This window comes from Pseudophryne corroboree, chromosome 1 (assembly GCF_028390025.1).
Source record: "Pseudophryne corroboree isolate aPseCor3 chromosome 1, aPseCor3.hap2, whole genome shotgun sequence".
In the NCBI taxonomy this organism is placed as follows: Eukaryota; Metazoa; Chordata; class Amphibia; order Anura; family Myobatrachidae; genus Pseudophryne; species Pseudophryne corroboree.
The window spans coordinates 1,220,969,405-1,221,041,493 of NC_086444.1; the positions used below are offsets into that span (position 1 = coordinate 1,220,969,405).

General features: G+C 42.7%; 4 pseudogenes; 1 reads left to right on the plus strand and 3 right to left on the minus strand.

Annotated features, from left to right (window-relative positions):
* Nucleotides 1-1,092: 1,092 nt before the first annotated feature.
* LOC134944921 (5S ribosomal RNA) lies at nucleotides 1,093-1,211 on the minus strand (annotated as a pseudogene).
* A 6,373-nt stretch (nucleotides 1,212-7,584) lies between these two features.
* On the minus strand, nucleotides 7,585-7,703 carry LOC134944927 (5S ribosomal RNA; annotated as a pseudogene).
* A 7,495-nt stretch (nucleotides 7,704-15,198) lies between these two features.
* On the plus strand, nucleotides 15,199-15,317 carry LOC134944932 (5S ribosomal RNA; annotated as a pseudogene).
* Nucleotides 15,318-43,717: 28,400 nt separating this feature from the next.
* On the minus strand, nucleotides 43,718-43,836 carry LOC134944576 (5S ribosomal RNA; annotated as a pseudogene).
* Nucleotides 43,837-72,089: the final 28,253 nt, after the last annotated feature.

Genomic DNA, 72,089 nt, shown 5'->3' on the forward strand with positions numbered 1-72,089 from the left:
GAGATCTTAGCAATGACAGGTGAGAAGTTTAGGGAGTAGAGTCGTGGGAGCGTAGATGGTATGTGAATCCCCAGATATTTAATGAAGGTGTTAGAGGAGATAAAAGAGGCTAAGGCTGTGTGTGTGTATCGCCTAAAACAAAGCAGCTCCGATTTAGAAATATTAATGCGGTAACCCGCGATATTGCCAAAAGAGTGGATCAATTCTAAAATAGCAGGGATAGAGCGTTTGGGATCAGATATGAATAATAGCATGTCGTCAGCGAATAGTGAGACCTTTAATTCTTTGATACCTATTTTTATTCCGGTGAAATTGGGGGAGGCTCTGAGGGCAATGGGTAGAGGTTCCAGGGCTAGGGCAAATAATAGGGGCGATAGGGGGCATCCCTGTCTGGTGCCTTTTTTAATTTCGAAAGGGGCTGATAAAAGGCCGTTGCAGGAAATTTGGGATTTAGCATTATAATAAAGGCATTTGATCATGGAAATAAAGTGAGGGGGGAATCCAAATCTATCCAGGGTAAGGAATAAGTGTTGAATGTATTGGGGGTATACCGCACTGGAGAATGGTAAGGTATCTAATAGATATTGTTAGAACCAAAATACATAATACAACGAGAAAATCTGAGTTTTCTAATGTTATCTTGAGTTTGGTGGTGCACCCTGAGTCAGTGGTAAGACATACAACAAAAGGGAGAGAAGAAGACTCTTTTGTGGGTGCACTCTTGTATGTTTAAGAGGTCTCAGAAGAGACAATAAGTAAAGATTATAAATGAATTTTTAAATATAACTTTTATTAACAATAATTGATAAAATAGTAGAGTTTACTGTCAAAAATTGGAGGTAGGGGTGGGGGGAAGGGTGGGGGGGAGTTGGGGAAAAGAAAGGGGGAACACAGAACGAATTAATTACAGTGTAAATACTGAATATTGTTCTGGAATGCCTGGGTGCGATAATAACAGCTGGAGACCCTGAAAATTGAAGCGTTTTTATTCTCTCATGAGCGATGATGAGGAGACAGATGGGATGATTAAAGATGGAATGAGCAAGATGAATCTGCTGTCAGTGTTAGACGCTGAGCAAAACCGTCCAGGAATTTCTACTAAACTGAGTATTCCTCGAGAGTCTCCCACTCGAGTACTGACCCAGCCCTACACTGCTTAGCTTCCAAGATCGGAAGGATTCGGGCGTTACCAGTGTGGTATGATAGTAGAAAAAATATTAGATATCGAGGGCTCGAGAATCACTGATGAGAGTTCACGAAAATGGAGAAATAAGAGAAAAGAAAAGACAAGAGAATGGGTGGAGGAGGAAAATAGGGGATCTGCTGCCACCGTTAGACCGGGATAATTACCCCTGAATCAGTGGTGAGAGTCCTGAAGATAGTATAAAGTGAGGAAAAGGAAACGATACTGATAGGTAAAAAAAATTTTTTTGAGATTGGTTGATAGACAATGGGCTGCTTGATTGCAGGATGCTGATAGTACCTATGATAAAGGTACTAGGTGTGATAAAAAGCAATTTGTACACAATTGGCAGTCAAATAAATTGATTAGACCCATACATCACCATCAATTTGCTACTATCAGATTATTACAATTATACCAAAATGGTATCAGGTGGAAAAAGAAGGAGAAAATGAACAACAATTTCTTATTTGTGTTCCGCTGTATGCAGAGCTGCAGAAATACTATATAATATGATTGCAAGATGCTGATAGTACCTATGATAAAGGTACTTGGTGTGATAAAGAGCAATTGTACACAATTAGCAGATAATTAAATTGATTGGAACCATGCATCACCATCAATTTGATGCTGACAGATTATTGCACATTGTACCAAAATGGTATCAGGTGAAAAGAGAAAGAGATAATGAACAACAGTTGATTATACAGAGCTGCAGCAATGCTATATAATACGCAGTATAGAGGATAGTGATAAATTGCTCAGCCAAATGATTAGATCAATATTAATGACTGAAAATAAAGGTTTAAACAGTATCCTATGTGGTATTAAGCCGCTAAATGCCGACTATCTGTAAAACGGGTACTTGCAAAAAACAGCTTGATGAATGCTATTATCAAATATAAATATGCAAAAAGATGCTGATATTGAGCAGATATTACCCGGAATTGTATGGAACGATCAGTCACTAATATGAGCAGGATACTTTCTGAGTGCGGAATGTCCGTGTCAAAGTCCAGGCAAATTGAAGATGCAGGATACACTGGTTCCCAGGAGCTGAGCAGTTCGTTTATAGCCGCACTGCCGATCAAAGTACCTGATGTATTGTGGAGACGTGGTCAGGTTGGCTGAGGAGAAGAGAGACACAATGTTCCTGGTCCCATCGCGGCAGTATCTAGCGGCGGCGGGTTGATGCAGCGGCTGCTGGGGAAAGAGCGGCTCGTGGTTCAGGATGTCCGGAATCAGCTGTCACACCCAGGCAGTGGGGGTAGGGAACGGAAAACTAGTTTCACCCGTTCACCGGGCTTGATCACTTCCTGTTCCCAGAGGGGATAGTGCAGGCTTTATCTTGCAAGGGAGCTGGTCGTTGTCCAATCAAAAGGGAGGCGTGTCCTGTGTTTGTAAATTGCTGCACAGGTGGAACGGTTGTTCTGTTTAGTATTGGTTCCCTATTATGCTTGCAATTAGTGGCCCATTGCACAAAAGGAAAAAACAGAGAATATGTGTGAGAAATATACAAGGTTATTAGATAAAAAATGAGCATCTTGCTTATTATATAAGTGGACATAGTGAAAAAATGGAAATAAAAATAAAAAAAATAAATAAAAATAAAATGGGGAAAATTAGCAAAAAAGAATAAATGAATGAAAATAATAAAATTGAAGCTTTCACAAATTGTTTATGAAATATTTAGATGATAAGAATAGATTAAATTTAAGTATAATAAATGATAATTGCTGGAAAAATATGTTAGGACAGCATATCTTGTCTGGAGTTATAAACAAACACGTTGTAAACATTGCATGAGGATATTCATAAATATGTTAATTTAGATTAATAATGCAAGTGACGTCGATGGAAGTGGTGGGAATGATTGTGAGAAAGGATGGTATGGAAAGGATGGGGAGTGAGGTGGAAAGGAATGGGGGGGATGGAGTGGGGGGGGGGGAAAGGCGGGGGAGAGAGGGGGAAGGGGGGAGGGGGTTTAAGATTGTGGGGTGTTGGGGTGTTGGGATATGGTTGGGGTGTTGTGGTTTGCAGTGTGGTGGGAATGTGTGTGTGGTGTCGAAGGTGATGATCCTGTGTGGGCGAGAAGTATAATGATATGGTGAGATGAGGAAGGGGGGTAGAGATGTAAGGGATAGGAGTGGGTTGACAATGGGAGTGCTGTGTGGAAACGTGTTAGTAGGTTGTGAAATATGTCGGAATTTGCTGGGTCACTGTAATGGGATGGATGTGAGGTGCATGTGAATGGACTGCGGATGTGATGGTGCCGAGTATGTGGTGGAGGTGGGCGTGAAAGTGCTGATGAAAGAAGGGTGAATGTGATGTGTTATGAATAGGGGTGTACTGGATGTGAGTGTACTGAGGGGTGTAAGGGAAGGAAGCGAGGACACTTGATGGGTGCTATATAGAAAGTAGGTTACAGAAATGCACTGTAATTGATGTATTCATTCAGACCCAATGGTTTGAGACAACCTAACCTGAAAGTCCATTCACTTTCCTTCTTAATAAGTTCTTTGCTTAAGTCACCACCGCGTATGCCTAGATGGACCCTATCTAGGCCAAAGGCGCGCATATCACTTGGTGAGTCATGATGTGCAGCATGGTAGTGTCTGGCTACTGATGTTAGTTTTTTGCCTTTTTGAAGATCTGACGATGAGTTGCGAATGGAGCCCATATGTTCTAAAATCCTAGTTTTTAATTTTCTAGTCGTCATGCCTACATATCGTTGATTGCAAGGACAGGTTAGACAATAGACTACTCCTTGTGTGTCGCAGTTGAAGAAGTGTTGTATGGAAATATCCTTGCCATGTCTGTCCTTGACACAGTCAGTTATCTGTATCTGTGGGCAAGCCTTACATTGCCCACATGGAAAGGATCCCTTAGGGAGTTTGGATTTGGTCATTTCACGTGAAAAATGGCTCTGAACCAACGTGTCTTTGATGTTCTTAGATCTCCTCCAACTGATTTGTAAAGTGGGATCCAATAAAGGTGATAACTCTGGATCCAGATGTAGGACAGGTAGATGTTTCTGAATGGCCTTTTTTAGTAGACGCCATTCGGGACAGAAGGTCCCTACAAATCGAATCTTGGTGTCAGCCTTTTGTTCTTGGAGTTTGTCCTGGAAGATCAGGGATTCCCTGTTGGTTTTTGAAATAGATTGTTGAGCTCTCTTCAGAGAGCGTTTACTGTATCCCCGAGCTTGTAACCTGGTCATAAGTTCTCTGCTTTTCTGTTTGAACACCTTCTCCTCTGTGCAGTTGCGTCTAAGACGAAGAAATTCCCCTTTTGGGATGTTTTCAATAGTAGGTGGGAAATGTGAGCTTGTTTGGTGCAATATACTGTTTGTGGCTGTATCCTTACGAAAGAGTTCTGTAGCCAAAGTCCCACTTGTTGTCTTGTAGATATTCAAGTCCAAAAAAGAATTCTTGTCTCTGCTGATTGAGTGAGTGAGAAAAATGTTCAAATCGTTTACATTGAGGATGTTAATGAAGTCCAACAGGAGTTTCTCATCTCCTTCCCAGATCACAAAGATATCATCAATATATCTCAGCCAATTGATGATATGTTTTGTGTAGATATGATTATCATCGTTGAAGACTATTGTTTGTTCCCACCAGCCGAGGAACAGGTTGGCGTATGTGGGTGCACAGGCTGCACCCATTGCTGTTCCCCGAATTTGCTGAAAAAATTGGTCACCAAAGGTGAAATAATTTTTATTGAGAACAAAACTCAACATTTCACATAGGAAATCATGAAATACATTTTTTTCTTCCATATCCAGGAAGAATTTGGTGGCTTGTATTCCTTGTGAGTGTGAAATACTGCTATACAGGGCTTCCACATCTAAGGTGACTAGGATACAGTTCTCATTTAGACATATGTCATGTATTTTCCTTAGGAGATCAGAAGTGTCCTTAAGGTAGGAGGGTAATGTCATGACATGGTCTCTGAGATGTAAATCCAGAAATTTGCTTGGGGTTTCCAAGAGTCCCCCATTCCCTGACACTATGGGTCTCCCAGGTGGTTTGTTGATATTCTTGTGTATTTTTGGCAATAAGTAAAAGGTAGGAACCCTGGGATTCGAGACCTCAAGGTATTTAGCCTCTTGTTGTGTGATAGCTCCAGTGGCAAATGCCTCTGTAATCATGTGCATGTATTGCTTGTGGAATTTTATTGTGGGATTAAGTGGCAATCTGATATAACAGGATGTGTCCACCAGTTGTCTCCGTGCTTCCTCTTCATACATTGCGATGGGCCATATGACAATGTTACCACCCTTATCCGAGGGTTTGATAACGGTGTCAGTCCATGTTTTAATCTCTTTAAGAGCTTGTCTCTCTCTGTATTTGAGATTTTTGGTGAGACATCTTTTGCGAGAATTGGTCTGGATCTCGTCAAATTCTTTGGAGACTAGATCCAAAAAGACCCTGATTTCTGGGCTGTTGGTGTCAGGAGGGAAAAAGGTGGACTTCAGTTTGCACGTGGGTCTTATTTTTCGTGAAGCAGGGATGTCCGAGGCTGATTCCATATGCAGCTCCTCCAGTATTTGGATAGCTGTATAATCTTCTTCGGTCAGTGGTGTTATTGATACACTAGGATCCTCCAAAGGTCCTGAATGGCTGGATAGTGAAGTCATAATACTTGAGTCAACAGAGGATTTAGCAAAAAAAATTTTTAATAATAATTTGCGGCCGAAGAGTCTGAGATCCTTCTCCCACAGAAACCTATCAAAGGGTGATGTGGGTGAAAAAGATAGACCCTTGCTAAGAACCTCTAATTGATCTTCCGTAATGATTTTGGTACTGAGGTTGATAATTTGTAATTTGTCGGTAGTTGTCACTTCCTGGTTGTCCGTACCGGATAGTGAGATGTTCTTGGGGTGGTCCAATCTCGCTTGTTTCTGTCTGTGTTTCGTCCCCCCCCTTCTTGTCGGCCTTGTGGCTTGCTTCTGCCTCTGGTATGTTGGCCTCTCCCTAAAAAAGGGTCCTCACTTTTGTTGTATCTATGGGTGTGGGTACTTCCTTCAGGATGTTCCGTGGCGGAGTCTTCACTGTATGATGATTCTAATTCCGAAGAGCTCGGATCTTCTCTAGGTGGTCCTCCTCTAGGACGTGGAGTGGGAGAATGCCAACGAAAGATTTTTCCTAGGGAGAAGTCGTTTTTGTCTCGTAGGAATTTGGTGCGTTTCCTTTCTATAATATTGGTTTCATATATATCCAGATCTTTCTTGTATTTTTCAAATGTGTTTTGGAAAGATAGGTCTTTCTCCCAGGTTTCTAAGTTTTGACCCAATTCTTCGATATTTTTTTCTACTTGATCTAATATCAGATTGTCATGTTTGATCAAGATTAGAATTAGTTCATTAGAACATTTTAATAGGCTGTTTTCCCATTCAGTTTTAAGGTTGTCTGTGGCCAAAGGGAAGGAGGGGAAGATACGTGGTCGTAAGCCTCTGGGTGATAATTTATTTTTGTGGTAGTTTTCTAATGTAGTGATATCCCAGGTGAGCCTAATCCTTTTTTGAAGGTTTTTCTGTCATTTTGATAAATCAGATTTCCAGTCTTTGGGAGTGCTGGGATTGTGGAAGGTATCTGAAAAAATATCTCCAAATTCCTCTACGTTTCTACGTTTGGATGTTAGTTCAGTTTTTAATGAAAATGCTGTCATTGCCTTGAATATAACAATATACAGTGGGGGGAAAAAATGAAAAGAGGAAAGGGAATGTTGTTATAACAGAAGCGACTACTATACAAAAGGAAAGAGATCCTATAGCAAGGTATATAAATCCGTGCAAGGTATGGAAAACTGAGTCTTGGCTCAGTGTACTGAATACATGAATGTATTGGGGGTATACCGCACTGGAGAATGGTAAGGTATCTAATAGATATTGTTAGAACCAAAATACATAATACAACGAGAAAATCTGAGTTTTCTAATGTTATCTTGAGTTTGGTGGTGCACCCTGAGTCAGTGGTAAGACATACAACAAAAGGGAGAGAAGAAGACTCTTTTGTGGGTGCACTCTTGTATGTTTAAGAGGTCTCAGAAGAGACAATAAGTAAAGATTATAAATGAATTTTTAAATATAACTTTTATTAACAATAATTGATAAAATAGTAGAGTTTACTGTCAAAAATTGGAGGTAGGGGTGGGGGGAAGGGTGGGGGGGAGTTGGGGAAAAGAAAGGGGGAACACAGAACGAATTAATTACAGTGTAAATACTGAATATTGTTCTGGAATGCCTGGGTGCGATAATAACAGCTGGAGACCCTGAAAATTGAAGCGTTTTTATTCTCTCATGAGCGATGATGAGGAGACAGATGGGATGATTAAAGATGGAATGAGCAAGATGAATCTGCTGTCAGTGTTAGACGCTGAGCAAAACCGTCCAGGAATTTCTACTAAACTGAGTATTCCTCGAGAGTCTCCCACTCGAGTACTGACCCAGCCCTACACTGCTTAGCTTCCAAGATCGGAAGGATTCGGGCGTTACCAGTGTGGTATGATAGTAGAAAAAATATTAGATATCGAGGGCTCGAGAATCACTGATGAGAGTTCACGAAAATGGAGAAATAAGAGAAAAGAAAAGACAAGAGAATGGGTGGAGGAGGAAAATAGGGGATCTGCTGCCACCGTTAGACCGGGATAATTACCCCTGAATCAGTGGTGAGAGTCCTGAAGATAGTATAAAGTGAGGAAAAGGAAACGATACTGATAGGAAAAAAAAAATTTTTTGAGATTGGTTGATAGACAATGGGCTGCTTGATTGCAGGATGCTGATAGTACCTATGATAAAGGTACTAGGTGTGATAAAAAGCAATTTGTACACAATTAGCAGTCAAATAAATTGATTAGACCCATACATCACCATCAATTTGCTACTATCAGATTATTACAATTATACCAAAATGGTATCAGGTGGAAAAAGAAGGAGAAAATGAACAACAATTTCTTATTTGTGTTCCGCTGTATGCAGAGCTGCAGAAATACTATATAATATGATTGCAAGATGCTGATAGTACCTATGATAAAGGTACTTGGTGTGATAAAGAGCAATTGTACACAATTAGCAGATAATTAAATTGATTGGAACCATGCATCACCATCAATTTGATGCTGACAGATTATTGCACATTGTACCAAAATGGTATCAGGTGAAAAGAGAAAGAGATAATGAACAACAGTTGATTATACAGAGCTGCAGCAATGCTATATAATACGCAGTATAGAGGATAGTGATAAATTGCTCAGCCAAATGATTAGATCAATATTAATGACTGAAAATAAAGGTTTAAACAGTATCCTATGTGGTATTAAGCCGCTAAATGCCGACTATCTGTAAAACGGGTACTTGCAAAAAACAGCTTGATGAATGCTATTATCAAATATAAATATGCAAAAAGATGCTGATATTGAGCAGATATTACCCGGAATTGTATGGAACGATCAGTCACTAATATGAGCAGGATACTTTCTGAGTGCGGAATGTCCGTGTCAAAGTCCAGGCAAATTGAAGATGCAGGATACACTGGTTCCCAGGAGCTGAGCAGTTCGTTTATAGCCGCACTGCCGATCAAAGTACCTGATGTATTGTGGAGACGTGGTCAGGTTGGCTGAGGAGAAGAGAGACACAATGTTCCTGGTCCCATCGCGGCAGTATCTAGCGGCGGCGGGTTGATGCAGCGGCTGCTGGGGAAAGAGCGGCTCGTGGTTCAGGATGTCCGGAATCAGCTGTCACACCCAGGCAGTGGGGGTAGGGAACGGAAAACTAGTTTCACCCGTTCACCGGGCTTGATCACTTCCTGTTCCCAGAGGGGATAGTGCAGGCTTTATCTTGCAAGGGAGCTGGTCGTTGTCCAATCAAAAGGGAGGCGTGTCCTGTGTTTGTAAATTGCTGCACAGGTGGAACGGTTGTTCTGTTTAGTATTGGTTCCCTATTATGCTTGCAATTAGTGGCCCATTGCACAAAAGGAAAAAACAGAGAATATGTGTGAGAAATATACAAGGTTATTAGATAAAAAATTAGCATCTTGCTTATTATATAAGTGGACATAGTGAAAAAATGGAAATAAAAATAAAAAAAATAAATAAAAATAAAATGGGGAAAATTAGCAAAAAAGAATAAATGAATGAAAATAATAAAATTGAAGCTTTCACAAATTGTTTATGAAATATTTAGATGATAAGAATAGATTAAATTTAAGTATAATAAATGATAATTGCTGGAAAAATATGTTAGGACAGCATATCTTGTCTGGAGTTATAAACAAACACGTTGTAAACATTGCATGAGGATATTCATAAATATGTTAATTTAGATTAATAATGCAAGTGACGTCGATGGAAGTGGTGGGAATGATTGTGAGAAAGGATGGTATGGAAAGGATGGGGAGTGAGGTGGAAAGGAATGGGGGGGATGGAGTGGGGGGGGGGGAAAGGCGGGGGAGAGAGGGGGAAGGGGGGAGGGGGTTTAAGATTGTGGGGTGTTGGGGTGTTGGGATATGGTTGGGGTGTTGTGGTTTGCAGTGTGGTGGGAATGTGTGTGTGGTGTCGAAGGTGATGATCCTGTGTGGGCGAGAAGTATAATGATATGGTGAGATGAGGAAGGGGGGTAGAGATGTAAGGGATAGGAGTGGGTTGACAATGGGAGTGCTGTGTGGAAACGTGTTAGTAGGTTGTGAAATATGTCGGAAACATGACAATCTGATATTAGATCAAGTAGAAAAAAATATCGAAGAATTGGGTCAAAACTTAGAAACCTGGGAGAAAGACCTATCTTTCCAAAACACATTTGAAAAATACAAGAAAGATCTGGATATATATGAAACCAATATTATAGAAAGGAAACGCACCAAATTCCTACGAGACAAAAACGACTTCTCCCTAGGAAAAATCTTTCGTTGGCATTCTCCCACTCCACGTCCTAGAGGAGGACCACCTAGAGAAGATCCGAGCTCTTCGGAATTAGAATCATCATACAGTGAAGACTCCGCCACGGAACATCCTGAAGGAAGTACCCACACCCATAGATACAACAAAAGTGAGGACCCTTTTTTAGGGAGAGGCCAACATACCAGAGGCAGAAGCAAGCCACAAGGCCGACAAGAAGGGGGGGGACGAAACACAGACAGAAACAAGCGAGATTGGACCACCCCAAGAACATCTCACTATCCGGTACGGACAACCAGGAAGTGACAACTACCGACAAATTACAAATTATCAACCTCAGTACCAAAATCATTACGGAAGATCAATTAGAGGTTCTTAGCAAGGGTCTATCTTTTTCACCCACATCACCCTTTGATAGGTTTCTGTGGGAGAAGGATCTCAGACTCTTCGGCCGCAAATTATTATTAAAAATTTTTTTTGCTAAATCCTCTGTTGACTCAAGTATTATGACTTCACTATCCAGCCATTCAGGACCTTTGGAGGATCCTAGTGTATCAATAACACCACTGACCGAAGAAGATTATACAGCTATCCAAATACTGGAGGAGCTGCATATGGAATCAGCCTCGGACATCCCTGCTTCACGAAAAATAAGACCCACATGCAAACTGAAGTCCACCTTTTTCCCTCCTGACACCAACAGCCCAGAAATCAGGGTCTTTTTGGATCTAGTCTCCAAAGAATTTGACGAGATCCAGACCAATTCTCGCAAAAGATGTCTCACCAAAAATCTCAAATACAGAGAGAGACAAGCTCTTAAAGAGATTAAAACATGGACTGACACCGTTATCAAACCCTCGGATAAGGGTGGTAACATTGTCATATGGCCCATCGCAATGTATGAAGAGGAAGCACGGAGACAACTGGTGGACACATCCTGTTATATCAGATTGCCACTTAATCCCACAATAAAATTCCACAAGCAATACATGCACATGATTACAGAGGCATTTGCCACTGGAGCTATCACACAACAAGAGGCTAAATACCTTGAGGTCTCGAATCCCAGGGTTCCTACCTTTTACTTATTGCCAAAAATACACAAGAATATCAACAAACCACCAGGGAGACCCATAGTGTCAGGGAATGGGGGACTCTTGGAAACCCCAAGCAAATTTCTGGATTTACATCTCAGAGACCATGTCATGACATTACCCTCCTACCTTAAGGACACTTCTGATCTCCTAAGGAAAATACATGACATATGTCTAAATGAGAACTGTATCCTAGTCACCTTAGATGTGGAAGCCCTGTATAGCAGTATTTCACACTCACAAGGAATACAAGCCACCAAATTCTTCCTGGATATGGAAGAAAAAAATGTATTTCATGATTTCCTATGTGAAATGTTGAGTTTTGTTCTCAATAAAAATTATTTCACCTTTGGTGACCAATTTTTTCAGCAAATTCGGGGAACAGCAATGGGTGCAGCCTGTGCACCCACATACGCCAACCTGTTCCTCGGCTGGTGGGAACAAACAATAGTCTTCAACGATGATAATCATATCTACACAAAACATATCATCAATTGGCTGAGATATATTGATGATATCTTTGTGATCTGGGAAGGAGATGAGAAACTCCTGTTGGACTTCATTAACATCCTCAATGTAAACGATTTGAACATTTTTCTCACTCACTCAATCAGCAGAGACAAGATATCTTTTTTGGACTTGAATATCTACAAGACAACAAGTGGGACTTTGGCTACAGAACTCTTTCGTAAGGATACAGCCACAAACAGTATATTGCACCAAACAAGCTCACATTTCCCACCTACTATTGAAAACATCCCAAAAGGGGAATTTCTTCGTCTTAGACGCAACTGCACAGAGGAGAAGGTGTTAAAACAGAAAAGCAGAGAACTTATGACCAGGTTACAAGCTCGGGGATACAGTAAACGCTCTCTGAAGAGAGCTCAACAATCTATTTCAAAAACCAACAGGGATTCCCTGATCTTCCAGGACAAACTCCAAGAACAAAAGGCTGACACCAAGATTCGATTTGTAGGGACCTTCTGTCCCGAATGGCGTCTACTAAAAAAGGCCATTCAGAAACATCTACCTGTCCTACATCTGGATCCAGAGTTATCACCTTTATTGGATCCCACTTTACAAATCAGTTGGAGGAAATCTAAGAACATCAAAGACACGTTGGTTCAGAGCCATTTTTCACGTGAAATGACCAAATCCAAACTCCCTAAGGGATCCTTTCCATGTGGGCAATGTAAGGCTTGCCCACAGATACAGATAACTGACTGTGTCAAGGACAGACATGGCAAGGATATTTCCATACAACACTTCTTCAACTGCGACACACAAGGAGTAGTCTATTGTCTAACCTGTCCTTGCAATCAACGATATGTAGGCATGACGACTAGAAAATTCAAAACTAGGATTTTAGAACATATGGGCTCCATTCGCAACTCATCGTCAGATCTTCAAAAAGGCAAAAAACTAACATCAGTAGCCAGACACTACCATGCTGCACATCATGACTCACCAAGTGATATGCGCGCCTTTGGCCTAGATAGGGTCCATCTAGGCATACGCGGTGGTGACTTAAGCAAAGAACTTATTAAGAAGGAAAGTGAATGGACTTTCAGGTTAGGTTGTCTCAAACCATTGGGTCTGAATGAATACATCAATTACAGTGCATTTCTGTAACCTACTTTCTATATAGCACCCATCAAGTGTCCTCGCTTCCTTCCCTTACACCCCTCAGTACACTCACATCCAGTACACCCCTATTCATAACACATCACATTCACCCTTCTTTCATCAGCACTTTCACGCCCACCTCCACCACATACTCGGCACCATCACATCCGCAGTCCATTCACATGCACCTCACATCCATCCCATTACAGTGACCCAGCAAATTCCGACATATTTCACAACCTACTAACACGTTTCCACACAGCACTCCCATTGTCAACCCACTCCTATCCCTTACATCTCTACCCCCCTTCCTCATCTCACCATATCATTATACTTCTCGCCCACACAGGATCATCACCTTCGACACCACACACACATTCCCACCACACTGCAAACCACAACACCCCAACCATATCCCAACACCCCAACACCCCACAATCTTAAACCCCCTCCCCCCTTCCCCCTCTCTCCCCCACCTTTCCCCCCCCCCCACTCCATCCCCCCCATTCCTTTCCACCTCACTCCCCATCCTTTCCATACCATCCTTTCTCACAATCATTCCCACCACTTCCATCGACGTCACTTGCATTATTAATCTAAATTAACATATTTATGAATATCCTCATGCAATGTTTACAACGTGTTTGTTTATAACTCCAGACAAGATATGCTGTCCTAACATATTTTTCCAGCAATTATCATTTATTATACTTAAATTTAATCTATTCTTATCATCTAAATATTTCATAAACAATTTGTGAAAGCTTCAATTTTATTATTTTCATTCATTTATTCTTTTTTGCTAATTTTCCCCATTTTATTTTTATTAATTTTTTTTATTTTTATTTCCATTTTTTCACTATGTCCACTTATATAATAAGCAAGATGCTCATTTTTTATCTAATAACCTTGTATATTTCTCACACATATTCTCTGTTTTTTCCTTTTGTGCAATGGGCCACTAATTGCAAGCATAATAGGGAACCAATACTAAACAGAACAACCGTTCCACCTGTGCAGCAATTTACAAACACAGGACACGCCTCCCTTTTGATTGGACAACGACCAGCTCCCTTGCAAGATAAAGCCTGCACTATCCCCTCTGGGAACAGGAAGTGATCAAGCCCGGTGAACGGGTGAAACTAGTTTTCCGTTCCCTACCCCCACTGCCTGGGTGTGACAGCTGATTCCGGACATCCTGAACCACGAGCCGCTCTTTCCCCAGCAGCCGCTGCATCAACCCGCCGCCGCTAGATACTGCCGCGATGGGACCAGGAACATTGTGTCTCTCTTCTCCTCAGCCAACCTGACCACGTCTCCACAATACATCAGGTACTTTGATCGGCAGTGCGGCTATAAACGAACTGCTCAGCTCCTGGGAACCAGTGTATCCTGCATCTTCAATTTGCCTGGACTTTGACACGGACATTCCGCACTCAGAAAGTATCCTGCTCATATTAGTGACTGATCGTTCCATACAATTCCGGGTAATATCTGCTCAATATCAGCATCTTTTTGCATATTTATATTTGATAATAGCATTCATCAAGCTGTTTTTTGCAAGTACCCGTTTTACAGATAGTCGGCATTTAGCGGCTTAATACCACATAGGATACTGTTTAAACCTTTATTTTCAGTCATTAATATTGATCTAATCATTTGGCTGAGCAATTTATCACTATCCTCTATACTGCGTATTATATAGCATTGCTGCAGCTCTGTATAATCAACTGTTGTTCATTATCTCTTTCTCTTTTCACCTGATACCATTTTGGTACAATGTGCAATAATCTGTCAGCATCAAATTGATGGTGATGCATGGTTCCAATCAATTTAATTATCTGCTAATTGTGTACAATTGCTCTTTATCACACCAAGTACCTTTATCATAGGTACTATCAGCATCTTGCAATCATATTATATAGTATTTCTGCAGCTCTGCATACAGCGGAACACAAATAAGAAATTGTTGTTCATTTTCTCCTTCTTTTTCCACCTGATACCATTTTGGTATAATTGTAATAATCTGATAGTAGCAAATTGATGGTGATGTATGGGTCTAATCAATTTATTTGACTGCTAATTGTGTACAAATTGCTTTTTATCACACCTAGTACCTTTATCATAGGTACTATCAGCATCCTGCAATCAAGCAGCCCATTGTCTATCAACCAATCTCAAAAAAATTTTTTTTACCTATCAGTATCGTTTCCTTTTCCTCACTTTATACTATCTTCAGGACTCTCACCACTGATTCAGGGGTAATTATCCCGGTCTAACGGTGGCAGCAGATCCCCTATTTTCCTCCTCCACCCATTCTCTTGTCTTTTCTTTTCTCTTATTTCTCCATTTTCGTGAACTCTCATCAGTGATTCTCGAGCCCTCGATATCTAATATTTTTTCTACTATCATACCACACTGGTAACGCCCGAATCCTTCCGATCTTGGAAGCTAAGCAGTGTAGGGCTGGGTCAGTACTCGAGTGGGAGACTCTCGAGGAATACTCAGTTTAGTAGAAATTCCTGGACGGTTTTGCTCAGCGTCTAACACTGACAGCAGATTCATCTTGCTCATTCCATCTTTAATCATCCCATCTGTCTCCTCATCATCGCTCATGAGAGAATAAAAACGCTTCAATTTTCAGGGTCTCCAGCTGTTATTATCGCACCCAGGCATTCCAGAACAATATTCAGTATTTACACTGTAATTAATTCGTTCTGTGTTCCCCCTTTCTTTTCCCCAACTCCCCCCCACCCTTCCCCCCACCCCTACCTCCAATTTTTGACAGTAAACTCTACTATTTTATCAATTATTGTTAATAAAAGTTATATTTAAAAATTCATTTATAATCTTTACTTATTGTCTCTTCTGAGACCTCTTAAACATACAAGAGTGCACCCACAAAAGAGTCTTCTTCTCTCCCTTTTGTTGTAAGGAATAAGTGTTGCCAGTCTACATGATCAAATTCCTTCTCGGCATCTAGTGAAAGCAACAAGTTGGAAGTTAGGGGGGAAGCATCAGAGACAGAAATGGCTGAAAGGACCTGACGAATGTTAATTTCGGAGTGGCGCCCAGCTATGAAAACCGATTGGTCTGGGTGGACCAAAAGGGGCATGAGAGGTTTCAATCTGTCTGCTAGTATTTTTGTGAGTAATTTGTAGTCTAAGTTTAATAGTGATATAGGGCGGTAAGATTCAGGTAGTGACAGATCCCTGTCTGGTTTAGGCAGTAATTTGAGGGTGGCAGAATTAAAATGGGGTGGAGTTCTGAGTGAGGACATCATAGAATTAAGGGTGGTGATGAGGACTGGACCTACATGGGGGAGAAGGACTTTATAAAAGTCCCCGCTAAAGCCATCTGGGCCCGGGGCTTTGTCAGACTTAGTATGGCGTATGGCCTTCTCCACTTCGGAGAGGGATATGGGTGCCATAAGCAATTCCGCATCCTTAGGAAGGAGTCGAGGAGGGTGGATGGCCTCCCAAAATGAAGCATCAGTGTGCGTGGAGGGTGAGGGTGGAGGGAGAGGATCAGAATACAGCCGACTATAGAATGCACTAAGGACATCAGCAATTTCTAGATCAGCGACAGTGAGCGCGTCTGGGGTCTTGCGGAGAGGATGAATCAGCGCGGGTGGACGGGAGCCCTTGAGGAGGTTAGTGAGTAATTTCACGGTTTTATTGCAGAACCTATAGAATCGGTAGTTGACCGAGAACATGTGTCGATCACCCATAGATCCCATATATTCTTCAAAATGTGTTTTGGATTGTAGGTAAGATTTTCTATTGGTAGGGGTAGGACAGCTTTTAAATTGTTGAAAATTAAGTGTAAGAGCTGACTGGAGCGATAGATATTTGGAGGTATACTGCCGTTTGGAGTGTGCCACGAAGGAGATGATGTCACCCCTAAGAACCGTCTTTGCGGTCATCCAAAATAGTATCGGATCTGATTCCAAGTGGGATCCATGAGTTGGACGAAGTCCTTCCAAGCCGACTACAAACAGAAACCGAAATCAGGAGATTTGTCTAAGTAAGAGGGGAATTTCCATAATCTAGGTGTAGGGGTAGAGGAGTCTAGAGTTAGGGTAGCTGACACAATAGCGTGATCTGAGATGACAATTGGGGCGATGGAGGAGTCCATTACAGAGGAGAATAGAGATCGGGAGATGAGGAGGTAGTCTATATGTGAGAGGGTAGAGTGGGCGGCCGACATGCATGTATAGTCTCTGTCAGTAGGATGGTGAGCCCGCCAAATGTCGACTAACTGGAGATGATCTGAGAGTGATGGAATTCCCAATTTGGGCAAGTGGTGGGTGGAAATGGAGGGGGTTGATTTATCTAGGAGCCGAGATAATACCAGATTAAAGTCCTCACCAATAACCATGGGTACATCTAAGTAAGGGGTAAGCAAACCAATTAATTTTTGGAAGAAACTATTTGAGTATGATGTAGGGGCGTATATGTTCCCAAGGATCAGTGGTTTACCTTTCATAGTCAGGGATACAATAATATAACGGCCGTCTGGGTCTTGGATAGTGCAGGACACGGTATGGGGAATGTGCCGCTTGATCAGAATCACTACCCCCCCGGGCTCTGGAGGAATACGGGCTGGAGGCCATCACTGACCAACCCAACATGGCAAGTTTAGTTACTTCCGCGGGGATCAGGTGAGTTTCCTGTAGAAAAGCAATGTCTATATTCTGCTTGTTAAGGTAAAGAAGTACCTTTCTCCTCTTAGCTGGTGAATTGAATCCTCCCACGTTCCACGTCCCTATTTTTACGTCAGACATAGTGCAGTAGATGAAACAATAATGCCACTCATCTCTCTAGAAGTGTTCGACAGGACAGAAACAAAAAGGGAGAGGAGGGAGAGGGGAGGAGATAAACGCACATAAAACATAAAAACAGTCATAAGACACCACTGATATACAGGGGCCATTAGGAGTCTTACTAAAACATATAACATGTAAGCAGAATGCAGAAGACACAATAGACCCTGTGCTTCCGGAGTACAAGAAACAATATCCTAAGGGAGAGATAGGTATTAGCAATATTCTGCAGGCGCATGGGGGAGTGAGGAGCTTCCCTTCCTCCACGAACTGGATAACAATTAACAAAAAATGAATACTACCACCAGCTCGATACCGTCGAGATATAGTGGGTGCAGCAACAGCCTTATTCCAAATCATGGTGGTGAAGAGAAAATGAAATAAAAATAAATAAATTGAGCAGTGCAGCAATGAGGTCTGTACAGACAATACAATACCATACAGTAACATGTAGTGAGGACCAACCAGGATAACGCATATGTTAATATGGTGACATAACATAGCTGGCAAAAGTGGTCATAGAATGACTGTAAGCAACTGAGTGGAACCATATACTCTGCTCGAGAGTGACTTAAGAACACTCATCTGTGTTAGAGACAGTAGAGAGGTTGCTGGGCAGCAATCAGGGAGGCAGGGACACGGGGTCACTGATGTCAGTAGCATTGTCCCGAAGGTGTTCCCGCAGATAGTCCTCAGCATCTTTAGGAGAGAGGAAATCTTTGTGGGTGGAGCCATTGTAAATCCGTAAACGAGCTGGATATAGCAAGCTGAATTTGCGGCCCTCAGTGACTAGCTTCGAACATAACGGAGAAAAAGCCTTACGAGCCCTAGTCAGTTCCACGGAGTAGTCCTGGAAAATGAACAATTTATTTCCCTCCCACTGAAGATCTTTGACACGTCGGGATGCCGACCAAAACGTCATTTTGTGTAGGTAGTTTAGACATCTAAATAGCGTGACACCTGGTCTCGGTTTCGAGGGAGTCGGGGCAGGACCCACTCTGTGTGCCCGTTCAACCACTAAGTCCTGGCATTCCTGAGTAATTCCCAATAAATCAGGTAGCGTGTTTATGACAAAATGAGCAATCGCTGGCCCTTTAATGGATTCAGGTAAGCCAACCAGACGGATGTTATTACGTCTCGAACGATTTTCGACATCGTCTAGCTTGTTTCATATCTGGTAGTTATCAGATGTTAATGCTTTAACACTGTGACGCATGTCAGCAACTTTATGCAAAGTAGCCCCCAGTTGATTCTCAGCCTGGGTCACCCTATGTGTAAGGGCTTTCAATTGGGAGGAGATATCTGTTACAGCCTGGGAGAGGAGCGGTGCCATGGTGGACCGTATTGCTTCCACCACATCCCCATAGGTAACGGGGGAGTCAGGAGAGCGGCATACCTTATGAGGTGAGTCTGACAGCTCAGGGGCTGTCTTTTTAGAAGCAGGGGCTGCAGCGTCCGTGCCTCGCTCCGGCGCCATATTCCCCTCAGAGCAGCGTTTCTCCTGACGCGGCGCGGGCTGTCCCGGCTGAGCTCCGGATGTCACAAAGCGATCCATCGGGTAGCACCCGGATCGCAGTAGTAAGCTGGCGGTGTTGGAGGCTGTAAACAGCCGTTAGAAGGTATCGATCGCGGGCAGGAAGCGGAGCTCCGGTGTTAGCCTGTTAGCCCATGCGAACCCGGAACCGGAAGTCCCGTCTCTGGCATACTTACATTTGGGATTCTAACTGTTGAGATTCAGGATTTTCAGTGATGTTGGGATTCTGGCTCCCGGGGCCAAATTCAAAACTGGTGTTCTCCACTTTGGTAATAGAGTACTGCCAGAATGTCAGGCTGTCTTTCCTGTGCTCCAGTGTTACTAATCCAGACTGCTGATTGCTACTCCGTGTTCTTATCCAGCTTGTTTCTGACTTTGCTTTCTGACTACTCCTTGATTTCCTGGCTGATTCCTCTGGACACTTCTCTAGTACTACTCACACACTGTGTTCCCTGCATTTGCAAAATCTTGGCCCTCATTCCGAGTTGTTCGCTCGGAGTTTTTCATCGCATCGCAGTGAGAAACCGCTTAGTGCGCATGCGCAATGTTCGCACTGCGGCTGCGCCAAGTAACTTTACTATGAAGAAAGTAAGTTTACTCACGGCTTTTTCATCGCTCCGACGTTCGCATTGTGATTGACAGGAAATGGGTGTTACTGGGCGGAAACACGGCGTTTTAGGGGCGTGTGGCTGAAAACGCTACCGTTTCCGGAAAAAACGCAGGAGTGGCCGGGGAAACGGTGGGAGTGCCTGGGCGAACGCTGGGTGTGTTTGTGACGTCAGCCAGGAACGAAAAGCACTGAACTGATCGCACAGGCAGAGTAAGTCTGAAGCTACTCAGAAACTGCTAACTCGTTTGTGATCGCAATATTGCGAATACATCGGTCGCACATTTAAGAAGCTAAGATTCACTCCCAGTAGGCGGCGGCTCAGCGTGTGTAACTCTGCTACATTCGCCTTGCGAGCGAACAACTCGGAATGAGGGCCCTTGTTTTCTTAGTAGTGAAAATTTACACAGTACACGCTATACAGAGTGACACACATGAAGCTCTATTGTCATGTAATCTATACACATGGTGTCAGACTAGGTTTTGTTTGTGTCCCCGGATGGGGCGCTAGTGGGTCAGTGGAGGTAGGAGGGAGAAAGTGAGGAGGCTGGATTAAGTTTCTGCGCATGGGCGCAATGATGTTTATTAACACAAAGTTCACAAAAGGCAGCAGAAATAAACAATAAGGAATGCAATGTCAATGGTACAGTGTGGAAGCTGAAAGTCTATGGACACAGAGATGTGACAATGAATGAATGGTAACTGATGAATGATGACTGATGGATAATAACGTGATAGATGAATAATCAAGTAGAAGATAATCTGGTATGGGAACCAGAGCAGTTTAAAACGTGGAGCCAGCAGAGATGGTAATGAATGGTAAACCTGGTAGCAGGGGCAGGAGACTGACAATGTCCACAGTGCAGGTGATGAAGCACTAGCAGCAAGCAAGCTGCATCACAGGTGGGGCGATGGAACACACCTGGAGTCAGTCTCTACTGCTTAGGCTGAAGCACACTGTGTGATGATTAGTGTGAAGCCTGTAAACAGAAGCAGGTGTTGCTGAGGCTTGTAGTTCCACGGAGCTGTGAAAGATAACCAGGAGCACAGAGTCTCAGGAGGATGACCAGGAACACGGAGGAACAGGTAGGTATCCAGGAACACGTAGGAACAGGAACCAGATCCAGACACATGGGTCGCAGGAGTGACACAAAGTTCAGGATGATCACAGACTGAACCTGTAGCTCCTAATATACCCCCTGATGTGCAGGCATTGGTGGGAGTGCGGAAAGTAGGTGCGGCCAAGCACCGGATTAGCCGCCGTGCTCTGACCAATGGAGACTGTCATGGCGGCGCCCATGCCGCGGCCTGGCGGAAACGCGGCGTGCTACACGCCAGCTGTCACAGGAGCGCTCCCAAGCCCAGGATGACATCTGAGGGCAGAGGCGCGGATGACAGCAGAACACAGGGACCCTGGACGGAGTCCGCACCAGCGGACAGATGTGACTGTGGTGAGTCGATTCCTGACAGTACCCCCTCCTTTAAGGGTGGACACTGAACACCCATGTGGCTTGGAAGGATGAGTGTTATGGAAGACACGGACCAACCTTGGAGCATGGACATCTGACGAATTCACCCAACTTCTCTCCTCCGGACCATAACCGGACCAATCGATAAGATATTGTAGACGACCGTACCGGCAACGGGAATCCAGAATCTTCTCTATCTCGAACTCCACGCCCCGCTGAGTTCGAACTTTGGGGCCAACTGGAAGAGCTCTTTGGAAGCGATTCAGGACTAATGGTCTGAGGAGAGAGACATGAAAGGCATTAGGTATTCGCAGAGAAGATGGTAACTTAAGCTTGTAGGCCACAGGGTTGATGACTCTTTCAACAGGAAAGGGACCGATGAAACGTGGTGCAAATTTCATCGACGGAACCCTAAGACGGAGGTTCCGGGTAGAAAGCCAAACCTTGTCCCCAGGTTTCAGGCTAGGAACTGTACGTCTTTTGCGGTCAGCAAAGTACTTATACCGGCTGGAGGCCTTCTTGAGAGAAGCATGAATCTTCCTCCAGGTTGAAGAGAACTGACTCAGGGCAGTAGTGGCAGCAGGAACATCAATGTGAGGGAGTTCTTGAAAATCTGGAACACGAGGATGTTGCCCATATACAGTAAAGAACGGAGTTGTGTCAGTAGCAGTGTGATAGCGGAAATTGTGGGCAAATTCGGCCAACGGGAGCAGATCCAACCAGTCATCCTGAGAAGATGAAACATAAAGTCTTAAAAATGTCTCCAATTCCTGATTTACCCTCTATGTCTGCCCATTCGTCTGAGGGTGGTAAGCTGACGAGAACTTCAGTTTAACTTGCATGGCAGAACAGAGAGCCCTCCAAAACCTCGCTACAAACTGAACACCTTGGTCGGATATTATTTCTGAGGGTAGACCATGTAGACGGAAAATCTCCCGTAGGAAGATTTGGGCGAGTTTTAGGGCAGAAGGGAGACCCTGGAGAGGAACAAAATGGGCCATCTTGGTAAATCTGTCCACCACAACCCAGATGATATTATATCCTTGAGAAGGAGGAAGGTCGGAGATAAAGTCCATGGACAAGTGTGACCATGGACGGGTGGGAACAGATAATGGTTGTAACTGACCTGCTGGAGACTGACGAGGAATCTTATGCTGCGCACACTTAGGACAGGATGCCACGAAATCCTTGATGTCAGCTTTCATCTTTGGCCACCAGTATGTCTCAGAGAGGAACTTGAAAGTTTTCAGGACACCGGGATGTCCAGTGAACTTGGATTGATGGGCCCAAGACAGCAACTTGGGACGGAGTTATGGGGAAACGAAAGTCTTACCAGGAGGAGAAGGCAGAGAAACTTGAGATGCAGCAAATACCACTGGACTCAGGATGGAATGCGGAACTGAGTTAGACGTTTCCTCTTCGGACTCCATGGATCGGGATAAGGCGTCAGCTTTAATGTTCTGAGAACCTGGGCGGAAATGAAGCTTAAAATTAAAACGAGAGAAAAACATAGCCCACCGGGACTGGCGAGGATTAAGGCACTGGGCTGCCTTTAAATATAGCAGATTTTTATGATCCGTATAGATGTTGAACGGATATTTGGCCCCTTCCAGGAGATACCTCCATTCCTCGAGGGCCAGCTTAATCGCCAGTAGTTCTTGATCTCCAACGGAATAGTTAACTTCTGCAGGGAGGAATTTACGAGAGTAGAATCCACAGGGGTGGATCTTCCCATCAGTTCCCTTCTGGGAGAGAACAGCTCCAACTCCTACTGTAGAGGCATCCACCTCCAACTCGAACGGCTTGTTTACATCTGATTGAGACAGAACTGGAGCAGACATAAAGGCCAGCTTGATCTTTTGGAAGGCCGCTAACGCTTCTTCTGACCAGTTGGAATGATCTGCCCCTTTCCGAGTTAAGTTGGTAATAGGAGCGATGAGAGTTGAAAATCCTCGGATAAACTTCCTATAGTAATTGGCGAATCCCAGGAATCGCTGAATAGACTTGAGAGAATTTGGAATGGACCAATTGGCAATGGCTTCCAACTTTGTCGGGTCCATCTGGAGATCCGATCCGGAAATTATATACCCCAGGAAGGGTATAGAGGAAATTTCAAAGGTACACTTGGATAATTTACCATAGAGCCGGTTCTCATGAAGACGTCGGAAAACTTCACGGACTTGTAGACGATGAGAGGAGAGATCTTGGTAGAAGATGAGGATATCATCCAGATAAACTACAAGGTATTTGTACAGAACGTCACGGAAGATTTCGTTCACAAAGTGTTGGAACACCGCTGGGGCATTACTCAACCCGAATGGCATTACCAGGTACTCGAAATGACCATCTTGAGTATTAAAAGCTGTCTTCCATTCGTCACCACTCCGGATTCTGATGAGGTTGTAGGCACCGCGGAGATCTAACTTGGTGACGATGCGGGCTCCCTTAACTCTGTCAAACAATTCGGTGATGAGTGGTAATGGATAGCTATTTTTGATGGTAATGTCATTGAGACCCCGGTAGTCGATGCATGGACGCAATCCTCCATCCTTTTTCTTAACAAAGAAGAAGCCCGCACCAGCGGGTGAAGACGAGGGACGGATGAATCCTTTCTGTAAGTTCTCCCTGATGTAGTCGCTCATCGCTTCTGTTTCAGGAACGGACAACGGATAGGTACGCCCCCTAGGTGATTTCTTGCCAGGAATAAGGTCAATGGGGCAATCCCACTCTCTATGGGGCGGCAAAACATCAGCGGCTTTTTCACTGAAGACGTCAGAGAAATCTTGGTAAGCCGCAGGAAGACTTGACTGGGTTTTAACTTCAGTAGACTTGATAGGACAAACTTGGGCTAAACAGGACTGGTGGCAATGTGAACCCCAGGAAGTAAGTTGTAATGTAGACCAATCAATCTGTGGATTATGTAGCTGGAGCCAGGGCATACCTAAAACGATCTCTTGGGTTGCCTGAGGAATAACTAAGAACTTTATTAATTCTGAGTGCAATAACCCAACTCCCAAAACCACTGGTACGGTTTGGTGAGAGATATTCCCCTTTGCGATTCGGCTACCATCTACAGCGGTAATGTAGACTGGGTATGAAAGTTCACAGACTGGCAAACAAAACTTATCTACCGCAGCTTGAGTGATGAAGTTTCCTGCGGCTCCACAGTCCACTAAAACAGATGCAGATTGAAGACCAGCCGAAGTTTCTAAAGTCACGGGAAGAATAAGGTCTTGATTTGAAGGAGCTTGACAAGAAGATCCCAACTTGACTCCTCCTTTACAAGTCAAGATCTGGCGTTTCCCGAACGCACTGTACAAGAATTAATCTGGTGACCTGCAGCCGCACAATATAGACACAGTCTCTCACGCAGTCTTCTTGACCTCTCCTCAGGAGTTAGGCGGGACCTATTTACTTGCATAGGCTCATCTGAAGGTGGAGACTGAAATTGTACTGGAGGTACCATTCTTGACCTGCGCGGCTCACTACGATCACGTTCACTGTTGCGTTCGCGAATGATGCAGAGGGAAATTAAATCAGACAATTGCTCAGGGAGATCGCGGGTTGCCAGTTCATCCTTAATCCGATCTGAAAGTCCATGCCAGAAGGCTGCTACCAGGGCTTGATTGTTCCACTGAATATCTGCGGCTAACGTCTGGAACTGGATGACATATTGCCCCATACTACGGGTCCCTTGACGAAGTTGCATAAGATCTGCAGAGGCTGATGTTGCACGACCCGGCTCGTCAAAGATCCGTCTGAAGGTTGACACGAATTCAGCGTAGTTGTTCATCAGAGGGTCAGCACGTTCCCACAGAGGAGACACCCAACTCAAGGCAGAACCAGAGAGCAGTGAGATAATGTAGGCAACCTTGGATCTTGGCGTGGGGAAATTATGTGACAATAATTCGAACTGGATTTCGCATTGGTTAAGAAACCCGCGACATGACTTTGGGCTGCCATCATACTTGCTAGGCATGGGCAGGTGCAAGCATGACACTGGAGTTGATGCAGCCGGTATGGAAGAACTAACAGCACTTGCAGGTGCTGGAGTAACTGGAACTGTAGAAGTAAGAACACTAGGCAGGGTTTGCTGTAGTGTATCAATCCGGGAGGACATCCCTTGCAGGAACTGAAACATCTGCTGCTACACAGCCTCTTGACCATTCAAACGGGAGACCAGATTTTGTAAGGCCTCTGACCCCACACTCCGACCACCGTCCGAGTCCATCTATCCTGAACTTACTGTCAGACTAGGTTTTGTTTGTGTCCACGGAGGGGGCGCTAGTGGGTCAGTGGAGGTAGGAGGGAGAAAGTGAGGAGGCTGGATTAAGTTTCTGCGCATGGGCGCAATGATGTTTATTAACACAAAGTTCACAAAAGGCAGCAGAAATAAACAATAAGGAATGCAATGTCAATGGTACAGTGTGGAAGCTGAGAGTCTATGGCAACAGAGATGTGACAATGAATGAATGGTAACTGATGAATGATGACTGATGGATAATAACGTGATAGATGAATAATCAAGTAGAAGATAATCTGGTATGGGAACCAGAGCAGTTTAAAACGTGGAGCCAGCAGAGATGGTAATGAATGGCAAACCTGGTAGCAGAGGCAGGAGACTGACAATGTCCACAGTGCAGGTGATGAAGCACTAGCAGCAAGCAAGCTGCATCACAGGTGGGGAGATGGAACACACCTGGAGTCAGTCTCTACTGCTTAGGCTGAAGCACACTGAGTTGATGATTAGTGTGAAGCCTGTAAACAGAAGCAGGTGTTGCTGAGGCTTGTAGTTCCACGGAGCTGTGAAAGATAACCAGGAGCACAGAGTCTCAGGAGGATAACCAGGAACACGGAGGAACAGGTAGGTATCCAGCAACACAGAGGAACAGGAACCAGATCCAGACACATGGGTCGCAGGAGTGACACAAAGTTCAGGATGATCACAGACTGAACCTGCAGCTCCTAATATACCCCCTGATGTGCAGGCATTGGTGGGAGTGCGGAAAGAAGGTGCGGCCAAGCACCGGATTGGCCGCCGTGCTCTGACCGATGGAGACTGTCATGGCGGCGCCCATGCCGCGGCCCGGCGGGAACGCGGCGTGCTACACGCCAGCTGTCACAGGAGCGCTCCCAAGCCCAGGATGACATCTGAGGGCAGAGGCGCGGATGACAGCAGAACACAGGGACCCTGGACGGAGTCCGCACCGGCGGACAGATGTGACTGTGGTGAGTCGATTCCTGACACATGGATCTCTATGTCAGAATTGTCTTAAGTACATACTTGATAAAACACAGATCTTGAAAGTAAGGACATAAAGATATCTTATTACAAAATTAAAACACAATCAAATATAAATGTTATTCTTGAAGTTGAAGTTGCAAGTATTACAGTTATTTATCACTCTGCAGCTGCAGCTCTGAGTCTATATCAGTCCCAGATAATGTATATAAGGTGCAGCACTGAGGAGCTGCAGAGCTGTCAGGGATTATACTGACTGAGCAGAGCCTGTGTGTGTCATGTCCTTGTCTCCTGTACACTCTGCCTGTTACCTGTGGTCAGTTATCCTGCTGATAATATATAATGGGATTATAGTGACTGAGCAGAGCCTGTGTGTGTTATGTCCTGGTCTCCTGTACACTCTGTCTATTACCTGTGGTCAGTTATCCTGCTGATAATATATAATAGAATTATAGTGACTGAGCAGAGCCTGTGTGTGTCATGTCCTGGTCTCCTGTACACTCTGCCTGTTACCTGTGGTCAGTTATCCTGCTGATAATATATAATGGGATTATAAAGCAGGACTCAGCCAGTCAGTGTCACCTTGCTGCAGAAAAGTCTATATTTGAGTTTGAATATTACGAAGATGGAGACATAATTATCGGAGGACTGATATCTGCTCATTCCAAAACCATAGAGAATAATTATACATACAACATGTCTAAATTGTGCACTGAATGTATAGGGTAGGTAATTCTTTGTGTATTTTCTGTGTTTTAACTATATACTGTAATTGCTTGTTGGTTTTTCTACAGGGGTCTTTCTGTTTGTTTTGTTATCCAGGGAAAAAATATTACAATAGTGAAATAGGGACACACATTTCCCATCGACATACCACCTATTACATATATGTACCGAGAGACCCCACAACATGTGTGCAGCCACAACCAGGTCTCTCTCCAGGTGTGAGTGTGACTGGTGCTGTGACAGTTCTGCAGAGGTGACAGTGTCACAGTGTCTCATTGCTGTATATGTCACACACTGTGTAACAGTCACACACTGTATACTGATCAGTGACAGGTATATATGATGAGACTCTAACAGGGAACATCGCTGCAGCCCTGATAGATCTGGACTGAGTATTACACTATAATGATCAGTGACTGGTATAAATTAGAGATGAGCGGGTTCGGTTTCTCTGAAACCGAACCCGCACGAACTTCATGTTTTTTTTACGGGTCCGAGCAGACTCGGATCCTCCCGCCTTGCTCGGTTAACCCGAGCGCGCCCGAACGTCATCATGACGCTGTCGGATTCTCGCGAGACTCGGATTCTATATAAGGAGCCGCGCGTCGCCGCCATTTTCACACGTGCATTGAGATTGATAGGGTGAGGACGTGGCTGGCGTCAGCTCCATTAGAAATTAGATTAGAAGAGAGAGAGAGATTGTGCAGAGTCAGACAGAGTTTACCACAGTGACCAGTGCAGTTGTTGTTAGTTAACTTTTATTTATTTTAATATAATATATCCGTTCTCTGCTATATCCGTTCTCTGCCTGAAAAAAAACGATACACAGCAGCAGCCAGTCACACAGTGTGACTCAGTCTGTGTGCACTCAGCTCAGCCCAGTGTGCTGCACATCAGTGTATAAAAGGCAAAGCTTATAATAATTGTGGGGGAGACTGGGGAGCACTGCAGGTTGTTATAGCAGGAGCCCCCAGGAGTACATAATATTATATTAATTTAAAATTAAACAGTGCACACTTTTGCTGCAGGAGTGCCACTGCCAGTGTGACTAGTGGTGACCAGTGCCTGACCACCAGTATAGTAGTATATTGTTGTATGTATTGTATACTATCTCTTTATCAACCAGTCTATATTAGCAGCAGACACAGTACAGTGCGGTAGTTCACGGCTGTGGCTACCTCTGTGTCGGCAGTCGGAACTCGGCAGGCAGTCCGTCCATCCATAATTGTATTACAATATATACCACCTAACCGTGGTATTTTTTTTTCTTTCTTTATACCGTCGTCATAGTGTCATACTAGTTGTTACGAGTATACTACTATCTCTTTATCAACCAGTGTACAGTGCGGTAGTTCACGGCTGTGGCTACCTCTGTGTCGGCAGTCGGCAGGCAGTCCGTCCATCCATAATTGTATTATTATTATAATATATACCACCTAACCGTGGTTTTTTTTTCATTCTTTATACCGTCATAGTGTCATACTAGTTGTTACGAGTATACTACTATCTCTTTATCAACCAGTGTACAGTGCGGTAGTTCACGGCTGTGGCTACCTCTGTGTCGGCAGTCGGCAGGCAGTCCGTCCATCCATAATTGTATTATTATTATAATATATACCACCTAACCGTGGTTTTTTTTTTCATTCTTTATACCGTCGTCATAGTGTCATACTAGTTGTTACGAGTATACTACTATCTCTTTATCAACCAGTGTACAGTGCGGTAGTTCACGGCTGTGGCTACCTCTGTGTCGGCAGTCGGCAGGCAGTCCGTCCATCCATAATTGTATTATTATTATAATATATACCACCTAACCGTGGTTTTTTTTTCATTCTTTATACCGTCGTCATAGTGTCATACTAGTTGTTACGAGTATACTACTATCTCTTTATCAACCAGTGTACAGTGCGGTAGTTCACGGCTGTGGCTACCTCTGTGTCGGCAGTCGGCAGGCAGTCCGTCCATCCATAATTGTATTATTATTATAATATATACCACCTAACTGTGGTATTTTTTTTTCTTTCTTTATACCGTCGTCATAGTGTCATACTAGTTGTTACGAGTATACTACTATCTCTTTATCAACCAGTGTACAGTGCGGTAGTTCACGGCTGTGGCTACCTCTGTGTCGGCAGTCGGCAGGCAGTCCGTCCATCCATAATTGTATTATTATTATAATATATACCACCTAACCGTGGTTTTTTTTTTCATTCTTTATACCGTCGTCATAGTGTCATACTAGTTGTTACGAGTATACTACTATCTCTTTATCAACCAGTGTACAGTGCGGTAGTTCACGGCTGTGGCTACCTCTGTGTCGGCAGTCGGCAGGCAGTCCGTCCATCCATAATTGTATTATTATTATAATATATACCACCTAACTGTGGTATTTTTTTTTCTTTCTTTATACCGTCATCATAGTGTCATACTAGTTGTTACGAGTATACTACTATCTCTTTATCAACCAGTGTACAGTGCGGTAGTTCACGGCTGTGGCTACCTCTGTGTCGGCAGTCGGCAGGCAGTCCGTCCATCCATAATTGTATTATTATTATAATATATACCACCTAACCGTGGTTTTTTTTATACCACCTAACCGTGGCAGTCCGTCCATAATTGTATACTAGTATCCAATCCATCCATCTCCATTGTTTACCTGAGGTGCCTTTTAGTTCTGCCTATAAAATATGGAGAACAAAAAAGTTGAGGTTCCAAAATTAGGGAAAGATCAAGATCCACTTCCACCTCGTGCTGAAGCTGCTGCCACTAGTCATGGCCGAGACGATGAAATGCCAGCAACGTCGTCTGCCAAGGCCGATGCCCAATGTCATAGTACAGAGCATGTCAAATCCAAAACACCAAATATCAGAAAAAAAAGGACTCCAAAACCTAAAATAAAATTGTCGGAGGAGAAGCGTAAACTTGCCAATATGCCATTTACCACACGGAGTGGCAAGGAACGGCTGAGGCCCTGGCCTATGTTCATGGCTAGTGGTTCAGCTTCACATGAGGATGGAAGCACTCAGCCTCTCGCTAGAAAACTGAAAAGACTCAAGCTGGCAAAAGCACCGCAAAGAACTGTGCGTTCTTTGAAATCCCAAATCCACAAGGAGAGTCCAATTGTGTCGTTTGCGATGCCTGACCTTCCCAACACTGGACGTGAAGAGCATGCGCCTTCCACTATTTGCATGCCCCCTGCAAGTGCTGGAAGGAGCACCCGCAGTCCAGTTCCTGATAGTCAGATTGAAGATGTCAGTGTTGAAGTACACCAGGATGAGGAGGATATGGGTGTTGCTGGCGCTGGGGAGGAAATTGACCAGGAGGATTCTGATGGTGAGGTGGTTTGTTTAAGTCAGGCACCCGGGGAGACACCTGTTGTCCGTGGGAGGAATATGGCCGTTGACATGCCAGGTGAAAATACCAAAAAAATCAGCTCTTCGGTGTGGAGGTATTTCACCAGAAATGCGGACAACAGGTGTCAAGCCGTGTGTTCCCTTTGTCAAGCTGTAATAAGTAGGGGTAAGGACGTTAACCACCTCGGAACATCCTCCCTTATACGTCACCTGCAGCGCATTCATAATAAGTCAGTGACAAGTTCAAAAACTTTGGGTGACAGCGGAAGCAGTCCACTGACCAGTAAATCCCTTCCTCTTGTAACCAAGCTCACGCAAACCACCCCACCAACTCCCTCAGTGTCAATTTCCTCCTTCCCCAGGAATGCCAATAGTCCTGCAGGCCATGTCACTGGCAAGTCTGACGAGTCCTCTCCTGCCTGTGATTCCTCCGATGCATCCTTGCGTGTAACGCCTACTGCTGCTGGCGCTGCTGTTGTTGCCGCTGGGAGTCGATGGTCATCCCAGAGGGGAAGTCGTAAGCCCACTTGTACTACTTCCAGTAAGCAATTGACTGTTCAACAGTCCTTTGCGAGGAAGATGAAATATCACAGCAGTCATCCTACTGCAAAGCGGATAACTGAGTCCTTGACAACTATGTTGGTGTTAGACGTGCGTCCGGTATCCGCCGTTAGTTCACAGGGAACTAGACAATTTATTGAGGCAGTGTGCCCCCGTTACCAAATACCATCTAGGTTCCACTTCTCTAGGCAGGCGATACCGAGAATGTACACGGACGTCAGAAAAAGACTCACCAGTGTCCTAAAAAATGCAGTTGTACCCAATGTCCACTTAACCACGGACATGTGGACAAGTGGAGCAGGGCAGGGTCAGGACTATATGACTGTGACAGCCCACTGGGTAGATGTATGGACTCCCGCCGCAAGAACAGCAGCGGCGGCACCAGTAGCAGCATCTCGCAAACGCCAACTCTTTCCTAGGCAGGCTACGCTTTGTATCACCGCTTTCCAGAATACGCACACAGCTGAAAACCTCTTACGGCAACTGAGGAAGATCATCGCGGAATGGCTTACCCCAATTGGACTCTCCTGTGGATTTGTGGCATCGGACAACGCCAGCAATATTGTGTGTGCATTAAATATGGGCAAATTCCAGCACGTCCCATGTTTTGCACATACCTTGAATTTGGTGGTGCAGAATTTTTTAAAAAACGACAGGGGCGTGCAAGAGATGCTGTCGGTGGCCAGAAAAATTGTGGGACACTTTCGGCGTACAGGCACCACGTACAGAAGACTGGAGCACCACCAAAAACTACTGAACCTGCCCTGCCATCATCTGAAGCAAGAAGTGGTAACGAGGTGGAATTCAACCCTCTATATGCTTCAGAGGTTGGAGGAGCAGCAAAAGGCCATTCAAGCCTATACAATTGAGCACGATATAGGAGATGGAATGCACCTGTCTCAAGTGCAGTGGAGAATGATTTCAACGTTGTGCAAGGTTCTGATGCCCTTTGAACTTGCCACACGTGAAGTCAGTTCAGACACTGCCAGCCTGAGTCAGGTCATTCCCCTCATCAGGCTTTTGCAGAAGAAGCTGGAGGCATTGAAGAAGGAGCTAACACGGAGCGATTCCGCTAGGCATGTGGGACTTGTGGATGCAGCCCTTAATTCGCTTAACAAGGATTCACGGGTGGTCAATCTGTTGAAATCAGAGCACTACATTTTGGCCACCGTGCTCGATCCTAGATTTAAAGCCTACCTTGGATCTCTCTTTCCGGCAGACACAGGTCTGCTGGGGTTGAAAGACCTGCTGGTGACAAAATTGTCAAGTCAAGCGGAACGCGACCTGTCAACATCTCCTCCTTCACATTCTCCCGCAACTGGGGGTGCGAGGAAAAGGCTCAGAATTCCGAGCCCACCCGCTGGCGGTGATGCAGGGCAGTCTGGAGCGACTGCTGATGCTGACATCTGGTCCGGACTGAAGGACCTGACAACGATTACGGACATGTCGTCTACTGTCACTGCATATGATTCTCTCAACATTGATAGAATGGTGGAGGATTATATGAGTGACCGCATCCAAGTAGGCACGTCACACAGTCCGTACTTATACTGGCAGGAAAAAGAGGCAATTTGGAGGCCCTTGCACAAACTGGCTTTATTCTACCTAAGTTGCCCTCCCACAAGTGTGTACTCCGAAAGAGTGTTTAGTGCCGCCGCTCACCTTGTCAGCAATCGGCGTACGAGGTTACATCCAGAAAATGTGGAGAAGATGATGTTCATTAAAATGAATTATAATCAATTCCTCCGCGGAGACATTGACCAGCAGCAATTGCCTCCACAAAGTACACAGGGAGCTGAGATGGTGGATTCCAGTGGGGACGAATTGATAATCTGTGAGGAGGGGGATGTACACGGTGATATATCGGAGGGTGAAGATGAGGTGGACATCTTGCCTCTGTAGAGCCAGTTTGTGCAAGGAGAGATTAATTGCTTCTTTTTTGGGGGGGGTCCAAACCAACCCGTCATATCAGTCACAGTCGTGTGGCAGACCCTGTCACTGAAATGATGGGTTGGTTAAAGTGTGCATGTCCTGTTTTGTTTATACAACATAAGGGTGGGTGGGAGGGCCCAAGGATAATTCCATCTTGCACCTCTTTTTTCTTTTCTTTTTCTTTGCATCATGTGCTGATTGGGGAGGGTTTTTTGGAAGGGACATCCTGCGTGACACTGCTGTGCCACTCCTAGATGGGCCCGGTGTTTGTGTCGGCCACTAGGGTCGCTTATCTTTCTCACACAGTCAGCTACCTCATTGCGCCTCTTTTTTTCTTTGCGTCATGTGCTGTTTGGGGAGGGTTTTTTGGAAGGGACATCCTGCGTGACACTGCAGTGCCACTCCTAGATGGGCCCGGTGTTTGTGTCGGCCACTAGGGTCGCTTATCTTACTCACACAGCGACCTCGGTGCAAATTTTAGGACTAAAAATAATATTGTGAGGTGTGATGTGTTCAGAATAGGCTGAAAATGAGTGTAAATTATGTTTTTTGAGGTTAATAATACTTTGGGATCAAAATTACCCCCAAATTCTATGATTTAAGCTGTTTTTTAGGGTTTTTTGAAAAAAACACCCGAATCCAAAACACACCCGAATCCGACAAAAAAAATTCGGTGAGGTTTTGCCAAAACGCGGTCGAACCCAAAACACGGCCGCGGAACCGAACCCAAAACCAAAACACAAAACCCGAAAAATTTCAGGCGCTCATCTCTAGTATAAATATGATGAGACTCTAGCAGGGAACATTGCTGCAGCCCTGATAGATCTGGAGTGAGTATTACACTATAATGATCAGTGACAGGTATATATGATGAGACTCTAAAAGGCCCTACACACTTAAAGATTATCTGTCCAATCTGCCTGATTGGAAAGAAAATCTGGCAATGGCTGGGAGCAAATGACAATCAACAATTTGCTACCAAAATCAAGAAAATGGACAAAAACAGTTCAGATAAATTGGTTTAATGAAACAAACTTAACCAATTTGTCTTAAAGTCCATTTTTGTCTGTTTCCAATGTTTGAGAGTAAATAGTGAATTGCCATTTGCTCCCAGACATTGCCAGATTTTCTTTCCAATCAGCCAGATTGGACAGATAATCTTTTAGTGTGTAGGGCCCTTAACAGGGAACATCGCTGCAGCCTGATAGATCTGGAGTGAGTATGACACTATGATGACTGTGGTCTGTACATGAGAAGCTTACGCTGTAAGTGTCCTGATGGTCATAGTTGCTGCACAATTTTATGGATCAAAAAAATAAAATATCCTGATATTTACACAAAATATTTTTAATACTGAAATTGACTTTGTCTGTTAATCTTTGTTATTATAATATGAATTATAGAACAGTATAATGATTTGTGCTTAGCAGTAATGAGGTTCTGCAGCTACTGTACTAAACATCTACTGTATATAGGAAAAATTACTAACTGTATAACCAACATGGGGCCTAAACCGTCCTTTTACAGATGAAAAATGTGAACCACAAGAATTACACAGCGTCAAAATTCTGAATATATACTAAAAATAATAATATATCAGTGACTGTGAAAAATATTAACAATTTATTAAAACATTAACACATTTATATAGAATATGCTGCAGAACAAATAAAAATGTGGATCAGATCACAGGTGTGAGAATATATTGATGTGTCTGAATAAACGCCAAATAGCGACATTTGCAAGAAACAGACTCTGAGACTCAGCAGCGCTAAGTATATTTTTCCTTATATATAGATCTCAGTGGCATCACTAATGCAGTAAAAGTACAATGTCAGGGTGCAGTGACCACTGGAGCTAGCATCTTATGTACTTCTGGGATGCAGTCACAATGCTTGTGGTCAGGATCCTGGTGTTCAGGAGACCAACACCGGATTCCAGACAGTCGGCATTTTGCTGACGTGCAGCATCCTGATACCCACCACTATTTCCCACTCGGATGGTGGGATCACCAACTGAGTGGAAATAAAACCTGTGACAAGCGAATCTCGCCACCAGTCCCACAGTATGGCGAGCACAGAAAGCCCTCAAATGGACTTGCTGCCTCACAGTCGGTATCCCGTCTGCCGGTAAATTATACCAGACCCGTACTTTTGTGTGAGATGAAGTTGTAAAAAGTACAAAAGCAGAATTCTGAACAATTATCAATATGCTTAATTTGTGACTCAATACTCACTATGTACTTTTACAACATTGGGCCTAAATCAGACCTGACCGCAGCAGCACAGTTGTTAGCAATTGAGCAAAACCAAGGGGGTCATTCTGAATTGATCGCTAGCTGTATTTGTTCACTGCGCAGCAATAAAGCTAAAAAATGGCACTATGCGTATGCGGCACAATGTGCACACGTGATGTACTATTACAATGATCGATGTAGTTTCACACAAGGTCTAGCAAAGCTTTTCAGTCGCACTGGCTGCCGCAGAGTGATTGACAGGAAGTGAGCATTTCTGGGTGGCAACTGACTGTTTTCAGGGAGTGTTCGTAAAAACGCATACGTACCAGGAAAAATGCAGGCGTGGCTGGGAGAACGCAGTACGTGTTTGTGACGTCAAATCTGCAACTGAATGGTCTGAAGTGATTGCAAGCGCTGAGTAGGTTTTGAGCTACTCTAAAACTGCACAATGGCCCTCATTCCGAGTCGTTCGCTCGTTCTTTTTCATCGCATCGCAGTGACAATCCGCTTAGTACGCATGCGCAATGTTCGCACTGCGACTGCGCCAAGTAACTTTGCTATGAAGATTGGATTTTTACTCACGGCTTTTTCATCGCTTCGGCGATCGTAGTGTGATTGACAGGAAATGGGTGTTACTGGGCGGAAACACGGCATTTTATGGGCGTGTGGTTGAAAACGCTACCGTTTCCGGAAAAAACGCAGGAGTGGCTGGAGAAACGGGGGAGTGTCTGGGCGAACGCTGAGTGTGTTTGTGACGTCAAACCAGGAACGACATGCACTGAACTGATCGCAGATGCCGAGTAAGGTTGAAGTTACTCAGAAACTGCAAAGTAGTTTGTTATCGCAATATTGCGAATACATCGGTCGCAATTTTAAGATGCTAAGATACACTCCCAGTAGGCGTAGGCTTAGCGTGTGTAACTCTGCTAAATTCGCATTGCGACCGATCAACTCGGAATGAGGGCCAATTTTTTTTAGTAGCCGTTCTGCGATGAAAACGTTTGCACTTTTGCAAAGCTAAAATACACTCCCAGAAGGCGGCAGCTTAGCGTTTGCAGGGCTGCGAAAATAAGCTAGCGAGCGATCAACTCGGAATGACCCCCATGTGCACTGCAGGGGAGGCAGATGTAACATGTGCAGAGAGAGAGAGAGATTTGGGTGTGGTGTGTTCAAACTGAAATCTAAATTGCAGTGTAAAAATAATGCAGCCAGTAGTTACCCTGCACAGAAACAAAATAACCCACCCAAATCTAACTCTCTCAGCACATGTTATATCTTCAACACCTGCAGTGCACATGGGTGGTCATTCCGAGTTGTTCTCTCATTGCCGATTTTTGCTATGCTGCAATTTGTAGCTAACTGTGCATGCGCATGGTACGCTGCGCGCATGCGCTAAGTTATTTAACACAAAACTTAGTAGATTTGTTGGTGTTCGTGCAACGCTTTTCAGTCGCACTGCTGATCGGTGAGTGATTGACAGGAAAGGGGCGTTTCTGGGTGGTAACTAAGCGTTTTCAGGGAGTGTGCTAAAAAACGCAGGCATGTCAGGGAAAACGTGGGAGTGATTGCAATCTAGGAGCAGGTCTGGAGCTACTCAGAATCTGCAGCAAATTATTTAGTAGCAGTTCTGCTAATCTTTTGTTCGCTATTCTGCTAAGCTAAGATACACTCCCAGAGGGTGGCGGCCTAGCGTGTGCAATGCTGCTAAAAGCAGCTAGCGAGCGAACAACTCGGAATGAGGGCCATGGTTTTGCCCAACTGCTAACAACTTTGCTGCTGCGATCTACTCTGAATTACCCCCCATGTGCACTGCAGGGGGGGCAGATATAACATTTGCAGAGAGAGTTAGATTTGGGAGGGTTATATTGTTTCTGTACAGGGTAAATACTGGCTGCTTTATTTTTAAACTGCAATTTAGATTTTAGTTTATACAAAATCCACCCAAATATAACTCTCTCTGCATGTGTTACATTTGCCCCACCAGCAGTGCACATTGGGGGTAATTCCAGGTTTATTGCAGCAGGAAATTTTTTAGCAATTGGGCAAAACCATGTGCACTGCAGGGGGGCAGATATAACATTTGCAGAGACAGTTTGATTTGGGTGGGTTATTTTGTTTCTGTGCATGATAAATACTGATTGCTTTATTTTTACACTGCAAATTAGATTGCAGATTGAACACACCACACCCAAATCTAACTCTCTCTGCACATTTTAAATCTGCCTCCCCTGCAGTGTACATGGTTTTGCCCAACTGCTATCAAAATTCCTGCTGCGTTCAACTTGGAATTACCCCCATGGTGCCTAATTCAGATCTGATCGCAGCAGCAAAATTGTTAGCTAATGGGCAAAACCATGTGCACTGCAGGGTGGGGCAGATATAACGTGAAGACAGAGTTAGATTTAGGTGTGGTGTGTTCAAACTGAAATCTAAATTGCAGGGCAAAAATAAAGCAGCCAGTATTTACCCTGCACAGAAATAAAATAACCCACCCAAATCTAACTCTTTCTACAAATGTTATATCTGTCCCACCTGCAGTGCACATGGTTTGCCCATTAGCTAACAAATTTGCTGCTGCGATCAGATCTGAATTAGGCCCATAGAGTAAAGGGCCCTACACCAGTGTTTCACAACCACGGTCCTCAAGGCACAATAACAGTGCATGTTTTAGTGATATCCAGGCTTAAGCACAGGTGACTTAATTAGTAGTTCAGTTATTTTGATTTAACCATCTGTTCTGCAGCCTGGATATCACAAAAACCTGCACTGTTGGTGTGCCTTGAGGACCATGGTTGGGAATGCCTGCCCTACACACTAAACAATTATCTGTCCAATCTGGTTGATTGGAAAGAAAATCTGGCAATGTCTGGGAGCAAATGGCAATCAACCATTTGCTCCCAAAATCAAGCAATTGGACAAAAACGGTTGTTCTGATAAATTGGTTTAATGAAACAAACTTAACCAATTTGTCTGTAAGTCCATTTTTGCTTGTTTTCCAGTGTTTGAGAGCAAATAGTCAATTGTCATTTGTTCCCAGACATTTCCAGATTTTCTTTCCAATCAGGAAGATTGGACAGATAATCTTTAAGTGTGTGTGTAGGGCCTTTAAGAGTGAGTGGGAGTCACAAGCAATACTAGGATCACTATAGTAAATAGGAAAATAAGGATAAGAAAAGGAAATGAATGGAAAGAAATTACAGAAAAAGGTGATAGGAAAAAGGGGAAGGTAATGGGGTGATAAGAGAAGGGGGAGAGAGTCATCCGAGTTAATCATACTGTGTAGAAGAGGAAAAGAAAATGTGTTCATCGAATTAACGGGTTTCTTTAAAGGCTAACCAGTTACGCCAGGTAGACGCAAAATCAGAAGAAGGTAGCTTCATGAAAGGTCACCCATGAGAATGTAATGATCTATTCTCTGATACCACCAAGAGATAGGAGGGTAGTTTGACACTCTCCAGAAGCATGGTGCAGTTGCTTCTGCAGCATTCATCAGATGCCGAAGGAGGGATTTTTTTATATATGGAAACAGGAATGTCCATTTAATTGAGTATCCAAATCTCATATGTATCTGCTAGAGATCATGCTAGACACTTCCTGCTGAATTTTGCCCCTCTTTACCATGAATTATTGCCCCTGAGCGTGATAACTAAACATTGGGCTACAGAAACTAAACATCAACAGTTATTGATTGGCTTACTAATTGTGGCACATACTCAACATTTTGCAGTGTTAACATTGAAGAGTACAGAAGTATCCTGGCATTTATCTTTGCAATTGATGAAATTAACAAGGACCCTAACCTTCTCCCCAATGTGACTCTGGGTTATCACATATATGACACTTGTGGGGATCCGAAGAAATCCTTACACTATGTCCTGCAGATATTGTCTGGGGAAATGATGGAGGCTCCTAATTATTCTTGTATGAAACATGAGAAAGTGTTTGGATTTGTTGGTGATTCTGATTTTCATACAAGCCAAGCGATGGCCCAGTTACTTAGTCTGTACCAGTACCCACAGGTAAGTGATCTCTGTATTATATCTGTATTTTATTACACAGTACCTTGCAATATCCTCACATCTCTCCCTAATATGTTCCTCTCTCTCATTGGCTACTGGTCCTCTCTATACCTCTAGTGCCGCTGATATCCCGACCATTGTGTTTTTCTTCTACACCCGGTATTTTTATACATTAGTTGGAATGGGTGGTATTCATGTGACTGCCGGTCAGCTGACCGACAGTCACATGACCTCCTCCGTGAGCCAGACGGCTCATTATCCCGATGGTCAGCATGCCGACCAACAGGGACTATTTCCATTCGTTGGTGTCCACGACACCTATAGAGTGGGAATAGAACCCGTGGCGACCGCCGGTCGCCACCGAGCCCGCAAGGGGCTTACTGCACTCACCCCTCCCCGCCGATCCCGCGTCGGTATGCTGCCTGGATCCCGGTGTCGGTAAGGTGACCGGCGGTCAGGAGACCGCCGGTCACCAGTACTACACCCGTTGGCAGGCCTGCGTTTTTCAGACAAACCCAGAAAATGTCAGGTTTCCGCCCAGTAATGCCGGCATCCTATCAATCTAAAAGCGGCTACATTGCAATCACAATCTGTACGCAATTTCTGTTGTTTTTTGCTCACATGTGCACAGTGGTTAGACAATTGTCCAGATTGCGAATAGTAATTTTTACAATCCTTACTGAATTAGTCCCATAGTGCAGAGGGTCTGATGTCTTTTAATATCTGATGGCTTCTCATTTCCTGAAGCATGCATGAACTACATTTATTGGTGGGCACATGGGTGTAATTATGCTCTTTATTACCACTTCTGTAACTAGACATTTGTTTGGTTGACGTCCTGCAAGGTAATGCTTCTGGTAGTCATCATCACTGAGTATATCCCACTGTGCATGAGCCCTAGTGTGTTCTAATGTGTACACTTGACTCTGAGTGGGGCTGGAGTGCATGTTTGTGGGGATTGAATCAGTACTTTCTTGTATTCTTCTGCCCTGGCTCATGTTATCTGCATTTTGGGGCCTCACTCTTATGCTGCTGTGATATTTTGTAGGATGTTGCCAGGGTTGTATTTCTGATGTGAGGAATTCTGGAATGATTCAGCTTTGGGTGGACTTGGGATTTCACTTCTACTCTGCAAATAGATAGTAGGTCTGTTACCATGAAATAGCAAATTCACTATTGAGACTTGTTATAACTGTATGGCCATGTAGTGTGGGCTTACTTATCGGTCGTCCTTTACTTGCATGATGGATACTGGTGTATCTCTGATTATAGTGGCTGATTGGTGCTGCTGATTTTCAGCATTATTGGTGTCTCTCATTCCCACCTACCATACTGTGATAGTGAGTGATTTGCCTCTATAAAGGTTGCTTTGGAGATACTGTACATAGTGATTGTGGACATTGTGACACTTTGTTCCTCTGCTGGTACATGCATGTCTCTTGGCTGTGGCTGGCTGCATATACAATGTAGTTGTGGGTTTAGCTACAATATAGTGTGTACAGTTGCTATGGGGAGAGGCTCAGGGGGCCTGGCTCTGTCACCTGACTCAACTGCATCTTGGTCATAAATTTCTCTACCAGGTACATGGATTTGCCAACTAATCAATGTGTGGCATAATGTGAACTGAGGACAACGTGTAGCATGTGTACTGGCAGCAATGCAATGAATCATATTGTTAGTTTGGGGCACTACAATGTGACACAATGAGAACTGAGGACACTGTGTGGTATAATGTGAGCACAGGGAACCATTATAATATAGTTCATAGAAAGGACAAGGGCACTACTATGGGGCTTAAAATGAGCAACTGATGCAGAGAAGTTTCTCTCTAGAAGAGAGAAGGGGCCTATTTAAAATGATGCTAAGGGGCCCACAAAGGCCTGGCTATGCCCCTTATATAATGTCATGTATATCTGTTGTATTACTGTCAGTTCACCTTGTGTAAATACTTAGGATAATTTAGGGTGTCTTATGATATTATGATGACAGAACTTCATTTATACATGTAATTCTGTTCTTTCTAATCAATGCTGATCACTAAGAACTTGTGTTGTATATAGAAGCGTCAGGCGTCTAACACTATTACTTACCCTGGCATGTAGTTAGTTATGCCTTCCCTTTGTAGAAATCTTACTGTGGGTAGACTGTGCATATGTGGGACCCAATGTGCAGAACAGGTTCTGTGTAATCACATGCAGTGCCCCCTAGTGTAGCCTGATAGACCAGCTGCCTGTGTTTGAGGGTGGTCGGAGCTGGCTTGCATTCCCGAAAAGGGGGGAGAGTTTCCCCATTTACTTGGAGTGCTGAAACCTTGCTCTGCATCTTGTGATACAGATTTCCTGCTCCTCGCTGAGCTTACTCAGATCACTGATCACTGCCAACACCGCGAACTGTGAGCCAATGATCCACTTTCACATAAAGAGAGTTCAATAACCAATTAATATCAAATATCTTCTTTATTAAAAAGTATATATATATATATATATATATATATATATATATATACATACAGATGTGTGAAACATTATAGTAGCACAGTATTCTGGGGCTATTCCAGTAAGTATAGCAAATTCTGCTTGTCAGCTTCTCAGCAGAAATACTGGAAGCCTCCTGCCGGCGCAGATTCTCCCTGATCATGGCGGCCTCATGTGATGTCACACAGCTGTCACGATCACGCCCACAATACGGGCCTGTTTGGTTGACTCCGCCCCCCATTCACACTACATCGCCCCTGGAAACGGAGCGTTGCCCACGTCCCCGCCCCATGACTGCCTCTGCCTGATTGACAGGAAGAGGAGATCACATTTCCTTCGGTGCCCACACAGAAAGTGCAGGTGCATGCACAGGACAGGAACTGCGCATGCGCCCACAGGGCGATTGTAAAAATTCCGGTTGGATCGCGATTTATGATCCAACCTAAATTAGCCCCGCTATGTTTTTTTTTGTTTGCTTTGTGTATGTTTGCTCATGCTTTTGCATCTCCCTAATGTAATTTTTATGAATAGAATAAACTTTTAGACCGAACAATGCAAAAGAACTGAAGGCCGCTATTGAAGCATCTTGGTCTTCCATAACTCATTCGCAGTGCCATAGGCAGATAGAATCCATACTACGCCGCATTGAGGCAGTAATTCATGCAAAGAGGACCCAAACCAAGTACTGAGTACATATGCATGATTATACTTTTCAGAGGGCCGACATTTCTGTATTTAATATAATTTTTTTAGTGATTTTATGTAATATTCTAATTTTCTAAGATTTGGGATTTGGGGTTTTCTTAAGCTATAACCAAAATCATCAAATTATAGAAAATAAAGGCTTGAAATATCTCATTTTGAATGTAATGAGTCTATGAAATATATTAGTTTCAATTTGTAAGTTGAATTACTGAAATAAATGAACTTTTGCACGATATTCTAATTTTCTGAGTTTCACCTATATATCAATACTTTACCACTGCTGCATGTCTAATCTATGGTGCTTGAATGTGACTATGCATATTAACAACTAGACTTAAATTTCTCTAGAATTATGTGACAGACAACTTTATCATTTTTCACCTTGGTTTTAGTTTTGAAGATTTTAATTTTTAAAAAATGTTACAAAAAAATATTCCATGGCCTTAATTTTGACCAAAACATGTAAAATACTACTTGCATAAAATTACCAAAGTTCATTTCAAACACATGATTAAGATCAATTATTTTGCAGGTCATCCTCTAGCTCCAGATGGTTTGCCCTTTCCCCATTGTGTCTGGTCATGATTGGGCAGAACATCTTGGTGGCGAGGTTACATGTGACACTAAGGGGGTTGTGGCTGTAGAACTAGTACTTTTTTGCTCAGACTGATGGGTTAGGGTAGATAGAGTGAGATTCAAGTCTCTAGTGGCTGTCGTGTGGATTCCATGATTCGGACCATGCTCTCTTAAGTGTTTTGGGCTGCTGTTAAAATCTGTAGGGAGGTTTGAAGGAGCCTCTGATTCTCATCCATGATTCTTTGCCATGTGTCTAGCATCCTATTATTGTCTGCCCTCATTAATTCCAGGATGTTAGCCATTCTGGTGATTTCTGTGGTTTTAAGGAGAGGAGAGAAAAAGGAAAAGTGACCTTTGTTGGGAGCACTCACTCTTGGAAACAATTATGATTTAGATTATGCGTAATGAGGTAGATATGAGAAATTAAAACATAACCTTTAATTATTTTTAAATAAGATAAGAGTACACAAGAGATTTTTAATACTGTATTTAAAAATATGGTTAAACAACGTGAATCATAGGTTTGAAATTACGACTGTGAATATATAGATGAAAAAATATATAAGGCAGAAATACGGCACGAAATGCGGCAAAACCTAACAAGCCCGCCAGGTATTAATTTCTGAGGTTAGTGCAATAGCCGATGTATTGCCGTCAAAAAACCTACAACACCTGGTATTCCTTAGTGGTCAACCACCTAAGTACTGACCATGCCCAACACCGTATTGCTTCCAAGATCGGACGAGATTGGGCATGTGCGGTGTGGTATGGTAGTAGATTTAAGGTTGATGAGGCAAAAACCTGCAGCTGGTATGCAGCTATTAAATACACCATAAGCCTGGTTGTTATGATGGGCAGATGATCTCTTGAAAGAGAAACATATGTTTGACCGTCATTGCACCAAATTGTACCCCAAATGTATAGGTATACGGAGGTTTAAATCATATGGTCAATCAGTTTTGCCAACTGGAGCCGCCTGTATGTTGCTTTTTTGTGCTGTGCAACATCATTCAAAATGGGTTTTTATCGTTCGGTAAGGCAAAAATAAACCCTTGTTATACTGAGGACATGCCAACAAGATTAATAAGCATCAAAGCATAAATATGTTTCAAGTGATGTAATATGATTAAAGCTGAAACTGAAATGATCTAGAACATTCCACCTTCCTCCCCTTCCACCTTCACAAAAAGTATAGGGCAGGGAATGGAAATGGACCAGAAAACATATTTACTCTTATGTGTACTCTTATCTTATTTAAAAATAATTAAAGGTTACGTTTTAATTATCTCATATCTACCTCATTACGCATAATCTAAATCATAATTGTTTCCAAGAGTGAGTGCTCCCAACAAAGGTCACTTTTCCTTTTTCTCTCCTCTCCTTATTACCTATGTAATAGACCCATGGGAGCACCATCGACAATCACCCTTTTTTCTACCTATAAAATAACTTTTTCTGTTCAATGGTAGATGGTGATAAATTCCGGAAGTTTTTCTGGTTGGTCGGTCTTCTTGGAAACACATTCAAATTACCTATCTATTTAACAACACTCAGTCCTGTGCGGCATCCTTAACCCAACTTTTTACTGATTTCTGTGGTTTGTTTGCTGTTGCTTCAGCATAATCTTGGAATGTGATGGGCACGACTACCAATGTTGGCTTTTTGGGTTTACCAGCTGTGCCAAAAAGACTGTTCTGGAGACTGCAGTAGTGGTGTGGTAGGGCTTATGTCCTATTCTGGTGCCCTTTGAGTGGGCAGAGTAGACAAGTGTGTAGTTGTTGGGTCAGGCAGTGGTACTGCTGTGATATTTAAGGTGAATGTGTCTTCATTGTCAGGTTCCTGCACTTGGCCTGGCTGAGTTGGGTGAAGAATGGTATCCCTTGAAATGAGAGACCAGTTGTGAGTAAATATAATTTGATGAACTCATGAAGATTTTTCTATGTATTTTTTGCTTCTTAGGGCTACAAATGTTAAGTTTCTTTAATGCAGAATGTGTGGATGTTGTCCATATCCACATTTGGTATGTGTGCCATATTTTTGAGAATTTAATTTCCTACATTATATTCTGATTTTGTTTACTGGCTATGGACAACATATGCACAACTGCTTTATTTATATTAGTGATTTAAGACCATAATGTTTAGTTTTTTTAGTGGTGCATTATTTACATCATCACTTTGTCACTTAGCTGCCTCCTTAAACTGTGAATCTACAATGGTAATTTTTTTCTAAGATGGGAGTTCTATTTTAGATGGGTTGTTGCACATAACAACTAATCATATTCCATGTATTTCCTTCTAGAAGGTGCTACATAAATGAGAACTAGAATCTGATTGGTTGCTGTTGGAACTTCCATCTGTGAACATTTTGCCCAATGTTTGACTTATGGCAAAGTAAGTGTGTGTGTGTGTGTGTGTGTGTGTGTGTGTGTGTGTGTGTGTGTGTGTGTGTGTGTGTGTGTGTAATTATGTTTTGTGTCATTTTTGTGTTTTTTTTAATGACTTACCAGGCAGGTGTGGTGAATGTGGTGACATTTGTTGCAGACTGTCAAGGAGTTGCATTGGTGGGATGGCTGATACCACCGACATGCGTAACATGGTGGTGTGATGTGTACTGGACATGAAGACACATGCAGACTGCATCTCCATGATGGCAACACTTGTGTGGATGGACCTATAAAAATATATATATATATATATATATACATACCGAACAAATAGAAACGGAGGCGATCGGATATCACAATGCACTACCAGTGCACGTAATAAATACAAGTGACACTTCCTCTAGGGTGAGAGTGGCTGCAACCTTAAACAATGAAATATGTGCTTGGAAAACACATAAACAAGATTTGGATAAGTGGAGAAAAGGGCGCCTGCTAGTGTCTAATAAAATTATATAAGGTGTATACCAAGTGTGAGTAGGAACAGGACACTACTTATCTGGTGTATACAAGACTTTTTCTTTGGTCATAGGACCAATATGGATACATGAAAGAAAGAAAAACAAGATAACATAGCTCGTACAGTTTTCACGCAATTTTCAATTAAAATAAACCAGTTGTATATAAAACTTTGTGGGTGTGAGCAAATCCCACAATTTAAAATCCACAGCCAGGAATCTTTTAAAAGTTTTCACAGAATGTAATACAGCACATATAACACACAAATGGAGGAAATGCAAGCGTACAGGATAAAAAAGTATAACCATCTTATCTATCCATATCAGGAATAGGATATATCTGATTTTCCATAGGTGTCCAAATGAATGGTAAAAATTCAAACGTACAGGAAATAAATATTAAAAAGGCTTATCTGTCCATAAAAGAAGTTCAGGTGCATCAGTCCCAATGCGTTTCATCAGTAATTAGACTTCATCATGGGAATAAGGTCAGTGAGCAACAAAGGTATAAATGGAGCTTTGTTGCTCACTGACATTATCCCCATGATGAAGTCTAATTACTGATGAAACACGTTGCATTTTCGACATTCGTGTGTTATATGTGTTGTATTAAATTCTGTGAAAACTTATCTCCACTTATCCAAAAATATATACATATATATATACATACATATATATATATATATATATATATATATATATATAGTATTGTATCCAAATTGATGTGAAAACACACCCAATGCTAATGTATTTACCAGCATCATCAGCATCCTCGGGTTCAGTAGGATTGGAGACATGGCCAGAGGCTCTTTGTGACATTTTGGAGACTGTAAATGGGTATGATGCATACAATTATTAACCAAGCAAATGAATCAACACACATATGTTACTACTCATGATTTTAAAACAGATGTTTTACATACAGTTTCTTTAATTTAATGTCTATAAAAAAACATTATCCAAAATACATGCATACTTTTTAAATAACTATAACTCATAATATGAATAACCATGTAGATTTAATCACAGTATGGTAGGAATACTATTTATGCACAATACCCAAATTACATATTAAAGATTGGTGTGCATGATTCTACAGCAAAAGCCATGACAAATCTATCAAAAACTACATACTGAAAAAATTAAGACCAAATAAAAAACACCTTCTCACCATACATGTCAGTGTTGTCAGCATAAAAACATGCTTCATTATTGCTAACCAATACATGGAAAAAATGCACAGTACAAAGCATACTAAGAATAATTTACATATTAGTGCATCTTCAATTAATATATTAAAAACACAACTTACCCGCCTCCCTGGGCCGATATGAGTCCCGGCATACATCCCCCTCACTACTTCCAGAGGAATCAGGTTCTGCAGGGGCTCCTAATACTCCAAATAAGTGGTGACAAAAGGACACCCACCTCCTTTTTGTCATGCAGACTTGGCCTACTTGGCCATTTTGGCTTTTACATGCTACTTAATATTGTAAAGCCTCTTTCTACAGGTCTCCTCGGTTCACCTCACCATGTCCTCACCACTAACAGCATCAACCACCTTCTTCCAGATGGCTGATTTTTGCGGGATGAGACCTTAGCAGGCTCTGGCCCAAAAAGCTACTAATGATACCTTATAATCACCTGCACAGGGCCACATTTTCATCAACAGTGAATTTAACATTGTGGCCTGTCTTGGTCCTGGTGCATGGCTGTAGAGCAACATCACTCTCACTAGGAGACTCAGGCGCATCCTCTGCCACCTCCTTCCCCTCACCCACCTCACTAACCTCTTCCACCTCACCTCCATTACTAACCTCCTCAACCTCACCTCCCTCACTCACCTCCTCCACCTCACTAACCTCTGCATGTGACACACTTAAGACAAACAACACAGAACAATCAAAAATACAGACAAACAAAATACACTCTTTCTCTACCTCTACACAGCACACCACACACATACACAGAAACACACTCACACAAACACAAACACACACAAACACTGACAAGAGAATAAATTAAAAAAACACTGACAGAAAATATGACAAAATAATACCTAACAATACAACAATAAATACTAGACAACTTTCAAACACAATACAGCAATCAGAAATCGATAAATAGAAAAGCACTGCACTCACCAACTCCTCAGACAGCTATTTCTCACCTCTCTACTAACTAATCCCATGAGGTTCAGACGGTTTGGGGTGTATTTATATGGCTGTGTCTTGACACTCCCACGTATTCTACAAAACCAATCACACATCACCTTCAAAATTGAAAGTAAATGTAAAAACGCCGCCGCTCTGTCCACAAAACACTGCCGCAATTGAAAAATACGAATACTGCATCCAAATATCCATGGTCAGCCGAACACAAACATAAATGGTCAGAAAACACATACCAGAAATACAAATGACATCGACATCGAAAAATATGAATACAACAAACACGGTAGCTTAGTAAATTTCCAAATTCAAATGAAAAAAATAGCAATTTTGCACGGCCAATGTCATTCGACTTCTTTTTGACTGAAAATGTCAGAAATATGAATACACCCCAATCAGTCTGTGGGTGGTCATGTGTTTTGCAGGACCCCTACGAAGGTCACAGGCAGCCCCATAGATAAGGGGACCAGTGACATTGCTGACAGTTGTCTCGAACTGTAATTCTGGTCAGGTGGTCACTGTATGCGCTCTCAGGTGCAACGCTGCTCTGTGCTAGACACCAATGCATATGCACTGTGTAAAGCCAGGTAGATGGTACAATAATCATACCTCCCAACATGAGCCTCTCCAGGAGGGACAAAATGCTCTGCTCCCGGACTGTTCTCTTAATTTGTGATTGCTATCACCTGTGTTGAACAGGTTAATGGATAAGAAAGGTGCTTCAGCACGGGTGATCATATACAGCATTAAGAGGAAAGTCCAGTAGCAGAGCATTCTGTCCCTCCTGGAGAGGGTCATGTTGGGAGGTATGCAATAATGGTAGATGCTAGAATCAAGTGGGCTAAGGGACCTTTTCCGTAAGGGGGAGGGGTTATGATGCAAGGGGGAGGAGCTAGGCCAGCGGGATAGTTCCTCTACTATCCACGCCACCAACTATTACCTTTAGTAATTAGGTGGTGAGCGAAGCAGAGCGAGCCACCGTGCCCGAAGCGTGGCGAGCGAAGCGTGGCGAGCGAAGCGAGCCCGCGAGGGTACTTTTCGGGTACCCTGTTCGCCCGTAGCTCCTCCACCTGGTGACGTAGCTCCTCCCCTCAATACGTCACAAGGTCCCTTCAGCCCCTCCGATATAGAACCAACCATGCAATAATGAGAAGATGTTCCTGCTCTCTGTATGAATTTAAAAAGTCCTAAATGCGGTGAGCAAAAGTAACAATCCCAGAGAAGTGAAAGTCTGTAAACCTAAATGCATTTCACTGCAGCTTATTTAGGAGGCAGAAAAAAGCCCATAAGCACCAGAGCAGCCACAAACAGTGGGCTACTAGATGTTTTATTACCACTTATCTGCTGAAAAGTTTTTCCCAAAAAATGCTCAGTATTGTTTCATTTTTTCTCTATGATTGAATTATGTTAAAAATATGTATTTAAAGTATGTACAATACAATTTTCTTTAAAAGAAATAACATAAAAAACATTGGAATAAACATTGATGTTTGAACATTGCTACCATCGATAATCTGAACATTGCGAGCATCACAACTTCCGTTTCCAAAAACATGATTCTCTCTGCAGCCTCTGGACCTCCTCAGGGGGGGTGAGGGGATGCTTTTATTTGCATTTCCCCATCAGATGCTAATGTCTTCAGCCGCTGAGTGGGGAATGCTGCCAGGCTGGCTGTTCAGCAGTGATTGACAGCATGGCAGGCACTTGGGGGAAAGGGATCAAGGAAGCCTCGTTTCCTGCAGCCGCACAGTGAGCTTTCTGGCAGGTTGCATTAGGTGCAACCATATAAGGGAAAGCCCAGCCTGGTGTGGTTGCATCTGATGTGGCCATGCCAGGCAAGTGGTTAAGCAAATTAGGCTTTCTAATACCTCTTTTCCACCTGAAGCTACATACTGGGTTTTTGCATGTGAACATACATCAACCCAGGATTTCAGCATGTGTGAAAGAAAAACAAACTTGGTTCCATGACTCTACTTCCAACCAGGGTCGTGGTGCAGAGTCTCAGGAATTTGTAGGCTTGCTAGACCCAGCAAATTCCCAGGTCACATGTCTGAAAGCAGCATCAGTAGATATTTCAAACATAACAGACATACTAGATACAATATAACATTATACATTTATAATAAAAAAAACATACATTGTTGCTGTATATAATCCTGCAGCACAAAATGACACATACTATACATTATATGCATAATGGAAGAACAAATAATACAGTAGACATAAAATCTTTGACGTGTTGAACTGAACATATTTATTTTTATTTATTTAACAGATTCTTCTGTACCGCAGGCTATTCTGTTGCGATTTACATTTGGAAACCACAATGATACAATAAAACTGGATAATAACAGACAGACATAGAGGTACTGTAGGAAGGCCCTGCTCACAAGCTTACAATCTATTGGGAAATAGACATTGATACATAAGGATAGGTGCTATCTATTGCATAATTGTGTATCAGATGGCAAGTTTCTTGGTTGGATGTATCATTAGGTTGCACAGTGATGTTGGCCTGGGGTCAGGAGGATGGGAAAGTGAAAAGAGAATATGTGTTGACTGTACAGAGGGGATGTATCTTGATAGGAAAGCCTATGAAGGTTGAGTGAGCAGTTCTGGAATGTGACAAGCTAGCATGAAGAGTTTTCACATGGGTTTAGAGCTCACATCACTAATTCATAGGTGAGCACTGAACCTTAATAATTGTACCCACATACTACTTTTCTCTTCTCCTGCTCCTTCAGATGCAGCACTCAGATGCAATTGCTGGCAGGAGGTGTCTTTTTTCTACAGATCTCTCTTGCTGCATTAGTATCGCTGCTGTCTCCATAGATGTATTCTATGGGGGGCGTGGCCTGGCCAGCTTAGAGGGCAGAAGTGCCTTGCATGAGCTTTTGCTTGATATTGGCTCCATCACAGCACATGGACCCTCTACAGCACTTACAAAGCCCTCCCCTTCCTACATGTTTGCCACAAGTCAGGGGGTGCACGTGGCAAAGCCAAGGGATGCTTATAACATCCCTGCTTGTTGCTTTCTACCCATCCTATCTGAGCCATGACCTCTATTTGTTCCTGCAGCTGATATCCAGTAACATGAACCCTTGGCTGCCCATTCTACTCACAATCAGCAGAACTCCTTCTGCTTGCACAGTACTTTCTGGTGCACATTCGGCCTGACTCTGGCTTTCCTACTGGCGTTGGTGGCCTGAAGACTCAGCGGTGGGGTCTGGCCTAAGTACCTGCTCTGATCACGGCAGCCATCTTGGTTACTTGCATCCAGAGCTACAGGCATTTTCCTCCTCTGCAGCATGGTAGCTTCCTGAGGTCAATGGCGATTCCCACCTCTACAGCGCTTGAATCCAGAAGCAGTCTGAGAGCTTTGCAGTGGACAGCAGGTGGTGGGTCAATGAAAGAGGACTCCATACTTCCCACACTGCCTCAGTTGTTACAACTCCACTGCCCTAGCCTGGCTGATCATCTAAGCTAGAGGACTGTGACCACCACCCTCCCTCCAAAACATCTCAGTCCCACTACTAATGTCCACTCAGTATAGACACATCAGGCCTTTTTAGATTAATATTTTACAAATATAATGTGGGATTCTTTTAAATTGACCTCAGGAATCCACTACTGATTCCCTGGCTCGCTCTGGTGTCGATATAAAATTGCCTTGTTGCTGATGGCCTGATGTCATGCATTTTTGCAAAGAGGGCAATCAGCAATATGCGCACGTGTGTGGACCAAATGCAGGCATGCCCAATGTTTTCAGGAAGGGTGTGTGACGTCAGCTCTGGCCCCAATCCGCCTGTTCTCATTGCACTGTAGGAGTAAGCCTGCACACAGACTGCACACACTGGATTTTGCAGCTCGGCATACACATGCGATCGCACACTTGCATGACAAATTTACACTCCTCCTTAAGTGACAACTATCTGATAGCAGGGCAGCAAAGTTAGCAGCCCAGCAATCAGGTCTAAATTACCCCTTGGGTATGCAAATAATGTTAATTACCGCATTCTTGTGATTTAATCAGAGTTCTGATCATACATATTATCTTTGTGACCCACATACCTTTAGATTCTTGTGATTTTTGAGAACAACAGTCTAGAACCTGATCCTTAGAGCAGGAGGTGGGGGACCCAGGCAGAGGGGCCCACCGGTGGTTTCCCCTGTACCTCTGTGGGCCAGTCCAAGCCTTATAAAAACCATACATTTTATTCCACAAACATAAAACAATTTAGACGACACACTTTTAAAAAGCTTAGGAATAATTAACCAAATAGTGTTACTATTCGGAATATAAATACAATGTATACATTTCATAGAGACTCTTTGGAGTTGATAAATTGTATTTAAAAGCAAGTAGAGTGTATACATATAATTACTGCTGATTTCTGTAGCAGGCGGAGACTCTCAGTAAAGTTCAGTCAGTCTCAATGCCAGGAGTAGGTGTAGCGGAGGTAAGGATTAAAGTCGTATGATATAGCAGCCGCTGTGACCAGCCATTAATAAGCATGCAGCAAATATAAAGGTATGATGAACCGCTGGACGTAAATACTGGTATCGGGCAGTGGATCCAGCCACTGGCGGGTGTCAGGTAATATGCAAATCACAAATGAGGTGGCCGCTGGATATGTTGCTGATTTCCAGACAGACACACGGCCATGTGATGGATCAGATGGCCGCTGGAGATATATGCTCGTATCCAGGTGAACGCGCAGCCATATAACCTGGCTCTCCTAGTGTAGCTGCATCGGTTAGTGTGTAGACAGTGAGTCACAATGCACCGCCGTTTGGACATATGCAGTCAGCCCAATGGTCTACACAGCCGCTGTTTGCAGAGAAGAAATGCTACTGGTAAGAATGGCCAGAACGTGCAGGCGCTGGTATACAGGCTGTACAAAGTCCAATCCAGGAGTCACCCTTCTATTTCCTCTACGCGTTTCTCTGCACCTGGGGTGGCTTCATCAGGAGGCAGAAATCAATTCTATGAGCCTCCCACATTATGTTCTTATATCCACCTCTAATTGGCATTGGTATCAGGTGTTTTGATGTGGACAAGGCTCAACTGTGTGTAGCAGTGACTACTCTTGATTATGAATAAATACATAGGTACAATTACCCACAAAAATAAAACAAAAACATATAACTATATAGCAAGAATTAATTAATTAAAAATTCATTAGTAGTGACACACATGTCATGCGGACAGATAAACCAAACTCGCTGAAATAATACAATATCATAGAGATATCATTCTCATTTAGATCTTAGTTAAAGAGACAGGATCTTTAATCCATGCAAATGTATCTTATTCAATACAGAAAGACTTCCAAGTAGTGTGTTTAGATATAGAGGTATGTATATGCACACAAAAATAGAATTAAAAAATAAAATAAAATAAACTTCTTCATTTCGCAAAGCAATGGAATTGTCAGGTCTCAATTTCAATTTCATGGTAAGCAACTTTTTAAACTTTTATAATATTTATAATAATTTATATGGTTTATTTGTTGTTTGTTTTTATTTTTACATTTTTAAAGGGATAACATAATCAGTTTGCATGATGTAATGAACCAATAGGTCATATGACCAGATATTAAAGCTAACACTCATAAATACAGTAGTTAATCCTGTGTGATATAGACACAATTGTTGTCTACAGTTACACAACCTCAATTTGGATGTTCAGTTATTAAATAAGACTTTCTATTCCTAGCAAGAAAGGGATAAAGAGCAGAGGACGAATAACATATAGCTATAGGCAAGTCAACCTGAACAGTCTATGGCTCAGGTCGTGATCGGGCATTCCGATGGGCACACCCCTAGCAATATAGCGGTCCTGCCCTGTCCGAGCACAACTAGAGCCAAACTGACAATTTAGTACTAACACACCAACGTAAATAGAGTCATTCTGCAAGCCATCTTGATTTGCCTGCTGTATGGAGTTTTAACATAGTGATCTTATAGAGCATACATAATAATTACTAAAATTGGGAAATGGACAATTTAGCAGTATTAAAGTATAATAAAAAGGAAACGGAATAAGATGGAAACATCAGTGAAGGACAAAGATGTTCCAAAAGTACACACCACACCCATATCGGCAGGGGTCATGTGCCAGGGAGCACCAGTTTTAAATGAATTCTAGATCAATCATCTCATTTAACCCTTGTGGTTTTAGAGACTGTAATTTAAGGATCCACTCTGCTTCTTGCCGGCATAGTGTTCTAAACCGATCCCCTCCTCTACTTGTGATAGCAATATGTTCTGAGCCAACTAATTCAAGACCTGCGGGGTTCCCTGCATGTGTTTCTACAAAGTGTCGTGAGACACTATGATTCAAATAGCCATTAAGTATGTGTCTTCTATGTTCCATGAAACATAATGTCAAAGCTCTAGTAGTACGTCCTACATAATACAATTGGCATGGACAACGTAACAGATAAATAATAAAATTACTACTACAGTTGATAAATGTATCAATCCTGTATTCCTGCTTAGAACATGAAGAGAATGCGACTTTTGTTTTGTTAACTACATAAGTAAAAGTGGTACATCTCGTATGATTGCACCTATAGAATCCCACAAATTTAGGACCCACCAAAGTCTGTTGTCCTCCCGCAGGGGTTTTGGCTGAATGTCTCTTAAAGAAGCTCAGGGCTAAGATGTTTTTCAGGTTCCTAGCATTTTTAAAAATAATAGTAGGATTCTTTGGCAAGCTACTACTTAGTACTGGATCCGTAAATAGTAATTTCTACTTATGTTTAATAATGCTTAATATTTTGTTAGCTTTCACATTAAATTTAGATTTAAGCGCCAAGTTGTAATCTTGGGTATTGGTTCCCTGTTTATCTTTAGGTTTCTTGTTCTTATTGGAATGTATTTCTTGTGTCTGTATAGAGATATTAACCGGGTTCTCCTTCAGAGGTTCATTGCTATTTAATTGTCCCTTTCCCTTAGGCTGTATAGATAAAAATGTGTCCCTATTAAGGGAACGTGAGTGCTGAATAGCTTGATCCAGTAATTGTGTAGGATATTCTTTTTCTCTAAAGGAATTTAAGAGTCCCTCTGCCTGTTCTTCAAACATAGAGTCCACTGTACAATTACATCTAATTCTAGACAGCTGGCTCTTGGATACATTGTTAAGCAACTTTTCTTGTGGTTGCTTGTATATGGTATGTAACTACACACATCAACCATTTATTTATACAATGAAACATTAAGACTATCCCCTCCCACCTCCACTTTAACAGCTAAAAAATGTATCTGTGATGGGTTATGAGTGCAAGTGAAGTACAAACCATACTCATTTGTGTTTAAGTAATCAGCAAAATTCGTGATAGAAGTAGTGTCACCATCCCAAATGAAAAACAGGTCATCAATATAGCGACCATAGAGGACTAAATTCGCTGAGTAAGGACCATCCCATATGTGGGATTGATCGAGATCGCCAATATAAATATTGACAAAACCCGGTGCGAACCTGGTCCCCATGGTTGTACCGAGGATTGATCGAGATCGCCAATATAAATATTGACAAAACCCGGTGCGAACCTGGTCCCCATGGTTTACTGAGGACCTATAAATAATAACTGTGATCAAATAAAAAATAATTATGTGTCAAAATGAATTGAATAGCAGAAATAATAAACCTTTGCCTCATCTCTGAGGTCAGGTCTGCTTTCCGTAATGAGGAATCCACAGACTCTAACCCTTTGTCATGTGGAATATTCATATATAGGGCTTGGACATCACAAGTTACAAACATATAGCATGATGCCCATTTGTGGCCCTCTACTAGTTTAATAAAATTCAGTGGTATCACGGATATGAGACCTCAAAGATGTGGTGCAGGGTTGTAAATAGTGATCAACAAAAAGGATAAATTAGAAATTAGATCTCCAATCCCAGAAATAATATTATGCCCCAGGGGTTTGTGAAGTGTTTTATGAATTTTCTGGAGGTGATAATAAACTGGGGTAATAGGGTGTAGGGGGTAGAGGAAATCAAACTTGTCTCCAGTTATTGCTCCCTTTTCTTGAGCTGTTTCTAAAAGAATCTTCAATTCATTTTGAAAGACCTTAGTTGGATCAGTAACTAGTTGATGGTAAAACGAGGTGTCTGATAATTGGCGTTTATCCTCTTTAATGTAATCTAGAGTATCTTGTATCACTACTCCACTCCCTTATCTGCAGGCATAATAGTAAGGGAGGGATCTTACTAGTAAGGGAGGGATTTGAGAGCTCTTTTAGAGCATTACACTCAGTGACAGTTAAATTGAATTGGCAGGGGTGGACTCTTGTATCACACAACTGGCGGAATTCCTCTAAAGTCTTATTGTAGAAGGTATCTATGGCACTGGTTTTATGTTGTAATAGGTACAATTTAGATTTATTTTTAACTGATATGGGCACCATATTATTAACATTATAATACATTTGTAATAAATAAACACTTTTCAATACATTTGGACACTTAAAAAAACCCTTTAATTGGTAAAAATGCTCCATGTACTGTACAAGTCATTTTTACATTATTCCCTCCCCCAGGAAATGTGTATTGATATTAGTGATGAGCGGGTTCGGTTCGTCGGAATCCGAACCCGCCCGAACTTCACCTTTTTTGGAATGGGTCCGAGCAACTCGGATCCTCCCGCCTTGCTCGGTTAACCCGAGCACGCCCGAACATCATCATTCCGCGGTCAGATTCTCGCGAGATTCGGATTCTATATAAGGAGCCGCGCGTCACCGCCATTTTTCACTCATGCATTGGAGATGATCGTGAGAGGACGTGGCTGGTGTTCTCTCAGTTTTTATGTTCAGGGGGCTGCAAATATCTGTGCTCAGTGTGCTGCAAATATGCTCAGTGTGCTGCAAATATCTACGTTCTCTGCCTGAAAAATGCTCCAAATCTGTGGTCAGTGTGCTGCAAATATATGTGCTCACACTGCTTTATTGTGGGGACTGGAGACCACCAGTATTATATAGGAAGAGTACAGTGCAGTGTTTTGCTGACCAGTGACCAGTGACCACCAGTATTATACGTTCTCTGCCTGAAAAACGATCCATATCTGTGCAGCATTGTAGTATATATAAGCAAGAAAAAAGGCATTTGTTTCCCCCAGCACCCTGAATGATAAACGTAACCAGATATAAATTCCACATAATAATAGAATTCAGAGACCTTCGTTACAAATATTTGCGCAAATGTGTGAATAAGCCCCCACATGGAGCATTATGGGGTAGCTCCAAGGTAGGTAGCTCTTAGCTTAGACATATTGTAGTATGGAGCCATTATCATGTGGCTCCTTGCTGATTAATCTTAGACCCAGATTGTGGTAATGGAGGTGTGAGGTGTGGTGCCTCTGGACTGGCTGAGATGGATGGCATACCTTTACATTCTATTAACACTTTTCACATATTATTTTTTTAACACTATTTCTCTATTTTAAATGTATTTCATTTTTGTATCACTTTCTCTATAGCTTCGGCTTCCTAAATACTAATTTATTAACACTATAGTTTTTTCACGGGTATGCTACGCTGGGCTTTCTGGCTTATGCTGGTGTTTTGGGGTGCCACACCCTGCACCTAGATATAGCGCTAGGGACCCCAAATATACAGAGAGTACTTGATGTGGCTTAAAAAGCTACATGGAACATATATGTTTGTAGTATATATAGTAGGAGTACAGTGCATAATTTTGCTGACCACCAGTATATAATATATAGCAGTACGGTACAGTAGGCCACTGCTCTACCTACCTCTGTGTCGTCAATTATATTATCCATCCATACCTGTGGTGCATTTTAGTTTTGCACAGTTTGCTGACCACCAGTATATAATATATAGCAGTACGGTACAGTAGGCCACTGCTCTACCTACCTCTGTGTCGCCAAGTATACTATCCATCCATACCTGTGGTGCATTTCAGTTGTGCGCAGTATATATAGTAGTAGGCCATTGCTATTGATACTGGCATATAATTCCACACATTAAAAAATGGAGAACAAAAATGTGGAAGGTAAAATAGGGAAAGATCAAGATCCACTTCCACCTCGTGCTAAAGCTGCTGCCACTAGTGATGGCCGAGGCAATAAAATGCCATCAACGTCGTCTGCCAAGGCCGATGCCCAATGTCATAGTAGAGAGCATGTAAAATCCCAAAAACAAAAGTTCAGTAAAATGACCCAAAAATCAAAATTAAAAGTGTCTGATGAGAAGCGTAAACTTGCCAATATGCCATTTACGACACGGAGTGGCAAGGAAAGGCTGAGGCCCTGTCCTATGTTCATGGCTAGTGGTTCAGCTTCACATGAGGATGGAAGCAGTCATCCTCTTGCTAGAAAAATGAAAAGACTTAAGCTGGCAACTGTGCGTTCTTCTAAGTCACAAATTTCCATGGAGAGTCCAATTGTGTCGGTTGCGATGCCTGACCTTACCAACACTGGACGGGAAGAGGTGGCGCCTTCCACCATTTGCACGCCCCCTGCAAGTGCTGGAAGGAGCACCCGCAGTCCAGTTCCTGATAGTCAAATTGAAGATGTCACTGTTGAAGTACACCAGGATGAGGATATGGGTGTTGCTGGCGCTGGGGAGGAAATTGACAAGGAGGATACTGATGGTGAGGTGGTTTTTTTAAGTCAGGCACCCGGGGAGACACCTGTTGTCCGTGGGACGAATATGGCCATTGACATGCCTGGTCAAAATACAAAAAAAATCAGCTCTTCGGTGTGGAATTATTTCAACTGGTGTCAAAGCCATGTGTTGCCTTTTTCAAGCTGTAGTAAGTAGGGGTAAGGACGTTAACCACCTAGGAACATCCTCCATTATACGTCACCTGGACCGCATTCAACAGAAGTGTCTGACAAGTTCAAAAACTTTGGGTGAGAGCGGAAGCAGTCCACTGCCAACTAAATCCCATCCTCTTGTAACCAAGCTCCTGCAAACCACACCACCAACTCCCTCAGAGTCAATTTCCTCCTTACACAGGAAAGCCAATAGTCCTGCAGGCCATGTCACTGTCAAGTCTGACGAGTCCTCTCCTGCCTGGTATTCCTCAGATGCATCCTTGAGTGTAACGCCTATTGCTGCTGGCGCTGCTGTTGTTGCTGCTGGGAGTCGATGGTCATCCCAGAGGGGAAGTAGGAAGACCACTTGTACTATTTCCAGTAAGCAATTGACTGTCCAACAGTCCTTTACAAGGAAGATAAAATATCACAGCAGTCATCCTGCTGCAAAGCGGATAACTCAAACCTTGGCAGCCTGGGCGGTGAGAAACGTGGTTCCAGTATCCGCCATTAATTCAGAGGCAACTAGAGACTTGATTGAGGTACTGTGTCCCCGGTACCAAATACCATGTAGGTTCCATTTCTCTAGGCAGGCAATACCGAAAATGTACACAGACGTCAGAAAAAGAGTCACCAGTGTCCTAAAAAATGCAGTTGTACCCAGTGTCCACTTAACCCCGGACATGTGGACAAGTGGAGCAGGGCATACTCAGGACTATATGACTGTGACAGCCCACTGGGTAGATGTATTGCCTCCTGCAGCAAGAACAGCAGCGGCAGCACCAGTAGAAGCATCTCGCAAATGCCAACTCGTTCCTAGGCAGGCTACGGTTTGTATCACCGCTTTCAATAAGAGGCACACAGCTGACAACCTCTTACGGAAACTCAGGAACATCATCGCAGAATGGCTTACCCCAATTGGACTCTCCTGGGGATTTTTGACATCGGACAACGCCACCAATATTGTGCGTGCATTACATCTGGGCAAATTCCAGCACGTCCCATTCTTTGCACATACATTGAATTTGGTGGTGCAGAATTATTTAAAAAAACGACAGGGGCGTGCACGAGATGCTGTTGGTGGCCCGAAGAATTGCGGGCCACTTTCGGCATTCAGCCACCGCGTACAGAAGACTGGAGCACCACCAAACAGTCCTGAACCTGCCCTGCCATCAACTGAAGCAAGAGGTGGTAACGAGGTGGAATTCAACCCTCTATATGCTTCAGAGGATGGAGGAGCAGCAAAAGGCCATTCAAGTCTATACATCTGCCCATGATATAGACAAAGGAGGGGGAATGCACCTGACTCAAGCGCAGTGGAGAATGATTTCAACTTTGTGCAAGGTTCTGCAACCCTTTGAACTTGCCACACATGAAGTCAGTTCAGACACTGCCAGCCTGAGTCAGGTCATTCCCCTCATCAGGCTTTTGCAGAAGAAGCTGGAGACATTGAAGGAGGAGCTAAAACAGAGCAATTCCGCTAGGCATGTTAGACTTGTGGATGGAGCCCTTAATTCGCTTAACCAGGATTCACGGGTGGTCAATCTGTTGAAATCAGAGCACTACATTTTGGCCACCGTGCTCGATCCTAGATTTAAAACCTACGTTGTATCTCTCTTTCAGGCAGACACAAGTCTGCAGAGGTTCAAAGACCTGCTGATGAGAAAATTGTCAAGTCAAGCGGAACGTGACCCGTCAACTGCTCCTCCTTCACATTCTCCCGCAACTGGGGGTGCGAGGAAAAGGCTAAGAATTCCGAGCCCACCCGCTGACAGTAATGCAGGGCAGTCTGGAGCGAGTGCTGACATCTGGTCCGGACTGAAGGACCTGGCAACGATTACCGACATGTCGTCTACTGTCACTGCATATGATTCTGTCACCATTGAAAGAATGGTGGAGGATTATATGAGTGACCGCATCCAAGTAGGCACATCAGACAGTCCGTACGTATACTGGCAGGAAAAAGAGGCAATTTGGAGGCCCTTGCACAAACTGGCTTTATTCAGTTAAAGGGGTGAAGAATCGGAGGATGAGGAGGAGGTGGACATCTTGCCTCTGTAGAGCCAGTTTGTGCAAGGAGAGATTGATTGCTTCTTTTTTGGTGGGGGCACAAACCAACCAGTCATTTCAGTCACAGTCGTGTGGCAGACCCTGTGGCTGAAATGATGGGTTTGTTAAAGTGTGCATGTCCTGTTTATACAACATAAGGGTGGGTGGGAGGGCCCAAGGACAATTCCATCTTGCACCTCTTTTTTCTTTCATTTTTTTTTGCATCATGTGCTGTTTGGGGACTATTTTTTGAAGTGCCATCCTGTCTAACACTGCAGTGCCACTCCCATCCTGTCTGACAATGCAGTGCCACTCCTAGATGGGCCAGGTGTTTGTGTAGGCCACTTGGGTCGCTTAGCTTAGCCATCCAGCGACCTTGGTGCACCTCTTTTTTTCTTTGCATAATGTGCTGTTTGGGGACTAATTTTTTGAAGTTCCATCCTGTCTGACACTGCAGTGCCACTCCTAGATGGGCCTGGTGTTTGTGTCAGACACTTGGGTCACTTAGCTTAATCATACTGCGACCTTGGTGCAAATTTTAGGACTAAAAAAAATATTTTGAGGTGTGAGGTGTTCAGAATAGACTGGAAATAAGTGGAAATTATGGTTATTGAGGTTTATAATACTATGGGATCAAAATGACCCCCAAATTCTATGATTTAAGCTGTTTTTGATGGTTGTTTTTTTTTTAAATACACCCAAATCCAAAACACCCCCGAATCCGACAAAACATTTTTAGGGAGGTTTTGCCATAACACGTCTGAATACAAAACACGGCCGCGGAACCGAATCCAAAACCAAAACACAAAACCCGAAAAATGTCCAGTACACATCACTAATTAATATCATAAATGTACTGTACTAAATTGCACAAGCAGTTCCAACTGAATCCAGTGATATGTGACATGCCTATATTCTGTGTATAATTTCCAAATACTCCACGTACTGTAATAGTTTAAAAACAAACAAACAAACACAAATGTTTCATAGATGCAAATGAATGTTCTAAGTCACACAAGCAGCTTATGCTGATTTAAATTGTATGTGTCATGGCTATAATCTATGTGTTATAGCAACTGTATCTGCATACAAAATGTTATGTTATAATGTATTCCAGCCATACACTGTAACATAATTAGATACATTTGCAATTACACTATGAATATAGCCATGCTGCGTGTCATTTAAATCAGTATAAGGTTCCTGTGCTTCCTGGAGGACTGGGGAATTTTTAGAGTGTGTGCTAGTTTAATCATGGGACTTGGGCAACTTTCTCTGACACTGTGGTCCTCCTGTACTAAAAGACACATTTTGGTTGATCTGGAAATGTCTGACTTTTTGTAGTCTAAATACTGTGACACCTCGGATACAAGACACTGAAAACGGGAAATATAAGCACGCCATTACATTGCCCAAGTTTCGGTAAATAGTTGCACATTTGTTATGTCCGATGCAGCACAATACTTTTCCGGGCTGCAGTATTAGCTCCCATTACTTCCTGGCCTTTGTGTGATATAAAAAGAGTTTTTAAACAACCCTAAAAGCTTTTTGTCTCAAATATTTTGTATTATATTGACTATTAAAAGTTAAGTATTATTTATTTTAATAAGAATGCCATATCATAGAGTCTTTCTTTCCCTTCTGTGTATGTAATCCATGTCTTACTGATTCAGGGAGCACTGCTGACCAAGATATTTGCTGTATATCACAAATCACATCACCATTTGTCGGTACCAGATATGCACTCCAAGAGGAGCCATGTCTACAATATAACCCTTGTGCGGAACTAAAAACTCCCTCTGGTCATAATTATCAACTCCAGTTTCTCTCAAGAGAGGAGTCCACTGAGGGTTATTGAGAATACATATACAAAACAAGTATAAATGTAGAGTAGGTCTGATGTATTCTAGCAACACTTGCATAATATATACTGTAAAATGGGTACTGGAAAAAAGGACTAGGTAGTTAGTTATCTGGTAAATCACAGTTGGGTAAATATACTAAATTCCCAATTTAATTTGAGATTGCATTTCCATCCAAAATACAACTCTTTATAATTTACTAAACACCATTCACGGCAGAATTTTACCAATTTGTATTGAGATACAGCCGTCAACAAAAAAATAAGAATCAATAGTCCATTGGCCAAAAATAGTTGGATTTTCACATGCACCTCACACAACATGGAAAGTTAATAAGGATTTGTATTCTCATAGCAAGACACTATCACAAATGGATATAATTTGCATAGAAATAGAACTTTCAAATATAATTGTTTTTGGCTGTGTGTTTGCGATCCATGTATGCTTCTCTGTGGAAAAAAATGTTAAATAGTTAAAATTTGAAAAAAAACAACAACTTTGAATAAAGCCATCCCAGGGCTCTTTGAGTTGGTCCTATTTGTTAAAGTACCAGGGAAAAGACTTCCGGTTCCGGTCTGATGCTGTGAGGTCGCATCACAGCGGAGCTCCGTCAACCCCCGGCAGATAAATCATTATCAAGACTGTTTTAACAGTCTCCCCTGCACACCTTCGTGGCTCTGCCCTCAGCGACCGCGGTGACTGCGGCTAAGACGGAGGAGAACGGCCGTATCGAGCCGCTGCCCGGCGCCCTGCTAGAGGCCTACGTCAGCCGGCACGTGAGGTTGTCTGCCCGCCCGGAGATAGCGGCGGAGGACAACGTATCCTTATACTGCAGGAGCTGGACTACTGCAGCTGAACAGCCCCGTCAGTCACTGCATCACACCAGCAGCATTCCTGATCTTGCTGACGGGTGTTACAGAGTCATATCACACGCAGCTGCTCACAGTTTCAGAGGCTGGATATATTCTGTCTGAGCTGCAGGGACCTAAAAGGATTCAAGTGAATACTTGTTTGGCAGCTGTTTATCTTCCACAGTGGAGAAACTTATATAAGGTACTGTGTTTCTGATATATTATTCACCAAGCAGAGGTGCCTTTAGCTTTTGTTATATGATAGAGGCCTTCCTCCACATATTTATACGTCTTATCCATTATATATACATCACTTCCTGCATTAATCACAGGTATAATTTGGAATCACGCATATCTCCTTATTTGCTATAGCTACTAATGGACCGATTCCTGTCCCCCAGCGCTTCAGCTAAGACCCCCGCATCTTCCCTCCCTATTAGACTGGAAAAAAGGAGGGCCAACACAATTATGGCACCAGGCATCACTACTCCTCCTTCATCTCCCGCTCCCAAAAAGCTGATAGCGTCAAAATCCCTTTCTTATACATCGACCACTGATCGCCCTCCGGACTCGCCTATAACATACGCGGATTTAACGGAAGCCATAACTCAAGCTATGTCACCATTATTATCCAAAGCAGTGTCGGATATATCACTTCAATTACAACATCTCTCACATAAAGTATCCGTTAACGAAAATAGGATTGGAGGTCTATGTCATGATATGGCAGATGTGCAAGGAAACATTAAACGCCTTGAAAAGGAAAATTTCCAGCTTTGGATGAAGCTAGATGACGCAGAAAATAGGTCCAGAAGAAATAATATAAGGCTGGTTGGCCTTCCAGAAAAGGTTAAAGGGGATGACCTCGTTCACTTTGTCCGAACCACTTTACCCACCCTGCTTGGCATCACGGAATCTTGTAAAGACTTAGTAATCGAACGTGTACATCGTGTGGGCCCACCTCCTCGAGCACCTGATGGCCGTCCACGAGTCATCTTGTTTAGATGCCTTAATTATCTTCACAAAGTCGCTTTTTGGACAGCATCTAGAAAACTTCGCTCCCTCCAATGGGAAGACAATCGGCTGCTTATATTCCAAGATTTTTCTGCCGAGCTGATGAGGGCCCGTAAAGCCTTCAACCCCATCTGCTCAAAATTAGTGCACATCAAACGTAAATTTTCCATGCTATACCCTGCTAAACTTCGGATTTATGATGGAGATAAACACTTCGATTTTACCAGCCCGGAAGATGCCTCTGCATATCTTAGAGAAGACTCCACAGAAGATCGTACCGACATCTCCGATGTCATTACCACTGTGGACACCTAATTTCTTAGTCATATGCTGAAAATTATAGTTTATTATAACTATTTTGTTATACTTGATATTAGGGGTAACAATATGTCTTTTTCCCTGTTTCTCCCTGTTTCAAAGAGATATATATGTAGCATTCTCTTGAGCTCTATCTAATTAGAAGAGATACCTAGAAGGCACTGTTAACGATAAGTGCTTTATCATTACGATGATGCTTATTCAGCCTTCTAACTTTAATTTTGACTTTAGTGATATACTCCTCGTTAAGCTATATTTTGCAGATTGTCCTACGAGTTTTAGTTCATTATATAAGGGCATATCACTATTCTACAGTTAGCTTTATTTACCCAGATATCTCTGTCGGGGAGTTGTCTGGAGTATCGCACCGGATTAGATTATATGCAAAATCTAATCTTAGTTTTGTTATTTTATTTCCTACCCGGAAGTTTGTTTGCACGTCAAACACTTGTCTTATTTCAGTATGTTTTCATGTTTTATTCCCATGCCCCTCCCTATCCTATCCCCGTTTCCAATTCCATGATTCTGATCTTCAACGAAATTACTCACGGCACTCCACTTTTACTTTTTACTATTTTTTGCTCTCTAAATGGCAGATCTTAAAATTGGTACGCTAAATGTTGGTGGTATTAATTCTCCAGGTAAACGCCGAAAAATACTCTTGTACTTATCTAAAAAAGATATTAATATTGCTTTTCTACAGGAAACTCATCTGACACAACAAGAGTCCTTGAAATTGCAGATGTCGCATTGGTCTCTTGTAGCGGCAGCCCCATACAACTCCAAATCTAGAGGAGTTGTGTTGATAGCAAAGCGTAACCTGAACATACAAGTTACTTCTTCTGATATAGACCCTAACGGGCGTTTTCTAATTGTTAATTTATCCATTAACTCCCATACATTTATCTTTTGCAATGTGTATGCCCCAAATATATACAGTAAAGCCTTCTTCCAGACACTCCTAGTTAAATTAACTCCTTACACCAATGATAACCTTCTGATATGTGGATATTTCAATTTAATTTCTTCTACTTATTTAGACCGCTCAAATACATTTAAAACATCTCAACACCTTCCTAAACTCGGGATACCTCTTTTTTCTGAAAACCTATAGATAATAGATATATGGCGTGCGTTACACCCTATTGAAAGGGAATTTTCTTGCCACTCTGCAGCCCATGATACATTCTCTAGAATAGACTATATGTTTATCTCACAACATCTTTTTCCTAAAGTGACAGAATCACACATTGAATCTATTTTTATTTCTGATCACGCTTTGATTTGGTTTACTTTAGTATTACATCCCAAACGCACTTCATCCCCTCAATGGAGATTCCCTTCTCATTTATCTAATTCAACGAAATTTTGTGATTATTTACAAGGGGTATGGGATACCTTTTATTTTACAAACCAATTACATTCTGAAATAGACCCTCCCCTGTTTTGGCAAACAGCCAAATCAGTACTCCGAGGGGACATTATTTCATACACCTCTGCTCAAAAAAAAAAATATGCCCAATCTTACTTAGAGATGCAACGTTCCCTTTCTGAAGCATATCAAGCTTTCAAAACTCACCCCTCTCCTCTCACGAAAACTGCATACTCTACTATAAAACTTCAATTTAATGAATTCCTTTCAGCGATGGGGGATAAATACAAATTCCAAGTTGACTTCCGTTTTCATAAGTATGGTAATAAAGTAGGCAAACTCCTTACTAATATTTTGAAAGGGACTTCCCCGCCCATGATGGTACATCCTTTAAAACTCCCTGATGGCTCCCTAACTACCGATCCTCAAGGTATAGCCAAAATCATGATGTCGTTTTATGAAACTCTTTATTCTGATCACACTCCTTCTCACAATGAATCTCTCCCATCCTGGTCTTTCCCCCTTCTTCCTCAAATACCTTCTACATTTTCAGACTCTCTCACTGCACCTATCACGTTAGAAGAAGTTCGTTTCGCAATTAACCACTTAAAACTCAAAAAAGCTCCGGGACCAGACGGCTTTTCCAGTGAGTTTTACAAGTTATTATTAGACAAAATTGATAGACACCTCCTGGCATTATATAACTCTATAATTCAGTCTAAGTCTCTACCCCTGTATTTTAATAGCGCCATCATTAAGGTTCTCCTAAAACCCGATCGTGACTCTTCTCTCCCTAGTTCTTATCGCCCAATTTCGCTTCTAAATTTAGATTACAAAATCCTTACAAAAATTTTAGCCGATCGTCTTAAATTTTCCCTCCCTCATATAATTCACCCAGACCAATCTGGTTTTATTTGGGGTCGTCACTCTGTAACTAATATACGTAAAGTGATTTCTGTGATACAACACTTAAAATTACTTCCCTCACCTATTCATACAATTATATTAGCTTTAGACGCAGAAAAAGCTTTTGATCTCTTGACCTGGTCCCATCTTTTTAAATCTATGCAGCTTTTTGGTTTCCCCTCAATTTTTATCTCAATTATTCGAACTTTATACACCTCACCTGCTTCACAGCTTTATTGTAATGGTCAATTATCAACGCCCTTTACTGTCTCTCGAGGGACACGTCAAGGGTGCCCCCTTTCTCCTTTACTTTTTGCCATAGCTATCGAACCTTTGGCAATCTCTATCAGGAATTGCCCTCTTATTCAAGGCATCTCAATTGGTGATATCACATTAAAAATTGCCCTTTACGCAGATGATTTATTATTATTTCTAAGTGAACCTTCTACCTCTCTACCCTCTCTATTCGCCTTAATATCTAATTTTGGCTCTCAAGCAGGATTCAAGATAAATACCTCCAAATCGGAAATTTTAACAATTAACAATCCGAATGCCACTACATTACTACCCTCTGATTCTTTTTATTTACCTTCACTCAAAGCAGATATTAAATATTTAGGTTTACGTATTCCCTCAGATCTGTCCTCTCTATACAGACTTAATTATACACCAACTATCTCAAAAATATTTTCACTTTACGAATCTTGGATTAATTTTCCATTATCTATTCTAGGTAGAATAGCAATAGTTAAGAGTATCATCTTTCCGAAAATTTTCTATCTAATACAAATGTTACCAATTAGTCTTTCAGCCTCAGATTTAAAACGTTTTGACCAGCTTACATCGAAATTTCTATGGCAAAATAAGCGCCCTAGAATTGCTTTTCAAAAACTACAAACTCATAGATCCCACGGAGGTATGTCCCTCCCAAATCTAAAACTTTATACTCTTGCCACACATTTTAGATACATTTCCGATTGGCTGCTTTCTAAATCCTCTTACACTTCCCACACTTTAGACGCAGCACTTTTTACTCCATACTCTCCTAGTGCTCTGCTTCATTCCAAGAAATCTGACATTCCCCCCCACATTTTACATCATGTTTTATTCCAAGACACTTACTCAGCTTGGTTGTCTATTAATAAGAAATTGCAGAGAAAACCATCTTCTTCTCCATATAACACACTTTGGGGAAATCCTTCGTTTTCCCCTTCACTTCACAACCCAATATTCCTCATATGGAAGGAAAAAGGCCTATTTCTCACTTCACAAGTCTTCAACCCGGGAGGCAACACACTCACTTTTTCTGTCCTCCAACAGCAATACTCTTTACATACGTCCAATTTCTTCATGTTTTTACAAGCAAGACACTATGTTTATTCTTTGGATGTTAATACTCGATTTTTACATTCTGCTGATCCCATCAATTCTCTTCTACGCCTTCTTAATAGCATATCCTATCGTACTAAATTTCTGTATTCTATGCTTTTGCCTACGTCCAGCACAAGACCATGGCAAACACTAGCATCAATATGGCAAACTGATATCCCAGATATTGAATCTACTGCGATACTCACTAAACACTGTCATAAGACCTTTAAATATTTGAAATCTTCATATCTTCAAGAAGTACATTGGAAAACCATTCACAGAGCTTACATTTCCCCAGCTCAAAGACATCATATAGCATCGAACACATCATCTGCATGTTTGAAATGCCGCATATCTCATGCCACTTTCTTCCATTGTTTTTGGGAATGTGGTAAGATAAGGAGGTTCTGGAACAAGGTTACTGTATATATAAATTCTTTATTTTCTACACATATATGCCCCGATCCGCTGGCATACTTATGCGCAAATTTTAAAAACTGGCTTCCAAACCAAGCCCTTTCACTCCACATTCCATTGCTGGTGACCATTGTAACACTTGCAAAGAAAATTATTCTTATACACTGGATCTCTCCCTCATCCCCATCTTTACAGGAACTTGAATTAAAGCTACTTCAACACCTATACTTTGATAGAAATAATACTTTTCCTGATATTGGCAAACATGTCGAGAAGTTTTACGCTAAATGGTCGCCTTTTATACAATCTCTAGATTTGCCTACTCAGGATCGTATTATGAAAGTATATGAAAACACAGAATGGCATCTATTACGTATGCTTGCTATGTCTTAATACCACATGCACTTACATTTTATCTCATTTGTTATGTATTACTGTGTCTTTCATTATTATGAAGAATACCCTTCTATTGTTTAAGGTCAGACATCTCCCTTCCCCTTCCAACCCTCCCCTTGTCATTCCTCTTTCCGTATTGTTTCTTTTACTGTTGTCATTATTGTTTCAACAAATATGTTATGCTCGAATCCTCAACTGAAACATAACATGCAATATCTGTGTAGTTGATTTTTATTGCCTTATGTTACGGATCGTTGCTTACAACGACACAAAGTTTATTTCTTTAAATCTGGATTCTCTCATTTGGTTTCATGACGATACCGTTTCTGTATTGTATGTACCCTTATCTTTAAACAATAAAAAATTGTATTTGAAAAAAAGTACCAGGGAAAAATTGTGTAGGTGTCCCCAGTATTAAAGAACCAACACCAGGCTCTGAACCAGTCCTGGTTAAAAAATATGAGGGGAAAAGGATGTAAAGGTCCCCCTTAACTTTGAAAGCAGCACCGGGCTCTACTAGTCAAGAAGATAATGCCACAGCCGGGGATCACATCTATATAGTTCCCTGTGGCCATGGCATTACCCCCTCCAACTTGTCAACCCTGGCCAGGGTTACCTGGGGGATTGGACACCCCCTAAATAAAGGGGTCCCCCACCTCTAGGCACCCAAGGGTCATAGCTGAAGGCCAAGGCTGTCACCAGCACCATTGGGCGGTGGGTACCGGGCTAAGTGCCATTAAATGTATAATTAAGAATAAACAATATTTTGCTATATAACTACAGGTCCCATCAAGCCTCCCTGCATGCTATAGTTGGATAACCACAAGTACCAGATTAGGAGCATTAAAGGGCCCACTGATACCTGTATTTCCACAGCAAAAGAAGTATTACAATGAACACAGGACATGGACACCATGATAGTACAACTTTAATAAAACATTCCCTGCTTTCTGATATTTGCGGTTCTCCAAGTACCAACATGCATGAGGCTTGCTGGGACCAATAGTTTTACAGAAAAGGCAATATTTATTATTAATTTTACACTTCACGGCTATCAGCTTGGCATCCACCAACCATAGTTGCTGGGGACAGCCTTGGGCTTCAGCCATGGATCTTGGGTACCTGGAGGGGGCACCCCTTATTGGGGGGTCCACTCTCCCCAATGGAAACCCTGCTATAACTGAATAGCTAAGGGGGCTAATGCAGGGCCGAAACTAGGATTCTTGTCACCCGGGGCAAAACAGTAATCCGGCGCCCCCCCCACGCCCCCCGCACACACACAGACAACCAACCCACCACCACGTGTAACTCTGTGCGAGGACTGACAATGCCATCAGCCAGTACCAGCTAACGGGCTATTTCCACTCATTGGTGTCCACGACACCCATAGAGTCGGAATAGAACCTGTGGTGAGCGCAGCGAGCCACCGAGCCCACAAGGGGCTTTTTACACTCACCCCCTGACGGCATTCTGGTGGCCGGGATCCTGGCATCGGTATGCTGACCGTGCACCGGCCACGTAACCCCAACCCATATATACTCCATGAGAGCAAAGGGCTGGTAGCTGCTATATAGCTTCTTTTCAAGACGTTTAGCTGAACTCAGGGGGTCATTTCCGACCCGTTTGCATGCTGCGGTTCATTGCAGCGGTGCGAATGGTTCAGAACTGCGCATGTGCGGCGGCCGCATTGTGCAGGCGCGTCATTGCCTGGTGACGGCAGTCTCCGGGCAGCGACATCGCATACTAAGAAAGCAGTCGCAGCGGCGACCGCAAGAAGATTGACAGGAGGAAGGTGTTCTGGGGGGTGTCAACTCACCATTTCCCAGACGTGGAGATCCGAACGCAGGTGTGTCCAGGAGTTTGGAGGGCGGATGTCTGATGTCAATTCCGGTACCTTCATCGCTAGATCCCTCGCACAGGGTAAGTAGGTCTAGGGCTGGTCTTGTTTTACACAAAACTTTTTTAGCATAGCAGGGCTGCACAAGCGATCACAACCTTGCTATGCTAAAATACACTCCCCCATAGGCGGTGTCTAGTTGATTGCTACGTGCGATCAACTCGGAATGACCCCCCTTAGTTAGACATTTGGACTACAGATGAAGTTAAAAAGGAAATAATACCCCATACATTGATACATATGTAAAATCACACACATACATACTGTCACACATCTAAACACATACACGCACGCATACATTCATTCACTCACGTACATAGTCACACACCTGTATACATACATAGTCACACATACATACATACATACATACATACATACATAGTGACACACAAGCACGCATACAGATATGTAGTGACACACCTATTTACATACAGTCACACACATGCACAACACATTTATACACACACACATATAGTAGTTGCACACACACATACAGTGTCACACTCACTATTTAGGCTTTGGTGTGTGCTGCTGCTGCTCCTCTCCCCTCCTCTCTTCCTCTCTTCGATGGTGCAGTCTGGCTTGGCACTGAGTAAATTGCCGTGTAGCTCCGCCCCCTTTTCGGACCATTCATTTTTCCAGCTCAGCAGTGCAATAGTGCACTGCTGCGGTTATCAAAGGCAGCAGGGGGGGCTGGGGTAACTTGTTCCATGTG